Source organism: Sceloporus occidentalis, unplaced genomic scaffold (genome assembly GCF_023333645.1).
Source record: "Sceloporus occidentalis isolate IW3139 unplaced genomic scaffold, rSceOcc1.0.p SCAF_37, whole genome shotgun sequence".
Classification (NCBI taxonomy): domain Eukaryota; kingdom Metazoa; phylum Chordata; class Lepidosauria; order Squamata; family Phrynosomatidae; genus Sceloporus; species Sceloporus occidentalis.
Window position 1 is genome coordinate 6,787,792 of NW_028317017.1, and position 72,089 is coordinate 6,859,880.

The 72,089-nt window shown below is 38.1% G+C and overlaps 1 protein-coding gene across 1 annotated transcript; it reads right to left on the reverse strand.

Moving 5' to 3' along the window:
* Positions 1 to 19,924: 19,924 nt before the first annotated feature.
* LOC149297781 (cingulin-like protein 1) lies at positions 19,925 to 56,883 on the reverse strand. Its single transcript, XM_089488222.1, is given in 20 exon segments — positions 19,925 to 20,057; positions 20,527 to 20,690; positions 21,847 to 21,955; positions 22,933 to 23,057; positions 24,099 to 24,182; positions 30,177 to 30,266; positions 30,639 to 30,800; positions 31,176 to 31,346; positions 32,870 to 33,022; positions 33,218 to 33,322; positions 33,880 to 34,086; positions 42,330 to 42,542; positions 43,471 to 43,609; positions 45,014 to 45,162; positions 45,983 to 46,111; positions 47,404 to 47,497; positions 48,677 to 48,771; positions 52,841 to 54,433; positions 54,767 to 54,891; positions 56,805 to 56,883. Coding segments are annotated over 20 exon segments (4,119 nt in total).
* Between the last annotated feature and the right edge of the window lie 15,206 nt (positions 56,884 to 72,089).

A 72,089-nucleotide genomic window follows, 5' to 3' on the forward strand; every position in this document is an offset into this window, starting at 1 on the left:
AAATAAAGAGAGGACCCGAGGTAGAACTACGAAAGGGGCGAGACGCAAAAAGGTAAGCCTGAACACACTGAGCTACGCAAAGTCTAGGTCTATCAGGGAAATAAGGGTACGAAACAGAAACCGAATTGGACTTGGTCCTGTGCGAAATAGAGACGGAAACCCCGACCGGCGAAAAGGAGAAAGAATCGACATCAAACGCACGAACGTCCGAAACCCGACGAAAAGAAACCAGACATAACATCAGAGAGGTCTTAGCCGAAAGCTGACGAAAAGACAGGCGGATATTATCCGGCCATGCCTCAAGGAAGTCCAGTACCCGCGAGACATCCCAAAAAGCGGAATAACTCGCAGAAGGAGGACGGGAAATTCGGATCCCCCGGAGAAGGCGACACACCGAAGGATCCTTATTGACGCCTAGACCGGCAACGGGAACGTGGGCGGCAGAGATAGCCGATCGAAACAAATTAATAGACCGGTAAGACTTGCCCTGGGAATAAAGGTGCGCAAAAAAGTTAAGCACAGCCACTACAGGAGCCGTAACGGGATCGAAATCGTGTTCCAAACACCAGCGACACCACACACCCCAGGCCTGAAGATAGGACTTCCGCGTTCCAGGGGCCCAGGAGCCCCAAAGCAACTCCCTAGCCGCTGCCGATAGGCCCGGCACATTCCAGGATCCCCTGAAACCAGCCAAGCCACTAGCGCCAGGTGGTCCTGAAAAATCAGGGGATGAGGGTTCCCCTCCGGGTCTAGTAGTAGGTCCGGAGAGGAGGGAAAGAGAAGTGGGTCCTCGCAGGACAACTCCAGCAGCAACGGGAACCACGGTCCTCCAAAGCGGAGTGACCACGAGAACCGTAACCCCCTGCTTGGAGAGATAGTGGAGCGTGCGCAGAATTATGGAGAATGGAGAGAAGGCATAGGCGCCCTGAGGGGGCCAGGTCTGGAGGAAGGCATCCACCGCCAGGGAGAGAGGGTCCGGAAGCCAGCTGAAGAAGGCTTCCGTCTGTCGGTTCATCCGGGAGGCAAAGAGGTCCAGGTGAAAAGGACCCCGGAGGTGATCCAGAGACAGAAACACCCCACGAAGAAGACGCCAGTCGCTGGCATCCCTCCAGTGGCGAGAAAACCAATCCGCCACTAAATTGTCTTTGCCGGGCAGGTACTCCGCCCGAATTGACAGGTGATTGTCCAGACAATACTGGTAGAGGTCTTTGGTGAGCTCCGTCAGGAGTCGCGACCTCGTGCCTCCAAGCCGGTTGATGTACCGAACCGCGGACACATTGTCCATACGGAGAACAAGGGAACAATGAGTGACGGCCTTGGTAAAGCTGCGGATGGCAAAGGAACCCGCTATGAGTTCTAAACAATTTATGTGGAGACCGCGTTCGTCGTCTGACCAAAGACCCCCCGTCGCCGTGTCGCTGCACGCCGCACCCCAGCCAAGTAGGCTGGCGTCTGATTCTAGGACGATATCCGGAGCTCGGCCATTCCAGGCGTCCATGTGGGAGAGCCACCAACGAAGCTCCAGCCGCGCCTCGTCGGAGAGGGGGACGACGAGGTCGTAGGAACCCGAAGCCCGAAGATGCCGAGTCTTCAACCTCTGAAGAGCCCAGTAGTGCAAGGGACTGGGAAATATGGCCTGGATGGAGGCCGATAAAAAACCTATGATGCGTGCCAGCGACCTGAGGCAAGCGGAGCATAGCCGCAACCGAGTCCACAGTGAATCCAAGGAACTGGATCGACTGCGTAGGGACGAGGACCGACTTCGTCTCGTTGATTATAAAACCGAGGTCCTGGAATAATCGGACTGCCAAGGCCGTGTCTCGAATAAGGGATTCCCTGTCTGAAGCCATGAGGAGCACATCGTCCAGATAGACGATGCACCGAACGCCGCGAGCGCAAAGGAATTCCATGACCGGCTTCAGAAGCTTCGTGAAGCACCACGGGGCTGAGCTGAGGCCGAACGGGAGGCAGGTGAACTGCCATAGAAGACCCTTCCAACGAAACTGGAGATACCTCCTGTGTTCCGAGTGGACCGGAATCGTCAAATAAGCGTCTTTTAAATCCAGCCGCATGAACCAATCGTTCTCGCGGAGGACATCCCGCAAAAGATGGATACCCTCCATCTTGAAGTGACGGTAGGCAACCAGGGAGTTCAGGGAACAAAGATTGATAACGGGGCGGAAGTCCCCGGACTTCTTTGTCACCAGAAAGATATTGCTGATGAAACAAGGAGGGCCGAGGGCCCGCTCTATTGCTCCCTTCACGCGCAGGGAGGCCATCTCCGCATAGATAAGGTCTCTGGAGCTGCACGGCTCAAGCAGCAAAGAAAGAGGAGGAGTTGCTGGATGTTGGGACTGATATAGGGTGCTGTCTGTGTTGATTGGTTCTTTTTATGATGGTTGTTAACTCCTTTGCTGCTGGGGGTTATTCAGTAAAGGATAATATATAGGCAAAATATGAAGCCTCCTGTCTTGCTGTAAAATTACCTATAAGCCATACGTTGAGGGTTTGCTGATGACATCTTGAATATTTAATAAAATATTTTTCATGTAGGTAAGAGGTGACTGACGGGACAAAGCAGCACCCAGTATCTACTTGATCACTGCCCTCTTTTATTATGGATCATAGAGCAAAGTTCAGTGGTTCTCTCCGGAGCCACCTACTGTTGATGATTCAGAGATGAAGAATGATGCTTGTCATCACGTCACAATGCTTCTGTGCACGACTGACTAATACAAAGCATTTTGTAAGGATGTTATATGCCTATGATTTATGTCAAATGTTCACAAGAGCAGTGGTACAGGTAGGCATTCAGGACAAAGGCTCAAGAAATTAACATACAAACAAAACCCATAAAAGTCAGACACGTTTAGATTCCTGGCTTACTGCTAGAATAATAATGACAAATAAATACATAAAACATAGCAAGAATTAAGCACATAGCCAGCGAATACCATTCAAAAAGCTATCTAACTATCTAAGGCATAAATATTGGGGATTAGATGGTATTCGCTGGGTATGCGCTGAGTTCTTGCTTTGTTTTGTGTACTTATTGGTCATTTTAATTCTACCAGCTACCTGGGAATCTACTTTTTCAACTTGTGCGCTCCCCTATTATGTGCTGTGCATATTTTAAATTCTATGGTTTTACAGATCAGGGCATAATAACAGTCATCTATTCCTTAGCAGATCTAAAAATTAGATAAATACAATGAATACAAAATTAGACAAAACAATACATTTCACTGTCTCATAATTTAGTCAACAAAAATAAAGGCACAATGGAGAAGCCATGTGTGGAAAACTAAGTACACCCTTACTGCTTCCATAGGAATTACGATGCTAAGTAGCATTCAAATGCCTTTGATTAATTGATCATCAGCAAGTGTGACAAACCTCTATAAAAGTCAATGTTTTAGAAGTTTGCTGGTCTGGAGCATTCATGTGTGTGTTATCACAATGCAGACATCAGCAATGATCTGCCCTGCAGTATGGAGAATGTATAACTAATTGGTTCCCTTCCATGAGTCTATACATCCCACATACTGCAGGGCAGCATTTTATCTAGGCTGAAAAACTTTATAGGTGTCTTCGGAAAGATGGCCGATGTGGTTGCCCTTATTAGAGCTCATGGCTCTTTGTGTGAGTACTTGCTGGGAGCGATCTCAGCAGCTGCCGGTAATATCTGGTTGGTTAAAATGGTTAAATAAGGCTGTGGCCAACTCCCTTACCTACAATTTGTGGTTCTACAGTTCTTGGGTGTCCGTGTGTTTATTAAGCTATAGGCCTAAGCAGTCAAGGCATCCCAGGAACCGTGGTTGGGGGGAGATGCATAGCTGTTGGGCCAGTCAATGCAAAGAGAAGCTATTGGCTTTTGGGCGCAACATGGTTGAGGCCTATATATTTCCTACTCCCCTGCCAGCTCAAAGTTCAGTATTTTGTCCTGCCCTCACCCCCCCCCCCTCTGTTCACAGCAGGATGTGCCCTAGCCCCCACTCCTAGGCAGTGAGAACAGGGAGAGTTTTGTCAAGACGATTGGAGGAGCTATGTCCTTAGGGGGAGCTGACTGCATCTTAGGACAACACCTCCCTGCAAAGGCCTGCTCTCAGCAGCTGCCAGTAATATGACTGGTTGGTTAAAATGGTTAAATAAAGCTGTGACCAACTCCCTTACCCATAATTTGTTGTTGTGTTGTTCTTGTATATTTGGGTTGGGTATTGTGTTTTTTAACCCCTTCGCGACCTTTGCCGGTTCAGGACCGTCATAACAAGAAGGTCACTAAATGACCTTTGACGGTCCTGAACCGTCAAAAAATTAAATAAGCTTAGAAAGTGATCAAGGATCACTTTCTTCGCTTAAACGGCCTTGCTGCAATGCCTCGATGTCGAGGCATTCAGCAAGGCCGAGATCGGCATCGGGGGCCATGTCTGGCCCCTCCCCGGGGCGTCAACAGCCGCCATACATTGTATGGCGGCGGACGCCAGTTTTAAAAGCGTTTAGGAGGCGATCAACGATCGCCTCCTAAACTTAAATGGTGTCGCTGGAATGCCTCGATCAGGAGGCATCCAGCGACACCAAACACTTACCTCTGGGTGGGCTGTGACCGCTCCGGAGAGCGGTCACAGCCGCCGCTGCCGGTGATCTTCGCCATCAAGCAAGATGGCGGCGGCCCGGGAAATAAAACAATAAAGACGAAAAAGTTCGCTAGAGGGTCTCCAGACCCTCTAGAGAACTGGCTCCACTTGCTGGTTGAATACAGGTACTGCATTCAACCATGCAAGTCAATGGAGCCCAGCTTTCTAATCACTATGTGATTAGTAAAATATTAAAAAAAAATAAAAATAAATAAAAAATGGAAAAAAAAAAAAAAAAAATGTGCTAACATTTAAAAATAATTATGCAGTGATGTCACTAGATGAACCATCCAGTACCAGCAAAATGTGTAAAAAAAAATATAAAAAAAGTATTAAAAAAATAAAATAAAATTAAAAAATAAAGTTTATTATTTTGAGCAAGTGCTAAAAATTCTCAAAAATCTCAACAAAGAGTTAAAATAAAAGCACTTCAAATACCCAAGGGGTGTCTAATATATAAAAAAAATGGCTGATGGGGTAAATTGGAGTGGCCTAGCTCAAATATAGGGCATAGGTACAGACTGACCAAAATGGAGAAAATAAGCGCACTTCCCAAATGTGGCATTTTAAATCTGAAACAACCCGACAAACCCATGCATGTCGGGTATCACTGCACTCAGGAGATGTTCCTGAACACACATTGGCGTGTTGTTTGACAGTGGCATATACCAGGACCTGTATATCTATAACTAAAGTACAATTTGTGTGAAAAAAAAAAAAAAAATTACTATTACAAAGTTTGACAAAGTGTAGTTCTATAATTGGTGCATGGAAAGGGTTAAAATAACAGCATTTGGAATACCCTGGGGTGTCTAGTTTTCAAAAATATATGGTTTGAATGGGTTAAATTGAGTTAACCGGCTTCAAAGATGTTCCAAAGAGGAGATGGAGGCAGACTGACCAGATTTGTTAAAAAAGATTTGGAAATCATAAAACGCTGCTTGTACTTATTGCCCTATAACTTACAAAAAACAGCAAAAAAACATAAAAACATTGGGTATTTCTAAACTCAGGACAAGTAGTAGAATCTATTTAGCTAGTTTTTTTACTTGCTTTTTTAGGTGAGTAAAAGATTTTTCAAATAAAAGTCATAAAATGTGTTTTTTTTTCAATTTTTCACCATGTTTTTTTTATTTTTTTTATAGTAAATAAGATGATACGATCAAAATAATGGTATCTGAAGAAAACCCATCTTGTCCTGAAAAAAACAATATATAACTTATGTGGGTACACTAAATGGGTGAGGAGAAAATTACAGCTGAACACAAGCACCACAAAAGTGTCAAAACAGCCTCGGTCCCACAGGGTACAAAACGAAAAATGAGCCCGGTCCTTAAGGGGTTAAGTCATAGGTCTAAACAGTCAAGGAGTGATGAAATAAGTTCACTAACAGTGCACACAGCTGCTTATGTCTACTTCTGATTGTTTAATCAAATGGTGTTGATCTAATCAGAGGGACCTAGAAATTCTTAAGAAAAAGAATATTTGGGAAAAACATTCTAGATAATGGAAACTCTGCAAGGAGTCCATCTTTAAACATTTTATTGGACTGCACAACTTAGTCTGAACAGTGCAGAGAGGTATCTTAGTTTATAGTCATTAAATCATATATGTTGCTGTTTCTAACTGACTAGGCTGGTTACTACAACACCTGTTTTTGAAACATGAATATCCATTCTAAAACTATTTTGTACTTGTACTTAAAACACAGTTTGAAAAGTCTGAATTGGAAAATGCCTCATTAAAAAGAGCAGCTGAAAACCATACCTGATATTTTAAAGTGCACTAATTATATATTATGACATTCTAGGATTCTGGTTACCTTGATGTGGCTTGGCATACCTTTCATATTTTGCGATTGTAAGACCTCAAGGTGATCGAAAAAAACACAAACAAGCCGTGTGGAAGGGTGTCACGTTGTTTGAGATATTTTAATTGGCAGCATTTATTTTTCCTGACTGATTAGTTGATAAGTACCTTACTAAGCAGTATAGATAAAAATACTTATTGCAGAATCATGACTTTATTAGTGTATGCTGTTACATCATTTATAGTTCCAACGTATTGCACATAAGTCTAACAGATTCTTGTATAATCAGATATGTCTACCACAAATTTATTACACAGCTCATCCCTCTATAAAATAAAGCAATTAAGAACTTAATGTATAATGATGACAAATATATTTAGAACATACACTTAAAACGTGTAAATAACCTAGGCAGCAATATCTCAATAAGGCTGTGATTTTATGATCTCTGACTTATCCTAGGCAAACCAGTGACACTATACTAAGCAACAGTTCAATTCATAACTGTTTATATCTACATTTTCCAATAAAATAAATTGCTCATGTTTAGCTGACATCTTTAAAAACTATTCCTACAAAGCAAAGCGTTGCATGTTTAATGGGGAACTCACCCCATTTTTGTATTACTAGTATTGCATTAAAGGTAAGTTTTTAAACTTGTTCTAGTTTACACTTTATATATAATGCTTTCAGGCAGTTGGATATTACCCATTTGCATGTGTTCTAGCTCTATTATCTTAACCCAGGCTACTACACCTGCCTGTGGTAGAAAATGTAATGGCTCAGCCTTGATAATTGAAATTTGGCCAGCACTTCACAATAGTTTATCAAATAATGTAACCCAGAACCTGTCACTTCAAAAATGAACACATTTTTGTCATATTAAGTGAAAAAAAAAAAACAAACAAAGCACTTTAGTTGAAAAGGGCCAGCCCCAGTGTTGGATGGGACCTGGCCCAAAGTAGGTAGGAAGGGAGTTGTAGCGATCCACCCGCATTACCCAAACGGCTGCTTCGCGAAGCTAACATAATGAGGAGGCAAAGTATGGGCTTTTTCTCCATAGGTTGCTCAGGGGAGATCAAAGGATCTCCACAATTGGTCCGTGCTCCCCATTGCCTACAAAAGCAGGAGAGCAGGACAGTGTCTGAAAACCTGTACTGCATCATCCCTCCCAACTGTCTCGCTTTACACGGGACAGCCACAATGTTTCTCCTCTATCCCACTATCTTGCCAAAAGCATGGCGAAATAGCAGGATTCAAGACTGCAATCCCTCAGTCCTGACACCAGAGAATGCATATTGCGCATAAGGGACAAAGCTTTAGAAGTAAGCGCTACTGCGCATGCTAACCATTGACTTCATACCAATAAAAGTGCCAATTTTAGAGCGTGATTATAAATTACTAAACAATTGCTTGTTTTACTATCAGTGAGGATAGAGAGGGCATTTTTAAAATATGTTTTGTCTTCTTTAGGTCTGGAAACATCTGCAAGCTGATCACCAGCAGATGAAAGGATGCGTATGTTTATATACTCATTTATTACTCAGTTTTACTATTAACCCCTTTGCGACCTTTGCCGGTTCAGGACCGTCATAACAAGAAGGTCACTAAATGACCTTTGACGGTCCTGAACCGTCTAAAAATTAAATAAGCTTAGAAAGTGATCAAGGATCACTTTCTTCGCTTAAACGGCCTTGCTGCAATGCCTCGATGTCGAGGCATTCAGCAAGGCCGAGATCGGCATCGGGGGCCATGTCTGGCCCCTCCCCGGGGCGTCAGTTTTAAAAGCGTTTAGGAGGCGATCAACGATCGCCTCCTAAACTTAAATGGTGTCGCTGGAATGCCTCGATCAGGAGGCATCCAGCGACACCAAACACTTACCTCTGGGTGGGCTGTGGCCGGGAAATAAAACAATAAAGACGAAAAAGTTCGCTAGAGGGTCTCCAGACCCTCTAGAGAACTGGCTCCACTTGCTGGTTGAATACAGGTACTGCATTCAACCATGCAAGTCAATGGAGCCCAGCTTTCTAATCACTATGTGATTAGTAAAATATTAAAAAAAAATAAAAATAAATAAAAAATGGAAAAAAAATTAAAAAAAAATGTGCTAACATTTAAAAATAATTATGCAGTGATGTCACTAGATGAACCATCCAGTACCAGCAAAATGTGTAAAAAAATATATTAAAAAAGTATTAAAAAAATAAAATAAAATTAAAAAATAAAGTTTATTATTTTGAGCAAGTGCTAAAATTTCTCAAAAATCTCAACAAAGAGTTAAAATAAAAGCACTTCAAATACCCAAGGGGTGTCTAATATATAAAAAATGGCTGATGGGGTAAATTGGAGTGGCCTAGCTCAAAGATAGGGCATAGGTACAGACTGACCAAAATGGAGAAAAAAAGCGCACTTCCCAAATGTGGCATTTTAAATCTGAAACAACCCGACAAACCCATGCATGTCGGGTATCACTGCACTCAGGAGATGTTCCTGAACACACATTGGGGTGTTGTTTGACAGTGGCATATACCAGGACCTGTATATCTATAACTAAAGTACAATTTGTGTGAAAAAAAAAAAAAATTACTATTACAAAGTTTGACAAAGTGTAGTTCTATAATTGGTGCATGGAAAGGGTTAAAATAACAGCATTTGGAATACCCTGGGGTGTCTAGTTTTCAAAAATATATGGTTTGAATGGGTTAAATTGAGTTAACCGGCTTCAAAGATGTTCCAAAGAGGAGATGGAGGCAGACTGACCAGATTTGTTAAAAAAGATTTGGAAATCATAAAACGCTGCTTGTACTTATTGCCCTATAACTTACAAAAAACAGCAAAAAAACATAAAAACATTGGGTATTTCTAAACTCAGAACAAGTAGTAGAATCTATTTAGCTAGTTTTTTTACTTGCTTTTTTAGGTGAGTAAAAGATTTTTCAAATAAAAGTCATAAAATGTGTTTTTTTTTCAATTTTTCACCATGTTTTTTTAATTTTTTTTATAGTAAATAAGATGATACGATCAAAATAATGGTATCTGAAGAAAACCCATCTTGTCCTGAAAAAAACAATATATAACTTATGTGGGTACACTAAATGGGTGAGGAGAAAATTACAGCTGAACACAAGCACCACAAAAGTGTCAAAACAGCCTCGGTCCCACAGGGTACAAAACGAAAAATGAGCCCGGTCCTTAAGGGGTTAAACTAGGCATGTTTATTGACATTTCATAATGGTTTTCAGTGTGGCTTACATTCAGTTAGGATAATTAACTATTATATATCACAAGGATCATAACCACAAACTTATTGTTGATCTTTTTACCTATTAAATACAGAAAATATTTTTATTGAAATGGTTTGTTGACTGTGGTAAACATTCACACGATATGCATCACAACATGAGTTCTGATTAATTTAAAGAATGTTATTGTCTGTTGTTTATCTAAAATATATTAGTGTGACCACATTCACAAGACTGTACCTTCATCTTAGAGTACCTAGTAACTGACTATTTATTAGGTGTTGTACGTACATGCCTAGGGACCCCTCGCTCTGGTGCCCAGTGCTATATTGGAAAACCTGGCTAATCAGGGGTCAAGGCTTCTAGGAGGCAGGAGGTCAACTGTGTAGCGAGCAATGGCAGCAGGGACCCCCATCGGTCCAGTATCCAAGACGCTCACCTAGATCATCTATATAGCAGGGTCAGCTTTTCATAAGACTTTAAGACATCTTACTATTAAGTAACCAGTCATTTCCATTTACCTTTTCCCTAGTGCCCTCTTTTCCTTTATCCTGTATCCCAAATTCTGCTTGTTTGCTCTGGGATGGGAAGAGAAGCAGGGCCCATCCCAGGAACCAGAGACAGGGGATTGAGGTGGATGCGAAGCATGGTTAGGGATGGACAGATATATAATACTCTAAAATGTGGCCCACATCTTGGCCAAAGAACAGATCCTTTCCCTTTGGAATGTATCTGTAGAAGTCAATCATAGGGGCTTGAGCCACACAATAAAGATCCAAGCACAAAGGAAACAAAATCAACGTATGGCCTGGGGCTAGTGACAGACCCAACAGTTATTTAAAACAAAATAATAATACAAACCAATTAACAAGTAACGAGTAAATTATTCTAAGAGTATTTAAAGAGACTATCAAAGACATTTAATAAAACTTAAATAAAACGAAAGGGTTAGTGGCAAAACATGTCACGTGCTGTCGAATGACCATGAGATCGCTGGCTCATACTGTTGACAATAAAGCAGAAGATACAACCCCTGGGAATCACAATCTATTTATCTTCTCAAATTGTATAATCTACTGTCCCTGTCTCCTACCAATTAATCTGCATTTTTATTATTTAAAGTAATGTTTTATGCAGTTTTTATACCGCATGAACATGTCACTAAAATATTAGATTTTGTATGGAGTCCTCTATTGTGTAACATAAGAACCGGAGAGATCTCATTTATGTCACACATTAGTTCAACAACTGTAAAGAATACATACTTTTGTAGAGTTGGATTGAAAATGTCAAAGCCATACCTGGACATGCTATAACTAATATGATATATATATTATACTATTATTATTATTTTTTATTTATATAGCGCCAACAATTTACGCAGTTCTTCTCACAATACCGATATTCAAGGCATATGACAAGACTAGAAGTGACAGACTAAGCCAAACCGATATATTAATATATATCCTAAAAACTATTTCTCCGTGTATTTTTAATAAACTCTCGCTGGTGAATGGTGAATTTATGGTTTGTTTTCCAGAGGCTGTGGCAGTTTCAGCGATTAGTTACTTTGATAGAAATGATAGCATGGGTGTGTATTCTGGCTTATCACACGGTTGTGCTGTGTTTGGTGTGACTCATTGACATTTATAGTCTGTCCTGTATATGAAACATGAAAACAGGCAGTAAAGAAATCTATACTGAGATGATACTAAACACAAGTCTCAGGAAGAACAGATCATGCATGATGTAGCCAGGAAGGAAGGCTAATATGCTCTGGGAATAGACAGGATAGAGGAATTATTACAGACTAAGTCAGTGTGATATGCGACATATACTGTATGCTGAGTATTGTGATTGTATATGTTTTCTATGAAAAAGTTGTGCAACAATGTTGTGTAACAATGCATTAAACACAAGATTAGTAGTAACTGAAGGCACTTAGAGGTGTCAATTAAATGGTCTAGTTTGTCTTTAGAAATATACAATTGACAGTGATATTCACATCTTTCTACCCAACATTGACATCATATACTACGTAACTTTTTATTTGTTTAATAAAAACTAATGACCAAAAAAAGAAATGTCCTTTACCTTTAGGTATAGGCAGGGTTGAGGGGACTATTCCAGGGCCAAATGCAGGGGTCTCAGGGGTCTGTCTGATTATGAGGTCATCAAGCAATGTAGATTATATGTGTGCATATGCACGTCTTTCTACCCAAAGGCCAGTCTGTGCCCGATCAGAGCAATCAAAAATTAAACCAACAGCAAATATGATTTCTTGATGCCTGTATCAAATTCAGTTGTTCTGTACTGCCATCTTGTGTCTTGTGCATAAACCTCTCCATTGCTAGGCCTCCCTTTTTTTTTGTATTTGTTAATATAATATTGTTTTATTTTGTAATGCTTAAAACTTAAAAGGTGCCCAATTAATTTCTGTAAGGACTATGAATTTAATGTCTTTTTAGGCAACACAAGACAATTGTCAATGTTAGTTATAAAATTGTTCATAATGATTTTACCATTATGTCAGTGGTTAAGGCTATATATATCTTTGTTAGAAATAATCAGAATGGATTATTGTCAGATTATTGGAGAATTATGGTGCCTGGCTGCACAGTATGCCTGCAGTGCTACCTGCTTGGAATGAAAATTACTTACCGGTATTTGCTTCTGTAATGCCTTCATCTATCATCTACGTTGGTTCAGTAGGACACAGTGTTTACTGAAGCTTTTCAAGTGCAAAGCAGAAAATAATCTTTTTTATGAGCGAAAACATCATTTATATATAAAAAATATTTCCCAGATGTATTGGCCACAAAACTACCTCTCCCAGCATTTGAAATTTGCAATTGGAAATGTATAGTTCATAGCGGTTTGTGTTTAGGCCAGTTAAGTATAGATGTTTCATTTGGTGCCTATTTATGCAGAAAAAAAGCAGCTTTAATAAATCATTCCAGTAAGACACAACTGGAACTGGAGACTGTCAAAACCTTTTTTTTATTATACTCCTTTTACATTTACTTTTGGCAAAGTGCCGCCCCTTCTGAAGTGCCGCCTGGGGCAATTGCCCCAGTCGGCTCCATTGTAGGGCCAGCCCTGAATAGCACTGACACTCTAGCAAGGGGCATTGCTACGTTCCAAAAAGATTGTTGGCTAAAAAGCAATAGTAACTGTGAGAGGTGTTGCTCTTTCCGCAGTGTGCCAACATTTCTACCTACCTTTTCTATATACCTTTACCCAGCTGCTTACTTTTGCGCTTGTGCCCCCCCTCCTTGTACCAAAGCAGTCTCACTAGTATCATGGGCAGTCTGCAGGAGTACCTACAGCAGGTATCCTTGTCTCTGCAGTGTCCTGCAAAATATGGCCACTCTACATAGTGATGTCCTTACTTCCCCTATATGGTAGAGTAATACCTAACCTCACATCCACCCTCTCTCTCTTGCCCAATCCCTGGCAGCACTAACCCCAGACTCACCCCTGACACTCTTAACACCAACACTCATGCTAACACACTATAATAACATACATACACTCTAACACCATATGTGCTGACACATGAATTCATACAAACACCATACACTAACACACACTCAGTCTCACAAGTTACCATACCTTTTGCTTTGCATGGAGCCCTGTATTCAGTGCAGCTTGCACAGAGCTACTACTGCAAAGTTACGTAGCATGTGTAATGGGACCTCAGTTGGTCTCAGAAAAAGCTTGTTAATAAAGATTCAAAATATAGCAAAGATAAGCCTAGATTTTGAAAATGTAAATGTAAGTACAATTCAGTACTATGCATTGTAATATAGTATTATATGCGATACCACTACTACTGTGATATTACCCTAGCATCCTTACCTGGACTGGCCATAGAACAATTTCCTTTTGGGTATCTGGAGGACTAATCTACTTTTTACACAAACATACAAAACCCCATCTCTGTTAATTATTTTTAACTATTAAATCTAAATATATAGTGAAATACGTATATGAAAGTCTTAGCATTGCATCAATTAAAGAGAATCGATAATTCAACTATGAATTTGTATATGGTGCAGGGTTTAGGAACAATTATTAAAAAAAGTTAACTAATATAACGCTATCTAGAATAAAGGAAAACATAAAAGTTGGGATCTTGTGGGCGGTCATAAGGGTATACAGAGGACACCGGACCAATTAACTCTGGTTAATAACTGTAATATCTGCAAAAAAGGTTTTCTATGGAGCAATGGCGTATGTCACAGTTGACCTCATCATCTAGTTTAGAGAAAAGGAGGCAGATTCAGGGCAGGTGGTATTCCCCGAGTCACTTTACTAGGACCTCTCTAGTGCTGCATAGCTCTCAGACCCATTTATACAGCGGATGTTTGTGTGTGCAGTAACCTTTCCATGCTACCTTATGACATACCTAGGTGCTATGAATGAAGGACCCCCTCAGCAAAACAGGAAAGGAGGTTCTAACTTGGACGTTGACCCAAAAATATATCACCAGCCAACATTTTATGTTTAGCTTAGCAGTAAGATACATACACAAGCATATTTTTAGGAAAAGATCAGAGCCATTCATTAGAAATAAAAACAGAGAGCTAACACAAATTAGATGAAAATTCAAAGAGTAGAAGCATAAGAGAAAATATAGATTAGGTGAAAGAATGAACAGAGATATATATATGTATATTCTAAACTAGTTGATAAGCCCATCATGGTATACACATAACGGAAAATTCTAAAGTACATAGCCACTCTGATGGGAGTGTTCATCTGGCATAAATATCATAATATTAATCTGTCTTTTTGGACAAAACTGTGTTTTCATGATGGATAGAGAGATAGAGAGATACCCCTCGTCTTATAATCGGGGTCGTCTTATAATCAGACCTCAAAGTCTGACTATGAGATGACTAAGATCCAGATCCCCCGCAGCTGCAGGGGACCTGGATCCTCCTGTCTCAACCCCCCCCCCGCCCCACTTACCGGTACTTCAGAGTCCCCGGTGTGCAGCTGTCATGTAGCTGGGGCAGCGTGTAGACTCACGCTGCAGCCGGAAAGAGGCGTGGCTAGCAGCGGGGGTTGTCTGCGTGCATCGCGCAGACATTCCCCGGCTGTTAAAGATCTGAGTTCCCGGCGCCGGTAAGTGGGGCGGGGGGGGGGGTGTGTTATATGGGGGGCATAAGGTATTTCTGGAGGCAGAGTGCTCTGTGAAATGCCTTTTAACCACCTTAATGCCACTCTGCCTCCAGAAATGCCTTTTTAACCCTCTATACGCCACTCTGCTCTCCTGAAATGCCTTAAACCTCCCTATATGCCACTCTTCCCCATAATATGCCTTTTAACCCTCTAAGTGCCAGAGTGGCATATAGGGTTAAAAGGCATATCATGGGGCACAGTGGCATATAGGGTTAAAAGGCATATCATGGGGCACAGTGGCATATAGGGTTAGAGGGTTAAAAGGCATATCATGGGGCACAGTGGCATATAGGGGGTATAAGGCATTTCTGGGGCAGATGTGCATAACTGGGGGGCAGGTTGGAAAATAGAAGGAAATAAAACCAAAATATTTTTCTCAATCATAGCTTTTATTAAAAAAATAGTTTAGATGAATTAACATTTACTGGTAAAACTTTTTTCCTATAGGGTCGTCTTATATTCAGGCTTTTTCTTTTTTTCCTAAATTAATATTCAGATTTGGGGGGGTCGTCTTATAATCAGGGTCGTCTTATAATCGAGCAAACACGGTATTAAAAAAGCTCTGAAAAAATGAAGTGGAAGTTCTAACAAATAAAATGTAATTAATGATTATAGTCACCTCGAGATGTCTTGCCATATTTTAAGATAAGATATATGTATGTGCTGTGTTGCTATATTGAGTTTGCACTGGTTTGCAAAATAGAAGAGATACATTATAATTATAAATCATTTTGACTAGATCAATATTTTGTGGCATTGACCTTGCTTCTCCCTTGCATCTTTTTGTGCTGTTCTTGGAACTGTTCTGAACGTAAGGAAGGCAAGTGCTATACACAAAACAGAACTGGTGCAGTACTCAGAAGACATATGTATCAGATAAAATGTTTCATCAAATAAAGCCTTCACATACTTTTAAAATTGCTTATTAAAGGTGATGCACCACTTTTTAAAATGAAAATAAAGGTTATGCTAATTTTATAAGCAGTATAATTTAAGCTATTGTTTCTAACAGTGAATAACTACCAGACGTTAAACTAGGAAGAGGCAACACATTACTGCAAATATTGAACATTAGCTAACAAAGCAATTTCTTAAAGGTCAGCTGGGACCAGTCTCTTAATGACCTGGTGATCTAAAAATGTTTTTCACTGTACCTTGTTATAGTGTTCACTTATTCAGTAGTGATCTTGTGATGTTTTTTATTGTATTTTGCTCACCTGTGTGAAAAATGTTGGGACAGGAACATCAACAAGCTCTGGATGCTATTGTGACTTACCTGTTTGTTTTGTTTTTTTATATATTGCTTTTCGCTCTAAACAAGATATATAGAGAGTTATCTGAAGCCTAGTGAGAGCTGGTTCTGGATGATACATTGTTCGCAGAAGATTATGGGTCATGGAATCAATGGCACAAAATTATAGGCACAATATCAGTACAATTGGACTGACACATCTGATATTGTTGCTATACCCTGTCAATTACTTTTTCAGAAATTCAGGCAAGAACACACTTTTTTATTCGCCCAAAAGTTTCACTGAATTACTCAGCAGAACATATACTTTATATGAAAAGACAGGACTTTCTAACCAAAGTGGCTTATGGGCTTGTTGGTCACAAAGTAATAATGTCTGTTGTCACACAGCAGTTTTCAATCAAGGACTTATCTTCATCAGGCCTCAGTACCAGGCAATAAGCAATCATGTTTCTGTGGAACAAGTAAAATGGTTTGAAATGGCCACCCCCACATTCTACATGTGTCCCACAAAACAGCGAATTATAGGGACCAATCTTGTTTAAAAATTTGAAGAACTGGAAGAATTTAAACACCATCCAGATGACATCTGAATACTTGGATGGTTTATATATTGTTGCGAGGTCCCCCGGATGTCAATGTACAAAATTAAAATGTGGTCCTGTTTGTGTGAGAAGAGAAAAAAAACAGTTGAACAACTTGTATATAAGTGTACAGTGTTAGAGTGAGTTTGCATGTATGCGTGTTACAGTTATATAGGCTGAAAAAAGACATGCGTCCATCAAGTTCAGCCTTTCCCATATCTGTTAATTGTTGTTGATCCAAAAGAAGGCAAAAAACCCTGTTTCTGACCAATTTTGCAACAAACTAGGGGGGGGGGAATCCTTCTTGACCCCAGAATGGCAGTTAGATCTGTCCTTGGATCAAGAAGCCGTTTCCCCATAATTTAAAAGTGATATCCCTGAATATTATGCTTTTGCAAGTATCCATCCAGTTGCTGTTTAAATGTCTGTACTTCAACTACTGCAAACTACCTCTGCAGGCAGAGAATGCCACATCCTTATTGCCCTTAATGTAAAAAACCCTTTCCTTTGTGTTAGCTGTGCAGAGGAGGCACTAAAGAAATACTGCACACCCAGGTGCCACTAAACCAAGCTAGGGTTAATGGCACCTGGGTGCAGTATTTCTTAGACTCCCCCAAAGTTAACACACAATCTCACTCTAACTGCACACTTACATACACAGACACACCCTTACTCTAATAAGGTGTGCTGATGGGAGGATCATGATGTGTGGAACACAAGCTGAGCAATGGGCAGGACAATGTGATGGAAAATGGGGCAGGGTGATGGGAGGAGAGGACCAAATCTTCTGATGGCTGCTCCTGACAAGCATCTTAATATTACCTTAATATGTGTTAGTGCCGACCATAGAAATTGAACTGAGCAAAAGAAACAGCTGCAGGCAGTAAGCCTAAGGGATGCTCTAGGACTGGGGTCCTCAAACTACGGCCCGCCGGGTGTTTTTGCCTCAGGACATCCATGTGTTCCGAAAGATGCTTTCGGAACACAAGGATGCCTCTGTGAAGTCCCTGCGGCACGCGTTTACTTTAAAAACGCGGGGACCGCCGGGAGCAGGCGCACGCAGCGACGTCACTGACGTCCCATGCGTGCACCCATGGCAACCGAGCGCAGAGGAGCGGAGAAGAAGCGAAGAAGCAAGGACGCGCGCTAGAGGTAAGTGTTTACCAGCGGCGCGTCCCTTCGGTGTTCTGACTATGTTCTGCTATGGCCGGAGCGGTGGTCGGAACACTGAAATGGGGCAGTACACAGGCATACAGCTGTATGCCTGTGGGGGAACATACTGCCAGCCCCTATAGTCCGGCCCTCCAACGGTCTGAGGGACCGTGAACTGGCCCCCTGTTTAAAAAGTTTGAGGACCCCTGCTCTAGGAGATCAGCTTGTGGTGATGTAAGTCAGACTCCCCTTCTCACTGGTGAAGGTGCACAATAGCACTCTTTATTACAGCTATGAGATTGTAACACTGGTAATGATATAATGCCCCAACTTGAGCCTTTGGCCTGCATTTTTGTCCATGTAAGCAATCACCCAGATCTGTGCCATAAAATAATGTAGGGGATATGGGCAAAAGTTTTTCTACCTGTGTTAAACAAAGCAAGTTTTTAAGTTTCTCTCACTCAAACTGAACAAACCTTTACTTAGGTTGTGTCTGTGTGTAGCACAATTACAGCAACATGACTAGATGTAGTTAAGAAGAAGGCTAAGAATGTTGCTCAGACACACAAACGTTTAAAAGAAAAAAATCACAGTTCACTGTTCACCTTATTTGTTGTCATACCAGTGTGTCTTAATAGAACCTGGAGTTCAGTTTTGTCACGGTGGATCATTCTAGACATTTGATGGAAACATGGATCTGAGGTCAAATTTCCATTCAAGATGAGCCATACCATACACTCTAGAATACACTTGCCACAACATCATCTCCCTGAACTATTTAATATGAAGAAGGAATCCAGCTTTCCAAAAGACAGCCAAGATGAAACATTTCATCTTACCAACTTACCTATGCATTAGAAAGGACCAAACCTATTGGCTTTCCCCTTACAACTACTAAATTAATAAGAAAACATGTACAATGCTATAAAAAAAGAAGTATTTGCCCCTTCCTAATTTCTTGTATTTTGCATGTCACACTTAAATGTTTCAGATCAAAGTTTAATATTACACAAAGATAACCCAAGTAAACACAACATGCAGTTTTTAAAAATGATGATTTAATGTATAAAAAAAGAAAAAAAAAAAATCTATCCAACCCTTCTTGGCCCTATGTGAAAAAGTAATTGCCCTCTTAGTTAATAAATCCACCAATTAGCCAAATGTATTTGATAATTGGGTTCAATTTCACTAGACACACACAGGCATGTAGTTGGTAATATAGGTTTTGATTAACTCTTTATCTTCAAAAAATAAGTTGGATTATCTGAAACATTTAAAACATTGAAATATAAGCAAAAATAGAAGAAATCAGGAAGGGACAAATATATTTTCCTTTCAAAAAGTACATTTAATAAATTTACTCAAAAAAGGGAATACGTGCTAGACATTAAGGTAGTAATTGGGAAATAAAGGCAAGTGACAAATTTAAAAATGTTATAATACAGTTAAAAGTTATTGTAATTGAGGTAATAGAAAAACAAATCATTTAATAATGATAACAGCAAGTCATGATAATGATATGAGAATATATATATACACGCATGCATTACAGTATTACTTCAGCTGCTCTCAACCCAGCACTAAAGGACCAGCAGCGGGCATGGTTTTATTGGAAAACTGGGCATATGTCCAGGGCCACTATTTGTTTGTAAGGACTGGGTTGAGAATTACTGATCTATTACATTATTCAATAACAGTTGATTGCTTAGAATAAAGGTCTATTAACTTGCCAAGTCAAATTAACGAAATACAATTCCCATGACTGCAGTTGTAGTACATTAATGGCTGAAGAGACATGTTTCATCTGTTACAAAAATACTGCAAAATCTCTGTTTTGTAACCGCTATATCAAATAATTTGAAAAGCAAAATTTAATGTATATTGAAATTATACTATTTACAAACATTCTTAAAATCGCCATACTGCAGAAACTTTATTTCCTGTTATTTGCAGGGCAGTTTCCATATTGCTTGCACTTGTTGGCGTATAGCCATTTGGCTTTCAGCTCCATTAAAAGGTAAAATTTCCAAATTTTTCACTTTTTATACAAAAAAATGAGGTTAAGCGGTTAAGACATCATCTCTAGAAAATTTATATACAGAGGGGGCGTCGTAAAGGCTATCTCCATCAGTGCTAACATCGTCGTCATCATCGTCAAGGTCGTTCAACATTTTGCTTGGGGAGCTCTTGCGTCTGCTACAACATAAATGTTAAACATAACATTGTTAATACATAAACACACATTTTATATGCGGTGGTAACAGAGGAGATACATTTATCAAAAGATGCAACAAAAACACTGTTGGTGTAAAAAGACGTAAGAATCACTTTTGTTTTTGGTAGAATAATTACAAAAATATAGACAGGTGCTTTTGAAAGCCTTAAAATGTTTCTTCCAAATGAAACTAGAAAACTCATCAAAACACTAGTTAATTGGCCGGGAACAGCGCAATTGTTTCCATTATTCCAAGAACGTTTTCTCTTCTTGATTGCACAAAAAAAAAAAAGGTTTCCAATGAGTTTAATAACCAATTTACTCAGAAAGCCACCTGTTTGGCAGTATTTCCTAAAACAAAAAGTACAGTTCTCCGGTATTAAAAACATCCCTCCCAGTAGTATTGTGAAGCAGAAGGCAATGTTAGTCTGTTTTGAAAACATTTACCTCAGCTCCTTCCTTGCAGCATTCAATTGAGTTTGCAGTTGGTCATTAGTGTCAATTTGCTCTTCCAAATCTCGTTGAAGCTTCTTTTTGGAACTTTCCAATCTGTCTATTTCCTCTTCTGCTTCTTCAACTTGTCTCTTCATTGATTTCAAGCGCAGACTTAACTAGAGATTTAAAGGAGTGAACTGTATAAGTTACCAAGAACTTAAAACGTCATGTAAACCGATTAGGTTTATTCATTAGAGAGTGTGTTGGCAGGAGGTTCACAATTTTATCTTACTAACTTCAATGTACACTGAGAAGTTCCAATCCCAGTGAGCTTCTCTTACAAGAGTACTTTGATTGCTCTATATAAAGCATATGTAAGTCAACAAGTCACCACAGTAACTGAATTATGCATTATGCAGGGCAAGTTCGGCCCTTTATAGTTGACTCTCCCTACAGTTTCTTTAGTGAACTCCCATGCATTTATTATTCACTTTCTGATACTGCTGCATGGTATTCTTGGATGCTGTCAGCGGGGTCTCAGGCCGCAGTGTGATGAGGCCAGTTACCAAAATGATATAATAAGTAAGGAATTTTTATAAAGCGGGTATTTTTTCTTTTTTGAAAAGAGTCCTCAGGAATAGTATTTGACTGATTTGCTATAATAATTTATCAGAAACAGAATTATTATTATTTTTTTTTTTTAAAGTGCTCTGTAAACAAACCCAGTAAAAGCAGGTTTCTATAAATCCGTGGCTCTTAAATCCTACAGCACACAATTGAAATTATTAAATATAGGTGGCGCTATTACATAAGATGTAGTTGAGACACCAACACAAGGGTGACCGATTACAATGCTGCAATATATATATATTTTTTTTAAACGGGGAACACATTGGTATTAGTGAACTACATGGTTTTATATTAATTTCACTTTGTCCAAAATGTAAAATCAACCATAAAACAATCTTGAGGAATTTCATTAAGGACAAAATGAAATTTATATATTTATATATAAACAAAATAACCTCCATTACTTAACTCCAACATAATACCTTAAAAGTTAGGCTTTTACAAGATGCTTCTATTGATCTAGAGTTACTGTGACATTGGTAACAGTAATTGTTCATCTAGGGTAGAAAATTGACTGTAGCTGTTACTTACTGATTTATCTGATATTGCTCCAATGCATAGTTGGAGAATAATTTTTTTATATGTTGTGTGTCATTGAGCAACACTGTTTTGCAATCTACTGCTCACAAGTTCTCTAAAACGTTCACATTTATTAAGTTCCTATGTCCATTACAATTTCAAAAAATGTTACATATAGGTTACCTGATCTTTTTGATCTGTTAAAGTGAGATGTTCATCATCAACCTGCATCATTAACTCCTTCACTTTTCTCTCCAGCCTGCGGTTGCTGAGTTGGAGATTTGCCCGATCCCTGATAAAAAATGAAAAAGTACCTTGTCTGAGTATTGAGCAGGAACACTGCCAGGTCTTTTTCTGGGTTCTAAATGGATTGTACATTTGCTCAGAATACAGATCAAACACACAGTCTTACTAATGCTTTGAGGTTCTTTTTGTCTGTCAATATTTACTGTACAAAATCTGCACAGAAGGTGAATATACTATTTGATCTTTGAAATGGTACTGACTTTTTAAAAGCCCTAATCTGAGCTGAATTATAGTTATAACTACATTTCTTTGCTCACTCTGCTGAAACAACTGGTGGAAAGGGGGCATACAGTTCATAAATGGGGAAAAAAGGTAAAATATCCTATTTGTGTGTGTTTAAAAGGTAGAAGATGGTTGCCATCGATACATAGATTTGGGGTAACATATAAGGCTGCACCTTATAGGAGTGATTAAGTGACTTTACAGAAAATCCTATTTGATTTATCAGTAATGTTTTTTGGCATTACCACCATGTGTTACAAGTATTCTTTATGCTGGAAAATCTTCTGCTAGGTGTAGATCTGACATAGCTTTCAGACAGTTCCAGAGATGTTGGGATACAGCAACACATGATGTTAAGCTAACTAAAGAGTTTAGAAGGATAAAAAGCAGCAGGATATCCATGGTGCAAGTGACCCAGTAGATGCCTACATCTGCTATGCTATCAAGTATGCACTTCATTCTTGTGGCTAGTAAGCTATGGAATCAGGTAGTTATAAAGCTGCTTTATAAATACACCCTATTCTTTTCACAACAGTGTCTCAAGACTCATCCTGCACGGCTAACTAGAACAGTGTGTTCTGTATTAATTCAAATCATGGGTTAATTAAGAGAAAAAATATCCTTTCATTATCCAACTGGCTTGGTTATTTGAAGTTACCCCACTCCTCAGGCTGACATGAGGTACACTGCTGCTTGCAGGGGAGCACTCTATGCCCCCTACCCTCATTTAAATCCCTGTACCTTTCTTCATTTTCCAGGCGTTCTTCCAACTCTGCTATTCTTGCTTCCATCTGAGAGACAAGCCCTTCTTTATTTGATCTATGTGAATTTTCAAGATGAGCTATTCTGCTCTTCAGATCTTTGTTCTACAAAAAGGGCAATTGATTTAAAACAATAACCAAATTTATACAAAATATAAAAGGCATATGCAATAATAAAACAAAAGGTAAATATTTAAACAGAAACTTTATTTGCACAATGGCTTTCTGATGTTTTACATTTTCTACAAATATATTCTTTGGACTTAATAGTAATTTCCGATTTAATCTTTAGAGTGAAAAGATTTGTTGCAGGACTTCATTCCAATTACATTTTGCACAAACATTCACCACGCAAACATTTTCCATCCACCCTATATACCATTTCAGGCAGGGCCGGCCCGACAATGGAGCCGAGTGGGGCAACCGCTCCAGGCGGCACTTTTGAAGGGGCGGCACTTTGCCGCCCCAAGCCCTTTTTTTTTTTTAAAGAGAAAGCGAGAGAAAGGGGCGCCGAGTGGTTTTCACTTACCAAGCTGTCAGTACCCGCTCGGCGCCCCTCTCTCTCTCCTCTGCGGGGAGTCTTCCTGTTCGGAAGATTTCCGGCGCTCAGCATTACAAGCCGGCACCGAGACCGAACAGGGAGACTCGCCGTAGGACTGCTGAAAGGTAAGTACAAGGGAGGAGGGGGGGGGCGGCAGGGACGGAGGGAGAGGAAGGGTAGATAAGGCGGGGGGGCGGCAGGGACAGAGGTAGAGGAAGGGTAGAAAAGGGGGGGCGGCATTTTAAAATTCGCCCCAGGCGGCATTTTGCCTTGGGCCGGCCCTGATTTCAGGGTCCGGAGCAAGGGTCCCAACCCATGGCCTTAACCCATGTTTTGGGTTAATCAATGCAATCATGCCTGCATAACACTGTTAGTCGGATCTGCATGAATTCTGTAGCATGGTACACTAGGATATTCTGCTGTGGGACTATGAATTCAATGTTATTTTATATTCTCATGTTTTTGAGAAACTTAGTTGAAAAAGTGACCGTCTGTGTCATTCTTTGTTCCCTAAATTGCAGAGAATATGTCCACTATCTATATCCACTCCTTAGCTCACATGCCCACTCTCTCTTTATTAGTGTGTATAGAAAAGATGTTATTACCTGTCTTTCCAACGACATTTTATCACACTCCAGGTCTTGCTTTGCGCCTCTTTCTTGAAGTAATTCTCCTCTCATTTGCTCAATCTAAAATGTAAAAGTACTTTTACAATTAATTTTATATAATGCTGTTCTCTTTGGGGTAAATTTATGACATCAACCTTTAAAATATGAGCGGTTTTCATACAGACAATATTATTTATGAATCATCTCATACATACATACATATATATATATACACATATTATCTCAACCTTTACCACTTCCATAAATGTTGAATGTTTTTATTTGGTCATCATTACATACTATTTAACATATTTTACTTATATAATGCATAGAGACCATACAAGCAAAAACAACGTTATATATATACAATCTTGACAGAAATATACAAGTTGTAAGACAGCTACAGGATTCTATCTAATGAGCATTAGCCTGTCATGGAAAATGTAAAGTTTTAATATGCGGTGGCCCAACAAAACCACCAGGAAATACTAGGAATTGAAAAAGAAAAAAATCAGGGAGATGAGCATAGAAAAATAGAACAGATCTCCAAATCACAAGTGGAATAATGGTATCCAAGGTTTACAAAGTATCCCTATATCAGTATGAGGCCTATATGAAAAGCTGGGACGGAAGAACCTATAGTAGGTTTTTGGTCCACCCAATACAATTTTGTCAGGTGTAGCCATTACATATAGCCCAATACCAATGTATGAAACATGAAGTCATTAATGCCAACCAAGATCAATTTTTCACATAAACAAAAACAAAAGTCACCACTCTACCGTGTTAAACTATGCAACATCATTCTACCGATACTGCTGCGTGTTTACCTAATCAATTGACTATACTGATAAGAGCCTCAAAACACTTAGCATGAAAGGAGCTGGCCCTTTTCAGGTATTTAATGAATGTGTATAAATGTCAACTAGGCTTTAAATTTGTCTAGTAATAAAGTGAAAACTGTTCTTCAAGGTGAGTGAATAGATGGGGATCCCTTTCAGCTGCGTCCGAATAGATGTCGATTGATGGATTATGCCACAGAAATTTGACACTACACTATAAAAGACACAGAAATTTGATACTACACTATATGGTCCCTTAATAAAAATGGACTAACCAGTAATCCTTTGGTCTTTATAGACATTAAGTGAAAGTTTAGAAGAAATCCCTTCTAATTTTATGTATAGATGTTTTTTCGGAATTTTTTTGTACTACTATTTTTTTCCCCATCTAGAATTTGCAGTTCTATTACATAAGCAATTTCCACAATGCACCAAATAATCTTATTAGAGGGGAGTTGTATTTTTTCTTTATGGTTTCACCAGCAATTAAGTCATTTTAACCTTAAACAATGAAAATGTGCTTAAGCTAAATTTTAGAGTTCATCTAGAAATTCTTTATAGTTAATGGATACAAATTGCCTTACTAATGCATTCTGGATCACGTATGTTGCCAGTCTCTTTAGTCTGACATTGTAGAGCATTGAGGTCATGTTAATCACTTTGTACCGTGAACACACACTTTGGTGCATTTTGCACAATGTTTAGGGCTAATCATATAATTTTAACTGTACTGTAGAAAATCACCCTTGGGTGCAATAAATATATTTTGCTGCTGTTGATATGATTTTTGTAGTGATAAAAGTAGTGTGAGAATATCACCTGAGAGCTACTCAGTATGTAGACATATGCATGCAAGGCCAGTAATGGAACGAAGCTTCTCACTTTGTTTGAGAGCGCAAGTGATGTTGAGGTAGCAGAACCAACAGCCTATGGGTCCTGCCATGCACATTTACAATATATTGGTTCTTTCATAGGGGAAATCTTGTAAAACAGTTTTAAAAAGATATTGATAATGTTAAATCTTTGTTTCTACATCATTATATACATATGTGTGTGTAATCAGCATTGATGTATGATAAAATGTATTTCAGGAAAAAACAAACATTTCCAGAAAAAAAAAAAATACATTGTTTAGAATATTCTCTATAGAACTACTCTTTCGTCTGCTTAAACAATCATGTTTCGGCAAAGACATGATCGCTGGCACTAATGGGACGATCTGTGTACAACGTCTCTCTGGTCTCTCTTTGACAGTCAAGGTTTATTTTTATTTTTTTATTTTTTTTTTAATTCCTTATTTCCAGAGATGAAGCCCAAACACGGCAGCCTTCAGCCGGAGTCATCACAGCTGGGTTTTGGTGAATACTGAAAACAAACTGTAGTAAATGAGCCACAATATCCCTCTGAGAACATACACGGATTTAATAAAGAGAACTTGTGTTTATACCATGCCATATTAGAAACAGCTGGTTATCGCCCCCTTGTTAATGGGAACACTTTAATTTCTTCTTAATTATTAATATCCCAAAGCTTGGACCCGTCAATTCGCTGCATTTGTTTTAAACCATTTAAATAATCTCACAGTCTCCATAAATACTGTTTTATTATAAGCAGCTAGAACATAGGAAATCTGTTTCATATCCAACTTCTTCAGACATCTGAATCCAAATAACGCCGGGAGTCTTGATTTAGGAAATAAGTCTCAACTCAACTTTTCATTAAGGGGGTATTACTTTTACTTTTTGATTTAGTTCGCCGGGTGCACAGAGGAACAGGTGTTGAGAAAATTCTACTGGGAATTTTGTGTAGGAAAAAAAAAAAAAAAAGGCATGAAAGCCAAAGTAACGCTATACACCGATATTTGCACGGTAACTATAGAAACGGTCTTTCTCCCACGGTTTCTGGTAAGAAATCCACAGCCAGGAGGTTCTCGTTTCTACCTTACCTCACCACTTTGAAGGCTTTACCTTTAGTTTAGTTCTGGACAGTCCCTGAAGCGCTGCATTGCGGCGTCATAACACCCATAGGACACATCATAGTTCACATCTACATAAGGGAATTAAACGTGTGTTTTCAGGAACGGTCCTCCCACCCCCGGTGAAACACAGGCTCTTTTATACTCCACAACACTACTATACATTCCATCAATAGGGCTAGCCTATGCGAAAACATACAAGGAGAGGCTTTAAATGTCCCTGACAGTAGTAGTTTGTGATCACTGCCAATTGTAGGATTCATCCCCATACATGTATATTACTCTCCTATGGTTGTAAGGAATACATGTAATATTTGTTAGAAATAAATCCGGCCTTTTTTGTGTGTTTCATGTAAACACCCACAATCACAATAACATACCGACTCTTTATTTGCCGTAATACTCTGGATTAATATATAAGGCATAACATAATCACTTAGTGTCCCGAGTGCAAAACAATGGATTTACAACAGGATCTGAGGAACACCCATGCAAAGTTTATTTTTCATACTCTTTCATTCCCTGACAATATAAATGTGCCATATGCAGGAATCCCCCTTTAATATATTTAACAGCAGCTGAATACATCTGCTAAGAACGCAGTGACCTATGTTAGAAATCCAAAAGGTTTAATGCTTCTAAAATAAATTCGCTAAGTGCCACAATAGCATTTCAAGTGGTCACCATCTGTATTCATATGAAAACCTTTTCCACTGAAACCAGCATAGACTGGCAAAATTAGCAGAATACTGAGGGGAAAGAAAAAAAACATTACTTTCTTTTCCCCCCCAGGTCTCTGTAAATTATAACTAATAGGTAATTGTGCTGAGAAGGGCCAATTCACAAGAAGCTCATCATGTATATTGAAGATGGGGATATTTACCAAAAGAAAGAGACAGAAAGGGAGGGGGAAGTTTAAGATCACAATATAAGTGAACCTAGTGCTGAACATTTTTTGTATTCTTTTATATTTAATCAACTACATAGTTGATCACATGAACGATTAAGTATACGTGACAGATCCAGAAATTGTGCAGCAGATATCTTTATTCAGTCTAGTCAACTAGGTGACAGCTCATCAAATATTTCACAAAATTAAACACATTACAATAAGGTAGACTAATTACATTATCTATTTGCATTATTGCCCTTGGGTACCACAAAATCTGTATTATAGTTTTTTTCCAGCTACTTGAGAGAATTAAATATTTTCCATTCAGATTCAGGAAATATATTCACCTATGACTTTATTATCCAATCATATGTCTATAAAACTGTATATTTTATATGCATACCTATTACTAATGGCCTACCTGTTAAATGCCTACAGACCAGACAGTCTGGTCCATATACATATATATAGTTCCATATACATAGTGCCATATACATAGTTCCATAGTTCCAAATACATGTTGCATAGTCCCAATAGAAGGTCATAACGCTTAGAGCACTCACAGGATAACTAGCTTTGTAATTCAAGCATGAAATTGAACAGTTTGGATGCAAGTAAAATATTTTTTCCGACATCTATGGTATCTACACCAGCTGTGTTGTGTTTTCATCAAGACACTAAATTAGTTCTAATTTAGTTATGCACACTGTAATTTAATGTAGATAATTAGTAAAATGATATCAAGATATCCCTATGTGTAAAGGTCTTGGGTAGAGTGTGTCACCTTCACTAATGACTCCTACATCATACTATTTGTCAAATGCTAATAGATCAAGGAGGTTTGTGTATAAATTCATTATGGTGAAAATGAGATGGAACAGAGTTTAATTATAACAAACACCACAAGGTGTTTAAAGTTGTTATGCTGAAATAAAAAATATAGGGGACAAAAATACACATTGTACAAGCCACACACACAATTACAAACTATATATATGTGTATGCATGTCCTGTGATTGCAAACTAGCGCTAATTTAGCAAATGTATCTATTGTATGACCTCAAGCCTTCATACCTAAAGCAGACCTGGGTTATTCACATATTTGTCGATGTCAAATTTACAAAGACTGTAAATGGCTTAAGGCAGCAGCATGTGACCTGAAGGTTACAGAGGAAACTTAACGTGCCGGCCACTAGCCGCTCTCAGAAAATTCCTAGCGTGTAATAAAACTCAGAAGAAACTCACGAGGTTCACCTGCAACCACATTACTGAGGAATAGGCCTTAAGGAGAAGGGGTATTATACACAATGCAGATAGGTGATGATACTTCTTGTCTTCATAGAGTTTGTACATGTTTTGGTTTGTAGATTGCATTGTCATTTTTAGAGTTTCATAGCGTTACTGCGCAGGCTTACTTTACTTGAGGCACCAATGTTGCCCATTTAAGTGACTCTCCATGTAATCAGTAAGACATGTCAGTGCTGTTCTTATTACATGGTGAAAAAACGCTGCTAACAACCTCTGTGAAATTTGCTGACGAACTCTGACATACAGGTGTAATAATACCTTAAACTAATGCTCTGGATTCATCACTTCTCATTGTCCACAGGTTACTTACTGGAGATACAAGACCTGAGCACCAGCAGATGCTTAAACTCAAAGCCACATTGTTCCCTGCCAATCTGGTCATTCTATATATAAACTAAAGGAAATATTTAACAGTGGCACTTCACCAGGGAATAAAGGAAAAAGCCATACATACAGATAACATCTTGAAAACAGATTTTGGAGGAAAGATCCAGCTAATTATTAACCATTTTCATATATGATATGCCAAAAAAGAATAAACACGTCCATGCTTCATCAATGAAGCATGAGTATGATGATTAATATGTCAGACTTATATTTGCCTTTTTCTAAAGCACTTACACACACAATGAGCAATCAGCTGATGTCTGCACCAATTGGTGGCTACTTTAACTTTATATCCCATACTTTGGAAAGACTGCTATCAACATCATCTGTATGATTGGAATTGGACAACTCTGATGCTGAGAAACTGATGTATAGGATGTCAGCTGAGTAAGTTGCATATCTAATATATATATCACCAATCAATGTTAAGGTACTTCTAGGATAGTTGAGGGTATTACAGCAAAGTGATGTACACATGTATGGGATAGGTACACGACTGTCCTGTAAGTAAGGCTTGAGGTCATACAATAGAATGGCCCCATCTTACATCAAATGTCACATGTCCGTGTTCTGTGTGGTTAAGCCCCTTTAATATTATTAATATTGAAAAAATATTTACTTGTTCATTGATTTTATCAAAAGTCCATTGTGTGCTTGTAAGGAGATCATACCTGCTCTCTGCACCTGGTTATCCTCTCTAGCAGTAGGTCTGAATTATTCTTTTCTTCATCAAGCTCCATTTCTAACTGTGACATCTTGTCCTGGAAAAAAACAAAGTGGGTTTGTATGTTGAACTCAACCAAACAGATGCAAAGATGAATACGACCCTCACTACTAGAAAGTGTTGATACAATGATGACTAGCGAAAGGTCACATTTGTCATTCAGCACATTAATCTGAACAGAGTGAGTGGTTTAAATCTTGAAAACTTCAATATGAAATGGGGCACATTTATGTTGCATGGTATTATATAGGAAATACAAAGACTTGACCGATTTAAACTACCCGTGTAAAACATTGTTGTAAGGTTTTTACATTGGAGATCCACATTAGTAACCTTTTCTGAGAAAAGCATATGCGTACATAAATGTTATACATAAATAAAGAAGTTTAACCATAGAATAAAATAATACCTCCATCGTTTTAATCTGCCTTATGCGATCATCTTTAATGTGTGTTTTGGCATCCAACTCATATTGAAGATCTTTAATTGTCTGTTGGAGAAGATGGTTCTTGGTCAACGCCTCATCGTGGGCTCTTTGGTGGTCTTGCAAATTTTCTTCCAAATGTCGATTCTAAGAAAAGAAAAGGTTTAGGGAGACTTCAAAACTCTTTTGTTAAAATGTATGTAACAAAATGGCATGTCAGTTTGTGCTATTGTACCATATAATAAATTAGACTTTCAAGTGATTATCCAAGAGGCAATCACATACGACTGAGATCATAGGGGGAAAAAAGCAAAACTGACCCATTAAAGAGTATTAAAAAACCACATTTACTACAGAAAAAAGGAAAATAATTTCTAACAGCAGTATGTAAGGGTTATGTTTTTACCAAATTTCCAACAGCTGTGTTGGTGCATGAAACATAACGTTATTTTTTTTTAAATAGTATGCGAATTTACTTTTGGAACACCAATGTATTTTTTCAATCTTCTGAATGTAAGTTACCTCATTTTGTAGTTTTTTAACGATTTGAGAAGACTTTTCAACTTCAATAGTTTTGTCGTTTAACTGTCTTTGCATTTCAGATATTTCCCTACGATGCTTTTCTTTGTATTCATCAAATTGCTTCTGAAGATCCACTGTGGACATACGTGAAAACTCAACATGTTCTGAAATCTATTGAAAGAAAAGTAAGCTCGGTTTTTAGCCTCTCGTTTGTTATGCCACAGAAACCTATTGTCTTTTCCAAGCATCTGTTTTCTAGCAGCCAGAGGGTGGCACTATGTATAGTTTTATTTTATTATTTTTATAGTTTGACAGAATCCACTGTACTAATAGCAAATTACCCAAACCAAAATAAACAGATACCAAGATTTCAAATATTTTGTTTTTTTCCCATATCTATGTGTGTATGTATTTGTAGAGTTATACCCCCCCACAAAAAAAAAAACACTTGCAGAACATTTCCATGACAATCCAAATGGAACTATCCACTAACTCTGTACTTGCCAGCTTGAAAGATAGAAACATACAACGTAAAACAAACAGCATATAAGAACCATTTGGCTCATCTAGTCTGCCCAGTTTTTCCGATGTTAGGGCTCAGTCCATGGTCTTGTCTTTTATAACAGAACACCTTAACGAGGCTTAATGAATTAAATCCGTAACGGCCTTGAAAAATTCTTTGGAATCTCTAAACAGTTCTGTGGTTCTAATAGCTTTCAACATTGCTAATGGCTAACGGGTAAATGTCAAAGTGAAGCTGCCTTGCACCACACTGAACTTCAAAATAATGATTAACAACCTTAACTTTGTTTTATGTGAAACACTGCTAAGCACATTCCAAAACAGTCCAAAAAGTCCCGTGCTCTTACAGCAAAGGGTTTGTTCAGGTGGTGTGGATAGCAGGTGGACATAAAATGGGAGAAAAATCTGTAAAGAGTAAAAGTGGTCATTAATAGACAGTCCCCACTAATAATGAATGTATGCCCCAAATTGCTCAAATAGATTAGAATGCATTATTTGTAAAATGTTAAACCTTATTGGGAACTCCCACTATTCATTCTACTTCTAGTATCACATTAAAAAGTTTTTTGTTTAATAAAAATAATTGTATCACTTTGCATTTTTCAAAAATTCTAGTTTTCACATAATGAATATAAAGCCGTCTAAAAGCATTATGTGTGTGTTGTAGCTGTGTTATCTCAGCCCAATCTCCTAGACAAACACCCTGACTCCTTATCATATTGGCTTGTACAAAATAGAATGGATGAGTCTTAATCACCACACAGGACTCTCTGACTAATACAAGTCTGTGGAGCAAAGGACATGAGATACAGGATTTCTGTAACATTACCATAAAGAATCAGCTAACTGTAGTATTTCAACAGGGAAGGTCACTCAAAATATCACCATGATTGCTTAAAATGGTGACCTACAGGTTTGAAAAGGAAGATTTTTTCCTTGATAAAGTGCATTGCATAGAATACTGTATTTAATACTTATTTTTTTTCTATACGCTGTTCAATAGAACTGTATACAATGACAGCTCAAATTAAGTATTATTAAACTTAAGCAGACACAACATTGTAATTCCTGAACTATCCAACTGCATAGCACTGGAAAATGTTGCTGTTGTAGAAACACATGATGGTATGAAGAAGAATCCTTATGTTTGCCTTACATCGCCTCAAACGTACCTCCTTTTGTAGTTTTTCAATGGTCTTGTCCAGCTGCCATCGTTCATTTTCCATTTCATTCTTCAAATTTCTTAATTGCTCCTTCTGGCTTGACTCATCTTTTAATCTTTCAGTTAACTGGTGATGTTCATGAGTGACCCTATTGAGGTTTCTCTGTAACATATAGACATATTGTTAACTCACATAATGGTATTAAGGTCTATGATTAAAAAGAATACTAAATATTCTGTTTTAGAGAGAAACTGAAACCCTGCTTAGAGGCACCAAGTCAGGTGTAATATTGCGATGGAGACACATAGGTAACTTACAAACGTTAAAATTCACTGCTACAATAGCACCAATGCTTACCTTCATATCTTCAAGTTGATTTTCTAGTTTTCTGGAAACCTGTAATGTCTCCTTCACCCGTTCATTGGCTTTTTCTAGGGCTTCTGCCAAATGCTGCTTTTCTCTCTAAAAATAATCATTGATAATATAACTTAGCAAAATGAAACACCGTTTTTAAAATACTTTATTTGAGCTACACTGTCTGGTTCTCTAATCCCTCTCCGTTTATTAAACGTCAACATCGGCAATTGAAATGTGGCCTAATGTGATTAGTATTATATCATATGCTCCGCTGGACATTGGGACCAGGCTCTATCCAGTAGAAAAAGTAAACAAGCAGTAGGAGTGTCCATAATTTCTTCTGCCCAAGACCATCAGCCTAAGTTCCAAATGTCTAAAACTTAATTATGATTTTTTTTATTTTAGTAAAAACAGGTTATGTCCTTCTGAAAGCCTTACTCCAACACACTCTCCCTCTCTTTATGACTCATCATATATAGGGGTGGAGGGGGTAACTGTACCCTCCCCCCATCTAGTCCAAATTCTTTAAAGAAGGCCATTCTAAATTGGATGGCCTGCTTGCAAGGGCAGGAGATCAGTGGGAATCACATAAAGCAACGCTGAGTGCATTTGAGAATGTGTATTATTTACACAAGTAGAGCGCCTAGAAAAAAACAGTTTACCTCTGCTTTCTTAATCTTCTCTTTAAATTTGTCACCCTCTTCACTTAAGTCATTAATTTCCTGATGAAGCTCTGATATCTTGGCCTCAAGCTGATGTATTTTCCTTCTCAGCTCTTCATTCTCCTGAAACAATCCCTTCACTTGGTTTTCACATGCGGTTTTCAGTTGATTAGCTTCATTGTTCTGAATAGTTAAATCATTTGTATTCTGTAGGAACAATACAGATTATAATGTATAAGAGAAGACAACTGAAAGTTTGTATTAGAAAAATCATTGCCTATTCTTGTTCTGAGGGTCTGCAACAGTGCGTGGCATGATAGATGCCACAACACTGTCTAAAGTAATTTATGTACGCTGAAGTTGGTTTTTTTTAATTGTGTTCGTGATATAATTAGATACTAAAAATCAAGAACATGCTACCAATACGATTATAACTATTTTACTGGTAAAACTGGTTGCACTATTTACGAACATAATGAAAATAAATGCCAATTTTCTATGACCTGACCTGTAGGTGTCCCTATACAATTTGTCTCAACAGAAGGCTTTAAACCAGTCATGAGCGTCTAGCCTGTTATTACTACTGTGTTATCTCTTTAAATTATGTTAGGAAGTATGTTAGTAACATCTTGGTCTGTTTTGTATTACAGATATCTCGCAACATTTTCCCCTACAATAAAAAGGTGAGAAGTATGTAAACAGCACCAGTAGGAGCAGAAAAGAAATTACCTTGGCAAGATCAATGTATAGATTGATTTGGAAAATTACGGATACGATATACGCACTGATCCGTTTGGAAGTTTGTGCACACGTAGAAATTGATTAGCAAGTCATTCAGATGGGGTATTTTTAACACGATATGGAAAATAGCTTAGCACAAATGCAATTGTAAATATTTAAAAAAACATGTTAAAAAACAAAATGATCCTTGCACCATGAGTAAGTTAGCTAAACAACAGGTTGAAATAAACAAACAGTGAGCGCTGATGCCTTGATGATTGACCTGTTCCAAAAGTGTGCATGTCAGGTATCAGAGAAAAGTAGAGGAGGCGGCCAATCCAAGGTTATCATGGAAGCAAATCATGTTTAATGAGCTTTTGAGTGCGAGCAGTATATATTGGCATACATCTCTTAAACGCACTGGTGTTCACCTTCCCTAGCATTTAACAATTAAACCACCAATATTTTGACTTCAGGATTAACAACTGTGCATTACAAAGTAATGCAGCAATAAATACTACTATATAACTTAAATTTCTGACATTGCATTTACCTAGCATATGTAAAGCCAACAGAGTGGAGAATGGATGAAATACATGATCTCAGTGCAGATCTTTCAGGAATTCTAGATATAGTTAACCTCATTTGTTAGCTATCAAAAGACAGGGCCAAATTTCCCTTTGGGCATAAATGAATCACAGATTGGATCCTAAAGGGTTAGGCGACAGTCCACCAAGATGATGAACATCTATTAAGTTTGGAATGCATGGAAAAAAGAGGAGAGTCATCAATTGCTATAATAATAATCTTGATGCCATATTAGAAAAGTGGTCTAAATATTAACTACTAAATGATAACAAAATTCCGTACATATTAACCAATGGAATATTCCTCCTGACTGCACCATTCCAATGGTGATAAGACTACTTCTAAAACAAATCAATGAACTCAATCCTATGGTTCCAATATCACTTAAACCTTTGCATCAGAATAACTTTTTTTGTTGTTTAAATTTAACACATTTTACTAGAAACACTGCACAAATCAAGCGAAGGAGGGGAAGGGGAACAAGTTGCCTTATTTTTCAAGAACAAGTTGACATTTGGATCCTAAGTAGAATGTTGTAGGATAACTATCGGCGTTAAATATGGTTCTGCGTTTTAGAACAAAGGAATTTACCAAAGAGTTTTGTTAGAAGAGAACAAATATTTAGTCATACATGCCTAACGCAGTTGTAAGTATGCAAACAATGTAAACCTGTGGCGCCAATAAACTAGTCTATTAGTTGAGTACTATTGTCCAATCTCCTGTTACATAGAAGAAAGGCACTTTCCTCCCACATTTGACAAAAGGCATTTTGACAACCAATTTACAGTCAGCACAACTATCCCACAAAATTTTTAACTGTCAAGTAATCAAGCTTTGTTGAGTTGGCTCCCAGAAATAGTCCTTTGACAAAATATATGGTACCTAGTGAATGAATGTGGTGGGTGAGAATCTAAAGTCTCCATTACCGAAACAACTGGCAGATGGGCCCACAAACTGAAAGAACTTAATCAAATAAGGATTTCCCCCTATTTATGTTTATGGTATTGAAAACTAAAATATAAAAAATTAAGATATGCTAGATTTTAAAACTATACGTACATTGAAATACCAGTAATCTAAAGATTGAATTGCTTGCATAAGACATACAATGTATGTCTGAGAAAAAAAAAATCAAAAAGAACTTACTCTTCTTCCGAAAAAGATGTTCTATGTGAATATGCCTCACACATAATTGCAGAGGTCAAGTTAAATATAAATATTTACATATTTTAAAATATTTGCAATGACCCTAATAAAATACTAATATTGTTCCTTTCTGGTGTAAAAATGTGAACATACATATAATACTACTACAAAATGTTCATTTGTGTAGAAGAAACAAGAATTTTATTTATAGCTTCAATTTTATCAATGTTTGTTGAAAATGTGTTGTCAGCCAAGTTTTGTTTTTATAGAATGCAAAAACATTAATCAGAGGTCATTGGTCAAATCACAGAATGAACTGAATCATTGTCATTCTTCAGAAAGCAGAAAGACGAACTTATGTGAAAAACATTATTGAATCTGACAAAACCATTGTTCAGCAAATTCCATCACTAGTCCCTAACTCAATGGAACTTCAAATGCACATACATGGCCACTAACAAGGCCTTTGTAAGGGATGCCATACTGGCCATTTTTTTTTTTTTTTTTTGGAGAACACATGTATTTTTTTTTTTTTACATGTTGATGACCACCACCTTGTGTTTGCTTGTATTACAGAAGATGTATAAGCTTTATTAAATAATTTCCTTTAAAGAGTTTATACATCTTACATACCTCAGAGTAACACTATAGTTAATGGTCACCATCATGCAAAACTGAGGCGTGTACTGGAAAAAATAGCAAATAGCTTTGTAATTACAACACACGTAATCCTTAATATCTTTCCGGTTGGAAAGGAAGGAAATAGTCTCATAGTAGAAGTGACTCTCATGTAAAGAACTTAGCTGGAGGTGTACTTGTGTCATTTTTAGTTTTCAGTCATAATTGGTTGAGGATAATGGTAAGCGATTCTTCATTGCGTCTAGCTCAACCTTTCTTGCAGGAGAAACATTAAAAGGATACCCCTTAATATGCAGGCAAAGCATGCAAAAAAAACCGTTCCCTCTCTTTTAATAATCTGAAAGCTAATTCTACTGAAGAAAAGAAATAGTACAAGGACATGGGTGAAATGTTAAACCAAAAAGTAGGACTCACTCCTCTAATCCACAAAATGCAATCAGCACCAGATCATACAAGTGGTTCTCTTTCTTAGAAATAAGAGCACATTCTTTTTCTTGGTAATTAGGAAGGTCAACACTTCAAAACCTTGAGTGACCAATTTAAAGGATTAAACTGTTAAGCCTTCAATTGAATAAAACATTCTATATACTGCCATGCCCACTAGATAGAACTAACTAAATATAACTGAACGTGTCAAAAACATCTGGCAAGAACGAGACTTCTCCTGACACGCAATTTTGGTTTTCAATAAACTATTAGACTTTTTTCATAAAATTGGATCACTTTTCCCAAACCTTTTATTTTTCCGTTCAGCTCACTAGATAAGGATATTAATAGTGTTTATGCGTTAAGATAGCCAATATGTGCATTTCAAACTCATTTTACGGGTATAGCACATGGAAAGGCTTCTCAGCCTACATTCCCAGGATCTGCATGATTATTAATCCACATTAATCTTAAACCCTATTAAATTTCTGATTGATTGCTTCAGACAGGCTTTGTAAGTATGAAGCAAGGATTAATTATTCAGGGAATAACTAGATAGTGCTGCCATATTACATCACAACTTTAAATTCAATATCTCCAAAACATGGCACTGAGTGAAAAACTAAAATGCCAGCTCAGGCCTAAACTACTAAAAAGAAAAACAAAAACCAGTTAGGGCTGTATTACTACAAAGAATGCCACATGAGGGCAGTATATAACTCAATATCTTTTTACTGGTAGCGAAGGTGGTTTTATTTAACATTTCTACAGGGAAGAGTACACATTTTCAGGGACTTTTTACATAAAAAAAAAAATAAAAAAAAAATAAGTAGTGTATTGCATAACAAATCAGACTTGCACAAACAACTGATTTTTTTTCCGGTGCAGGGGTGCTGTTACACTGCTACACGTACATGTTAGCTCTTATGACAGTAGAGAGAACTGTCGCCCAAACTGCATTTGTGAGCACTTCTATTAGCTTTGCTCGCAACATCCATTCTAGTTCATCCCAAAAGTGCTGGTTGGGTTTGAGGTCAGGGCTCTGTGCGGACCAGCCAAGTTCTTTCCCACCAAGTCTTTCTGGTACTTGCTTTATGCCATTGGGGCACAGTCATGCGGGGACAGAAAAGGTCCTTCCCCAAACAGTTCCCATAAAGTTGGAAGTGGAGCATTGTTTACAATGACTTGGTATGTTAAGATCTCCCTTCCCTTGAAGTAAGGGGCCCAACCCCTGAAAAACAGCCCCATATCATCATCCCTACTCCACCAAACTTTACAGCTGGCTCAATGCAGTCAGACAGGTAACGTTCTCCTGTCATCCGCCAACCCCAGAGCACAGTTTTTGTGAGGATATTAATGCCAGTGGACGTTTAGAACCCTTCAACTATGGAATCAGCAGATCGTTGGCCACCTTTATGCACCATGCGCCTCAGCACTCGTTGATCCTGCTCTGAAACTTTAAGTGGTCTTCTGCTTTGTGGCTAAACACTTTCTCTTTCCAATAATACCATTTACAGTTGTATGTGGAATATCTAGCAGCGATGAAATTTTTACAGAACGACCCATTTTTTTCACAAATGTTTGTAAATGCAGACTGTATGGCTAGGTTCTTGTTTGTATACACCTGTGGCAATTGATCTGATTGAGGCACCCGAATTCAATAATTAAGAGGTGTGTCCCAATAGTTTTGTCCATGTAGTATATATAAATATATTACACACATACACGTGTGTAAAATTGTCTCTTCAAAATGTTTTTAAGTAAAAGCGGAGTTGGTTTTGGCCTGTCCCTATTTTAAATGTGTACATGTAGAATTGTGTCAATGCAGTACTCCACTCCACCTTTAGTGATAGCATTAGAACATTAACTGGTGTTTCTCATGACAAAAATATCCTCAAGGATTGTGGCAAAGCATTTTACAAATTATTCCGTCAGTCAATTAGAATACATGTGCATATTATGCTTTTATATGGTTACACTTTAATTCTATTTAAATATGTGTCTTCAGAGTAAAGGTTGCTGAAGCTCAATGCACGCAACCTTCCGTTTAATGACATTTTTTCAAGGGCACTGGTTAAATTTAACAAATGTTATATATAGATATAAAAAAACAAAGAATAAAAAAGGGGATGATCTGGCTTCCTAAAGTAATCATCACCTTATATAACATTACGGAAGTAAAATGTTTAGTCTGACAGGCATTCCTCTTCCTCTTTCTTTACAAGTAAAAGTCAATTAACATGATTATTATTATTCTTTATTTAGTAAGGGCCACTACTCTACAAATATGAAGAGGTTAAGAAATAAAACAACTATTAATTTACACATACAGATACGGCAAGAGTTCAGGACTTCCCACGTGAGCTTACTTTATGTACGCAAGAACTGATGGTCAAAACTACCTACAGCTACTATTTCAGATCCATATACTTCAGATCCGTAGGATAACGGTCAAATCTCTATGGGCCCAAAGATGATTGACATACCCCAAATCTCAGGCATCTTTACTTTAAATTCACAAAGCCGCTTATAAAATAGAGGGCAGATGCTTCACTGGCACCATCAAACCTTTTAAATATTAAGGATGGGATCTTAACTTTAGTACCTAGAATATATTGTGTGTTAAATGTAACAAAAAAATACAACATGCCTTTTAAAGGTTTGGTACAAAGGTTTGGGGGACAAATTTGGTCTGTTTGTGTGGAGGACTTCAGCTCTAAGCTGAGAATTTGTTTGAACTACTAGAACACACAAAGTGGGTAAATGATTAACCGCATGTAATAGGAACCCCCCCCCTACCAGATCTAATGCACTTTATGGGCCATATTTATAATACTAAATTATTATTCCACATGTGGTGTCAGAATAGACAGGTACATTGTGCTACCACGATGACTGTTCCACAATAATAACAAATATGACCCTTTTGTTCATAACGATGCACCTGCATTTATGTTATGCTGCCGCTTAGAGAAGGATAAATATTTCTAGTAATCACGGTGTTAATATTTAACCTTTCTGGGTGTTTACAGCTAACCCAATAAGGCAGGGACCAGCCGCTTGAGACTCGCATAGTTCTGGTCAGTGTTTTTGTAGAACCATCAGCCAGATATTTAGAATGTTTTAGGTACATAAGATAAGAGATAACCAATATATAAAGCCACACCCATGCAAATACCAGCAAAGACAGTTAAACCTGTATTAAAAAAAAGAAAAATTTAAAAAAGTAATATTTGGCTTGCATGTCCTAGAGGATACGGATGCCACACTTTGCAAAGGCAGTCAATACAATCCAATTTAAAGATGCAGAACTGTTATATTTGACCCCTCTACTGTCCTTTAACCCAGGATGAAACTACAGCAGCAGGGTCATCCTTCCATTTAGCTGACCTAGGCGTTTGCCTGGGTGCTTCTGCCAGGTTTTCTCCTACGTTGGTATATACGTACTTAATAACAGGAGTGGCATCTTGACACATAGTTTCTCTAAACACGGCTCATGAAAGAAGTGTCTGTGGCCTGATAACGCAACGATCTAGAACTTCCAGAAGTTGATCTGCTACTTGTGACTCTTCCCCTATATACCGTCAACATAGAGTTTCTCTATTTTGTACTCAACAGCAAAAGATCTCCCAAGAATGATCAGCAGCTGCGTAATTTTTGCTGCTTTACAGTATCAGGGCAACAGGCCCACCCTCCACAACCAAACCCCCCCCCCCCACCCAAGAGAACCCTGTAGCTATTCTACTAGCTAAATTCCTTTCAGTGCCATTTTTGGTATGTGCAAATACAAAAGGTACAATGCTTTACAAATGCCTTGGGCTGAGTTTTCCCTACAGATTTGTTTAGCTGTTGCCATAACGAACAAGCTAATGGGTGTAGATGAGGGGTAGCCAACATGATGCCTATAACATAACGGTTCCAAACCTACAGCTCATATTATTCCTTTTATAGTTCAACAATAGCCGAAGAGTTAATTGCCATGTGCATTTATCTGTGTGTGTGTATGTATATCTTATATACAACTTACAATTGAGTGAAAACTCAAAAATTTTATATACACGTTACATGTTATAATATCATCTAAGATATCATTTTGCATGCTTGGCAAACATGCCATTGTTTTAAAAAGTAAAATACCTATTGCATGCCAGTTTTCTGAATTCTTTCAATCACTTAGTACATTTCAAAATGACATTGACAATGACAGATTTTGTCCATTAAAAAATCACCACCAAATGGATCAGAAATACAGTGTAGACATTTAATGATATAAATGACTATAGTAGCAGGAAAGCTGATTTTTAATGGAATATATTCATAGCCCTACAGAGGTCCTTTATCAGCAACCATCACGCCTGTGTTCGCTTATCCAAGTTTAAAAGGCTAATTGATCATTAGAAAACCATTTTGCAATGATGTTACACAATTAGACATTTCCTTGTCTTCCAAGAAAACAGCTAAGTGACTCCAAACTTTTCAACGACAGTGTTGGCTAACGCATTTAACAAGAAAAATATAGTAATGTGTATTTTTGTTTTGTTAGGTACTTCAAAATATCCTTTATTAGCTGCACATAGCAATGTATACAAAATTAGACAATTTAAAATCTATCACTTATCCCAAATCCTAGATTTTACAAATAAAACATATGCGACGGTAAAATAGCAATACACAAGTATTAAAATCCAACCAAATGTAAAAATAGTTTACATATAAATACTAGAAACTCTCCTAATACGTACGCTATGGGGAAAGGCATCTTAACTGCCTGTTCTCAGAATCTGCGTGATTATTCTCAGTAAGGGCCCTAAGACTTTGATTGGAGACCAATTGTAAGTATGCACAACCAGTCATAGATACAATTAATTTAATAATTAATGTAATATACAGCATTCTAAGAACTATATATACATAAAGGAAATATTACTCACTTTAAGTGCATCTTCCAGACGGTACTGCACCTTCTTTAGGTCTTTATCATATTGCGCTTTGAGTCTATCAATTTCTTGGTCATGGGTGGACACCTCTTCTTTCAGTGCTCCCTTTAAAGCTGTAAGTTCGCGTTCTCGTTTTTTTAATAGGTCCTCTTGTTCTTCTTTTGCCATTAGTAGCTCTTGAACTCCTTGCTTTAACTGCATCAGCTCCTAAGCATTAGATTAAAATACACATACTAAGCACACATGCAATCACATGATAATTCACTCAATCTATTGACATGAGACTTCGGAGTCAAGGGGAATGTATCATTGCCATAGTGGAAATGCTTAAATCTAGGCTCCTCATTTCATCGTGTTCCTAATAGCTTCAGACATACCAGATAGATGATGCGTTGTATATATGGTTGTGGCTACATACAGCGTTCTAACTTTCATGAAACGTCATGCCAACATCCTTTTCTGGGCAGCATTTATTCCATACTTTTCCACCAGTGTTTTCAGGGTGGTTTTATAGCTTCTAAAGCTACAGGTAGGTGTTAAGGAAGCTATACTCCCTAGGCAAGTCAGACGTAGACTCAGCATTTGGGGAATCACTGAATCTACTGGCTCCTTATTAGAAGGCAGAAAGTAGATGAAATATGGTATACATGTTAAGTGATGTTTTGAATGCAGTCAGCGAGGGTTAAAATAACTAAACACGCTGAAGGAAAAACATGTTTTCCGTTTCATTTACTTCAAAACACTGACAAGTTGTTGAAGTACATAAAATAAAACTCAGGCAATTAAACCAGTACTGATGCAAAACACCATTTATACTGCCCAGATAAGTGATACAGAATGGCGAGAATAAAATGTGGCATAGTGGAACAGGGACTACTGGGTTTTCAGGCTGCCAAATTGAGATAACATGAGAGCCTTCAGCTAGACATCCGTATCTTAAAGGTTTCATTAACCAAAAATAATTGGCATGGAATTTTCTCCTATCACACACTGTATTTAAAACTATTTATAATAACACAAGCCGTCCAAGCGTTTCTCATCACTGGCTGGAGGAGGTATTTGCATTTTATTTTACCTCTATTAATGCTTCTCTTTCTCCATTTACCTCTATTAATGCTTCTCTTTCTCCATTTACCTCTATTAATGCTTCTCTTTCTCCATCAACCACACAGCTCTTAGCGTTATCCAATTCATCATGCATTTCAGACAGCTGTTCTTGCAGATCCCTTATCTCTGTCTGGTACTGTTCTTGTTCCATTTTCAGCTCAAACAATCTATCAGGATAAAAAAGGAACAGGCAAGAGGTAAATAAACATTGGGCTTTTGGTCTCTGACACAAGCAGGTACATATTGCATCAGCAGCAAAAACACAGGCTTATCACAAATTCCTTTGAAAATAAGGAACTAATGAAAAAAGTCTACTGTCGGGTTAGTGTTTATATCGGTCTCTTCTGCTCAGGCAGGCCTGTCAACACTTGCATTTTACAGATCAGTAATCTAAATAAATCAAGCTGCATTAATCCACCTTATTACTTTGCCAGTAAAAGCAAACTAGATGTTTGTATATGTCAATTTAAATTACCCCTTCTCTTTGGCGGGGGCTAATTGGTTCTAGCAGCCATTTGAGTCAAGAAAATGCAACAACATTTAGCTTTGGAAGCAACTAGCTAGATGAAGAATAAAAAGCAGCATAATATCAAAATATTTTAAGTGGCAGTAATGCCCAATTACGGTTTTCAACGTTAGTTTCGCCGATGCCTTTCATGTAGTTAACAAAAGAAATGCCAGTAGCACAGCCAGGTATACTGCACATGCACACTCTCCAATGCTTTCTTTCTCCCCTATAGATATTCTACATTAAAAGGACACTCCAGCCATTATATGCACCTTATTACACGCGATAGCCGAGAGGCCCTTTTACATTTTTGTGCCTTCACCCATTCCACTTAAATTTGATCAACAATAGTCTTGTTTTGAATACATATTTTCTTATGTTGGATGTATAAACACTTTCTTGGAATTTGCAGGATAACCTATTGCCAAGGTTAGTATATGCGCCAAGAATCTGTTTGGGCTGTCGGAGTGGTAAAGCTTGGAATTAACAGGCAAATTCTAGAAATTCTATACATTAGCATATATTGCCACAAAACAAAACTCCTCTTAGAAGCATCATAGTCAAGAGGTTTAGTTTACAAGCCACAGAACCTACATTGACTGCTGTCAAAAGCAAGTTACTTTGAATCTACAGAACAGGAGGGACAAAGGGGCAATTGTACATATAGTTTTTAATAGCCCTAGCAGCACTGTGAGCAATTGTATGTGAAATGCCTTCATATACCATTTGTTTCTAACACAGCATTTGCATTATTAGCTTATGAATCAAGTTTATGATGCTATTTTTCATTTGAAAATATAATTCACACACTGATATTTTGATAACCCTAGATACCCAATCCTTAATATAAAAAAGAGTGGCAATGTTAATTTTTGTAATTTATGCACAGGATGAACAAATGTTTTGGGGCTTCTATTGTGCAAAAGACTACCTGGGGGGGATTCAACCCTTTTACTTGAGCTCCTTTACCAATCATTTTATAGATAGCTCCTTTACCAATCATCAGGAATCCATTATGGCTGCAAAAATTTGACCGAAAGAATTTAAAAAAAAAAAAACTTACTCTTCAAGATGCTTTCTTAATTCTCTCTCACTCTCTCCCACTCTCCCTCTGAGAGCAAGATTTTCTTCCATGCTTTTTTCAAGTTGCTCTTGAATGTCTTGCATATTTGCTTTGGTTTTTGAACTTTCTTCTTTGTTGTTTACCTGTTTCTAAATGTATTGTAAACATATAGTTTGATTTTAGCAAAATATATAAACTTTCTATAAAAAAAAACCAAAAAAACCATATGGCGTACATTGTTGGCCAACATATCCACTCCAGAGAATGCAAGAGCAATAGTGTACCTATGTAGGATAAGCATATGCCTTATAGGAATCAGGATCAATACCAAAGTAGTTGCATCGATTTAAGATTCACAAAATCAGAAACCCAACATCAAACATTTGAAGAGATGTATATTTCAAAAAGATTACTCTAGATTTACAAATCGGCATATAAATGAATACAATGGCTGCCGTAATTAAAAGGCGTTTATGGTTTCATTTTTGTGAAAGGAGAAATAATGTGTTCAAATCCGTCCAGAATAGTGAACTAAATAGATGAATTATTTTTATTATTATTATCATTGCATAGGATGGGAGAACATGTTAAAAAAAGAAAAAGCAAGAAATTTTACTATATGAACCCATATGCCTACAATAGACGTAAAAGAAGCGGAAAAACAGCTAATTTTGTCCAAGTTGTTTAACTACCCATGGTATAGGGGTCAGAATCATACAAAAACAGGGACAAAGAAACAAGGTAGCTTTGTCAGCAGCTATGTAGAAGGGCTATTTGTTCTCCTAAACTCTTAAAGTATTAATTCTGCCAAATATTGTAAGAAAATAACTTTAAAGGTGAAAAAACAAATACATTGCTGGCCTGTTAAACAGTTGCCATAAAATGTCTCTCTTCCAGTCAACTTGCATAAAGTAACTTTTTTCAGGCTTCAACTATCGGAACATACATAATAAAAGCACAATGTAGTACCTTCATTTGCTCATCAAGTTGTTTCTGTAGAGCAGCAACCTTCTGTTCCAGTTCATTTTTTTGTTCAGATAATGTTTTAATTTCTGCTGCAGGATCAGAAGCCTACAAATTGATTACAAACTGGTTATTCTGACAGAGAGGCCATACATATCTTCAGATACAGATTATTCTGTATTGTCAGATATATGCAGATATCATCAAACCTGTATGGTTTTCCTTACCTTTTTATCTGCTCACAGCAATTGCCTCACATAAAGTGTCTGCAGTCTGCAAGACAATCCCACCTCTGGCTGGCTAAATGGGAGCGTCTATGTCCCCTTAGCATTCCCCATACCGCCACCATTATTTTGGTATGAGAGCGTGTAACCATTAAAGTTCTAAAAAGGTTACCCGTTTTGTGAATTCATCCCTGGACACCTGCGCACTTCATCAAACATCAGAAAAAACGGCCAATAATTCTTCCACTTTTGATTAATTGCCGGCAGTTATTAAAATAGCTGGAAGCTACTTATGGGAGAAGCCAAGGATCATGCATGTCTCTGCATTTTACTATTAATCTTTTCTAGCAGGCAGTCATGAGATTTGGATTATTTATGGAGTCAAATACTTGATTCACTTTAATATAATTCCATGCACAGTTGGTAACATTAGTGTACTTGTGCCAGAACACAATGTGCCTAACCTCCTGCCTTAAACTGACCTTTCCCAACATTCTTGAAGCAACATAGCTAGTCCTCTAGCATTCCATGTGATGTCACAACGTGATTAAGGAGACACGATCATCTAAATGGTATATATATATTTAAATATCCTCCCACCAGGTAGCATTTGTTAACATAGAGCACTAGCTGATTAGACAATTCCTTTGAAGTGACCACATTGCCATATTTTTTCTGGAAAGATACGCGATACATTGTTTTTCTAGATGTATGGAAACTCTGGTTCTGGTCTTTTTAGATAATCAGCATCACAATGAATCTAAATATTCCAGAATACCTGCAATTTGTGAAAGCAGTTTTCTCTCATTGGGATAAAAGTCCTTTGCTCAGTGATTAGAGTTTTCAATAGCCATAACTCATCACACTAACGCAAGTAAATAAATACACTGTAATGGGGTTTGGGGTGGGGTGGGGGTGTTAAATTGCCCATGAGGCCAGCCTAGATTTTTCCAGACAGGGCTAGTTCCGCTCAAAGTGTGCATGTTACTTATGGAGGGGCCCACTTGGTCTTACTCAGCCCTTGGGCAAGAAGGTGCAAGCAATCCCTTGGTTTGGGAGTATGCAATAAGTATTTCAATTAACAAGTAGTTTACCTTATACATTATAAAACATAAAAACACCATAAGAATCAAAACTGTAAGCAGTAAAAAGTTAAAGTTTTGGTTACATTGTAAGGCGACAATCTTATAGACCTGCAATTACCTGCACTGTGCTAGAGGCTCTTGATTTTAAGGTCTGTATTTTTTCAAAAACCAGATTGACTTTTCGTTTTGTTGCATCATCGTTATCAGGACTCCTAAAATAAGTAATCCAAAACGTTAAAATGTGAGGAATGAAAAATAGTTATGTTGTGAAACTATAAATACTACTACTACTACTACTACTGGAATACAGTATTATTTCTGACCTTTGAATTCACTAACCAGCTATAAGTTCAATCAAGACTTTATTTTTTTTAACCTCTTTGGTACAATATTACCTAAAAGTCCTATTTTTGTATTTATCAGAAGAGAAATGGGTACATGAAAGGGTGAATTTGATGGACTTTGATTTTTAACTTTAGTAGTTATGTAGCTATATAACTATATGTAAAGTGGAGAAGTACAAATTAGCATTTATGTAAAATGGATCTGACGCTTTACCAAATCCTACCTTTCAGTAGAATGTTAACTTTCAGATAAGCACTAAATATAATTTATTTATTTAAAAACCTTCTTTACATATATAGCATAGAAGCAGTCATGTAAACGCCCTATCCTCATCCTGAAGAAGATTATGATGTTGAATCTGTGACTTTCGTAAGGTTTTGGTTAGGGAAAGGGAGAAACTTAGACAGGAAATTGATTAGATTACGCTAGTCGTGCCACATGTAGATCCCATCGTCTACAAGGTGGAATTTTAAACTAGTAATAATACCGATTACACATCAAAAGGCAAAAGCTAGAAGTACATTTTAATAAGTAAATCTTGTCTGTGATTGTGGCAGTTCTCGTTTAAACCATGAGTATACATAAAAACATTTTTCACTGTAAATCCCTGGTGGATTATTTTCTTCAATTTTGTATTAACAGATTAAAAAGGGGGAAGACAAGTGTGACAAAAGCTTACATTTAATAAAGCAGACAGTTACATTATTTACAAGTAATGGCAACTAACGCTGATATCTTATTTTTGTTATTTTTTGGTTAAGGGGACACTCCTCTTCGCCATATGCATTTTAATGCAAATACATCTGGGATTCTGCAAAATCTCCCCATATGCATTTATCACCTCTTTCCCAGCTCCTAAACTTGTAGGAGATGTGTTTGGCCAAACAGTCTGCTAGAGAAGCAAGTTTCCTTCTCCAATCAACTTTTAATAATAATAATAATTAATTGTTTGCACGGCAATGTTTTAAAAGCATAACAAACCAGGACAAACCAGCCATTTTCATTTGTTTCTATTCAAACAAAAATAGAACTACTAAATTACTAACCCTTCTTTCAGGTAATTAAAAAGAATCTGTTTTGCCGTTTCCTCATTTGTTTGCTGAGCAAGTTGTCGTTGGCCTTTCAAGAGGTCTGGTGTTGCCTAAAAACACAAAAAAAGCATTTTAATGCACTGCAGAAAGAGAAACATGCAAATCTTGGTGCGTTGGTATGTCCCTTAAAGGGTTGTGCTCATGTCTATATAACTTACAGAAAAAGAATATCATAAAATGCACAACTCTCAAACAGTCAAAGTAAAATAACAGTAGAGAAGTAAATAGAATATTGTTTTGGTTTTAATAAAAGAGTAATAACACCTGTAATAAAAGTTCTTCATACAGCATTGGATTAGTTTCCATTAAAAAAAATAATCTATACATTGTTCCAGGAGAATCAAAGTGCTTTAATGTAATAAAGTTAAACACAATATTTTTCTCCTATGGGCTTTATGCATATCACTGTGCAGACGCAACCTTTAGAGACAATTCAGCCTAGAATGTGTAATATGCTACCAGAGGCGCCTCTGGCACTGCTCTAGGACCCGCCGTGGGCGCTGCTCTAGGACCCGCCGCAGCCATTGTCTGCACTGAGGAGCCCCGGTATATGAAGTCATATCCCAGTGCTCCATGTCTTAAAGGGCCACAGTGCCTTTTAATGCAATCTATGGAAGTCTTCCATAATGTAAATTGGTATTAATGTGGCATTTAGTTACAAATGTGTAACTCAGAGTAGATTTGGAGTCTTCGACCATGTGGCATGTACAAGTAAATGGCATTACCCAACAACGTTAACTTAAAGATATTAACACAGTGGACTGTGAGCAATTATTTTAGTTTTCGTAATCAGGATTCCCTTGACTTATACACTGCAACTGGGTCATCATTTCTGTTTTGTCTAGATTTGAAGACATACAATGGAAGCGTGAAACTGAGATATTCATGGAATTCATTAATCATGTAACTGGAACATCCAGTACTGCATGAAATCATTCAGAATGTGGTAAAGGAGGGGTCTCAGCTTCAGCTACAATCCAGGAACTGCATACATATTTCTTGCTTGACCTCCAGCTTTACATGTACAAATGTATTAAAGTGATCCAGAGGGCAGGGTGGTTATTACGAGTTGCCATCTGCACACAAGAGAGTCTATAAGGAGGCTATGGAAGAACCTTGTTGATTAAATTACTACAATATACAGGATCGACCAAGCTTATCCTGCAGAAGCAGTTCACGATACATTATAAAGGGCCAACCTCAGTGACGTTAAGGTGCTGAAACACAACTTTCCTGCAAACTCTCCCTTTATTGAATTAACCGCATACACATTTACCAGTAACCACAAAGCCTACTCATCCACTGCAGTCGGTTAGAAATTCCTATACCAAACTAAAAAAATGATGTCCACACAGCTGAAAGGTAAAGGCCATTTTCTACTGGAAGGCTCTATAAATGAAAGCTCTTTTCTTGTACTAGCTCCTCTCTGCTACCATTCTCAAATGGGTTACCTAAAGCTCCTTTCTTCCCCTATGCTGTTCCTATACTATAGAAATGCATGCATCATTAGACCAAACAGCTTTACATTTTTTTCTGAAAGCTAATCTGTTCTAAATAGCTTTCCCAATAAATTCCACAACATACATAATGGGAATAATATCATTGCTTTCATTTCTACTTCTCCAAGACATTTCTTTGAACCTTCACTTGCATTCAGGTCATCCCAGCCCTAGCAGCCTCCTCCCAGGAGTCTGTCTTCTCCCCATACCTCCTAGTTGATCCTAAGATCACACAAGATGGCTCCTGCAAACCATATACACACACATACATGTATACGTTCTATATAGTATCTGCATAACTGGAAACTTCCCAGGGTAGACAACGTGAAGCTCTCCCTCTTCTGGGGGAGTGGCTTTGGAGGGGGCAGGGCTAGCCATCTGAGGGGGCGGGCCTAGTTGTGTAAGGGCGGGGCTAGCTCCAGACAAATGGGGAAGTGACTCTGAAACCAGGCTAAGCAGCAATTCACCCAGAGACTCCAAGTCAAACCTGGAGAGCTCCCAGGTACAATCATATGTATACTGCCATCTTACCACCAGTGCTTTAGAATCTGCTAGCCCTTTTAAAAAAAAAATGTACAGTACTGCATTTTGGTGGCCTACATATACAATATCCAATTCAAGGCCTCTTATTTAAATGTAAAGCATGTAAAACATACCAACTGTCCCTCTTTGGGACCTAAATCCCTCTGTACCTCTTTTCTAGTAATGTTTGTTGGGTATCAGTAATCACAGTGTCCCAAACAGCAGATCATATATGACTGATGATAAAACTTAAGTTGCATAAATAATTCTTCAAAATATTCTATTTAAAAAAATAAAAATAAAACATAATAAGGAGTGGATATAATCTTGGATATTTGAGAGTATAAAAAGTTGTGTTATGCCTAAAAAGTAATAAATGTACAGAACAGAACATTCAATAAGGTTCACCATTTAGGCACAAATTCATGTTAGTTAATATGGATTTGGAATACATTCCAAAGACTTGCATCAAAGTAAATTAAATGCCAGTCCTTGTTATGCTTGTATTGACCTTGAATGTTATATTCATATCTATTTCCTCGTGATTCTTTGCCAAAGTAAGCAATATATTTTCTGGGCAATTCATTACACACATTTCTTTACCCATATACTGCACCAATTGTACAACAAGTTATGAAGATCCAAACGGAGCAACAAATTTGTTTTTTTTTAACCCCCACATTATATATCCCAATGGCTAAATAAAATTCCTAAGAAGCTTCGATATATACGTAAGGTGAATGATGATGACTTTGGGGGGAAAAAAAATTTTTTAATTATCAGATTGAATGAAAAATGTTTAGTCGGACATGCAGGTTTCGGTCTAGCTGGTTAAACGGATATATAAAATAACTGAGCAATATCCCTTAAGTTGTACGTCTGCATACCATCAGTATGCATCAGAACATGGGTAATAAATCCTGTTTTGATATGCTGCTTTTCTTAAACCTTCTGCAAACATTCCATAGTAAAAAGTAAGTCTTTTAAACTTCTGAACCTCACCTTGTTTGACAATGGATCTTTTGTAATAACTGGATAGAGGGAGACTCACAAATGCTGAACTGACCAGAGCTGTTCAATTGTAAACCATTGATTCAATACAATAATGAATAAAGAGACTGTGAGAAGAAAATTAGTGACATAACCAGAGTAAAATTATCCGCTAAAGGTAAGCCAATTTGCACATAATTACTACCGCGGCTAGCGTCTTTTCCCTGTACTTCAAGAGAGACCCTATGGTGTCATAGATAAAGTTACCATTTTCTTGTCACAAGGGCATACATAAACAATAAAAGACATTTTAAAAAGGGCTTCAGTATGCAAGGCTTGTCTGCCTGGCTAAATGCCCTGTAGCGGTCATATAGAGGGGATGCAACTCATGGATTAATGAGACTGACAAGACATTTATTAAAGTGATTGGGGTCACTGCAGCAAGGCTGGACCTCTACAACAGCCAAGTTTAACAATGCGGATTGTGAAAAGGGCACTGAAATAGTATGAGGTTATTGTCTGTACCATGGCCAAGCTGTAACTGTTGGAGAAAAGCCATCTTGTCTACTCTTTTCACGCTGTTCAAAAATCCAAGTTAAACGTGTCCCAGAAACTAGATGGGGCATACACAAGCAAAGCACATTTAATAGATAGTGTGAACACTTTGTTTGTTATAACAATTCTAACAGTATTACTTTATCATTCAAACTGAGTTTTCCATATATTCCTCAAAAACACTTACAAATCACTATTTAAAGCATCTACTTTTTGTTTTCCAGTGCAAGTACTTTTTAGATATTTAAAGGTTTATAATTCCTCCGAACGTAAAACCATTTACTGAAGGCGGCAAAAGTTGCATATCTAAACATTTTTTTCTGTCCTGAAGTTTTCCATCTTCACCTTACCCCATGCATACTGAGGCTGCTTAAATCCATCAACAAAACTTAAATATCCTAGATGGCTGAAGGAAATGCAAGATCTCATATTAAAGCTTGATAAATACCACCAAGTAATAAAAAATACACAAATGTTACTAAGTCGTGTGAGTCATTGTAAAATAGTGTAATCAAGATTCTATTAAAACAAATATATGCTTAACATAACTGACCTGTGCTCTTTGGGTTGAAGATTGCATCTTCAGGGAAACCTTCCTCGTTTCTCCTTCTGATTTGCAGTTTTGTAGCATCAGGGATGAGCTAGATGACTTAGTGTCAAGACTCCCTTTACTTCTGTTTGGCAATGTGGATAAAAGCACTAAACTATCCGTTTCATCCAGTGGAGAACTATTACTATTGTTTTTTTCTTTCTTATATTGTAAAGACCCATAGGTCTTCTTCTGGACACAGTCTGGTGGAGACTGCACAGTGCCAAGATTTCCTGTGGTATTCTGCCTCTTAAGGGGAAGTTTATAATTTTGTGTATGTGATTTCTGTAAGCAAATCTGAGATGGTCGCAATAAATGTTCATTCGATTTTCCTAAATTTCTACTAAACTCATCCAAGTAATCGGAATTCTCTTGCAGACCAAAAGGAAATGCACTATCAACACTTCTCGCTCTTTTACGATCTTCAGGATTTATTCTATTCCTTCTGGCAGATCGGCCTCTTCTTTGCGTGGGGACACTTGCATCAAATTTTTCTATCAGCTCATCCACTGCCGGAATGCAGCCAGTATCAATATCTCTACCTGTCCCAGGTACAAAAGGAATGTATCTTCTGTTTTCATGGCGGTTCACATTATCTGCATAGAGTGCATCCTCTTGCTCATCCAGGAAAAACTTTTGCAAAGACTGAGAAGAGGTTGCAGTTGTTGAGGAACAGGATGATCTACGTGATCGGAACCCCTCAGGTATGGGTCCTGCAGAATCTTGTCTTTTGAACTGAAGGACATCTGGTTTTGTCTTTCTAGGCTCAACAGGGGCAGCTGAACTGTTGCTGTACGGGGATCCACTACTGGATGAAAAAGACTCCGAGGTTATGTTTTCACTTGGACTGCTTATAATATTTGTATTGTCAGTTGGGCTCCTGTTTTGGTCTTCCTGCTTAGTCGAGGAGTTTAAAGATACCCCTTTGCTTGGAAGTTTTAGTGAATCTGCAGAGTTTATGCTAGAATTTTTAGTGGACTGCCATTTATAGAATGAAACTAAGTTACTTGGGTCTTTCTTAAGTCCTTCATCCATAGAGTGTATGCTTTGATTGATTGTAGATGACTGGCTGCTTTCTCCTGGGTTATATGGTTTCAAGAGTTCAGGGTGCCTTTGAAAATTCAACAAACTTGTTGTATTTGAGTTTTCTTCCTTGTATTCAGATTTACTGCTCACAGAGCCCAAATACTGCAATTTTTTTGTTGATTTAAATGAAGACTCATATGGGTTTTCGGGAAAAGATAACTCTTCATTAATGTTCCTTACAGACGTTTGGTGGTTGTTGGAAGTAAGTAATGATGATCTGTTTAGTGACTGGGAATCCAGGTCGGAACCAGAAACGTTGTGTGTTAAGTGTCCTTCTTTATTATTTAAAACAATATATGGATGTCCATCTATCCCTTGAACTCTGATGCTAACACCATAAGAACCTTCTTGAATATTCTGAGAATTTCTTAGCTTTCGTGTTCTGCCTTCACTGAGATGAAGATGACCATCACACTCTCGCTGAACATACCTTAGGCCATCAAGATGTGAATCCATTATGCTTATTTTCTGCTGTTAAAGAAAAACAGATTAATGTAATGAAAGATACATTTAAATAATCAGGGGAGAGAAGTTATATTAATAATTACGCATATCCTTTAACAATAACCTTCCCACATATTATATACTAGTGAGGTTGTCCTGTACCACACTGTTAAATTGGTGAAAACTCTCCCAACTAACCTATGCATTATTTAGGGTCAGTATATCACTTGCAAGGGAAAATAGCTGGGGGAGGGGGGCGCAAAGGGGCAGATGCATATGGGGGAGGATTGTGCTGAATCCACCCATGCATTTGCAAGAGTAACACCGCAAAGAGATCACAAAGCTTTCATATGCATTTACGCGCATATGATTGCTGGGTGTCCCTTTAACATGCATTCTTTTTAAGTGGATCTCAAAAAATATCACTGCTGCTTCAAATTCAATATTGAATTTTAGTTCATAACTTAAATGATCTCGCAATTCTGCTGCAGAAACACAAGGTGAAATCATAATGAAACATGTCCACTAGGGATCATCACCTAAAATTTGTATATATACACAGTATTATATTATGCAATATCAAGTAGTTTATGGTTTTAAACAGTTCCACTTCCTCACCTTAAGCCAGGCCTTTAATATTAAATTAAGCAAATGTCTCTCTCAACCAATATTAAAATCAGAAAGGAGGATGGCACCAAGGCAAGGAAGTAACACTGGCAAACATTCATTCTGGAGATTAAGACACCATAGAGCAGACCTGGGCAAAGCACGGCCCGCGGGCCACATCCGGCCCGCTGAATAGCTCGGACCGGCCCGCAAAGAGTGTCCTGGTGACTCACCAATGAGTCTGGTGTCCCCCCCACGCCCCGGTCACTTACCTTAAACTCCTGTGTTGGAAGCGTTTGTCTCGGGTGCCGGCGCTTTACGCTGGGCGCCGGCATATGACGTCAGACGCCGGCGATCAGCAGTGAAGCGCCGGCACCCAAGACAAACGCCTCACGCTTCCAACACAGGAGTTTAAGGTAAGTGACCGGGGTGGGGGGGGGAGATCCTGACAAGGGGGGGTTAGGGAGTTAGAGGGGAGATACTGAGAAGGGGGGTTAGGGAGGGAGGTCTTACTGTGTGTGTGTGTCTTACTGTGTTTGTGTGTGTCTTACTGTGTGTGTGTGTATCTTACTGTGTCTGTGTGTGTCTCACTGTGTCTGTGTGTGTCTCACTGTGTCTGTGTGTGTCTTACTGTGTCTGTGTGTGTCTCACTGTGTCTGTGTGTGTCTTACTGTGTCTGTGTGTGTCTCACTGTGTCTGTGTGTGTCTTACTGTGTCTGTGTGTGTCTTACTGTGTCTGTGTGTGTCTTACTGTGTCTGTGTGTGTCTTACTGTGTCTGTGTGTGTCTCACTGTGTCTGTGTGTGTCTCACTGTGTCTGTGTGTGTCTCACTGTGTCTGTGTGTGTCTCACTGTGTCTGTGTGTGTCTCACTGTGTCTGTGTGTGTCTCACTGTGTCTGTGTGTGTCTTACTGTGTCTGTGTGTGTCTCACTGTGTCTGTGTGTATCTTACTGTGTCTGTGTGTGTCTCAATGTGTCTGTGTGTGTCTTACTGTGTCTGTGTGTCTTACTGTGTCTGTGTGTGTCTCACTGTGTCTGTGTGTGTCTTACTGTGTCTGTGTGTGTCTTACTGTGTCTGTGTGTGTCTTACTGCGTGTGTCTTACTGTGTTCATAGCTTATTCAGTTATTGTAATAAATATTTTAGCCCATTTTTTAGCTCAAAATATTTTTTCCTTTTTTTTCTCCTCTAAAATCTAGGTGCGTCTTATCAGCAGGTGCGTCTTATAGAGCGAAAAATACGGTATGCACTCCGAAGCCTTGTTCATTTTGTTCACTTCTGTGCTGTGCTAATAGTTATTCAGGCCTTACTTATTCAAGCACCTCTACCAATGACGTAGGCTTGAATAACTTTATTAAACAGCACATAAGTTAACAAAATGGACAAGGCTTCGGAGTTTGTAGTTTGTAGAGGTCTGGCCCTCTAAAACCATTCCAATTTCTCATGTGGCCCCATGGGAAAATTAATTGCCCACCCCTGCCATAGAGTGTTCTTGATTCCATTCCTTACACAACAGGTTTTTTTCAGAGACATGTGATGACAGGAAGAAGCTATTCAGGAGCTGTTCACAACTGAAATAAGGTGAAGAAAACACAACAAAGTCTTATGTTATATCTAAGACATTATTCCCACTGACATTTCAGTCTCAACCAGTTGGTTAACAAGTCTAAAGTTGTTGCTTTCTTATAATGCTTGTAGACGCAGCTACAGAGAGAAGCCAAGTTCACCCAAGTTAATTTTCCATGCAGGAAATGTTCTTAGCCTAACATATCTCCATGCACATGCTATACTTACCACCAGTCAGCTCCAGTGCTGGCTTAGGGAAAGGAGGTCTGCTAAAACCCTTGTATTCATGCCCTGAAAACGTTCCCATTAATTACAGTAAAGAGCATGCATTATTTACTTGTTAGTTACCCAACTGTGCAAATAATACGACAGTTTATTGGGTCAACTGCATGAAGTCATACAGAAACATTAGAAAAAGGTTTTAAACACATACACGATACTTGGCAATGAAATCAATAAAATCAACTTCAAATATTTGCCTCCTCCTGAGTAGTGTTCAACTCGTGATTATATTTTCTGGAAGAGCCTTGCTAAGTGTTGACTTAACATGATCAGGTAGATTTTCATTTAATACGTATGTTTAATAAACAGAAAATTAACCCTGTGAGAGTACTTTATTGAAAATAGAATCTACCCCTGTGTGAAAACAATCTGGACAATCCTCAAGCCCTACATTTGTGATGGAATGCATGGGTGTGTCAGTACACTGGAATCTAGGAAGCGGATTATTATAGTTCTTAACAAAAATCATATACCAACCGGGGTGAGGATCTTAAACCGAAACCACTTACTGTGTCACCACACTTACATTACTGTTAATGTAAAATATAATGAAGATTATATAGAAGTGTTAAAGGCAAAACAAAACAATAAAACACACACACATACACACTAACCACAGCATCCCAAGTGGCAGCATGTGCAACATTGTATGTATAAAAGGCTGTTAACTCAATTTACATAACATTCTGCCACAACACTTATAAATAACCCCTAATAAATAATATGTATGTCTATCTGAATATGTAAACATACATACATACATTTATTTTATATCTAGACAGACTGAAGGTAGAAATCAACCATCTCCCATATACCTCGTATGTTTTGACACCCTATTCTCATTTGTAAAGACCTAACCATCTTGTCCTACATAGATAATTAAAACGTGTCCTATGTACAATTGGATCAAATGTCTTGTGAATACTTCAAAACAAAGAAACACTGCCTGGTGCAGCATGTTATTAGCATAAAATGTTTTTACATCAGCAAAATGTCAGCACTAACATATAGACAAGTAAGCATGTAGATGAAATTGAAATGTTTAACCCTTACAATGGAAAAAAACAATTTAAATGTTACCCATTTTCCATGAATAGTCAGCTAGCAATAGGGTATCCTTCAGATGGAGTACACATAATCATCTGGGTATTTGGAAAGGTAATCTGATATATTTTTTTTAATTTTAGATAGTATATGGTATGGAACAGATTATATCATGAATATTTGGTAGTGAAAATCAAATTTGGTATGAAAACCCAAGAAATATCAGTATAGTTCTGCAATTTCATTTACACAGCCATTCTTGTAACCCCTTGTCTCATAGAAATGTGGAGAAGAGCAAATGAGGGCTCTTAAAAAGAAATAAGATCAAACATTTGTTTGGCTTGTACAAATCCACACATTGTTTTACTTCAAAGGATTTAAATGGCTAGCAAGAACATAAATCTTGTAAATCAGGACACCATAGTTGCGGTATACATAATTGGTTTCTATTCTGTATAAATATTTGGCTCTAAAATAACCATGTTGCAGAAAAAAGTATGATTGTTGAAGTGATTAATTACATGTTATTACCCAGTTAGCCTTCATTTTATGCATCAGTCACTCTGTGCCAGACAAGCCTGCTGGACATTTCAAAGCTACTCTAGATTCCCAAGGGACTGAAAAGGTCCCCCTGTACTTTTTTGGCCATTGATCAAATTTTCAATTTTCTCGGACCATGTTGAAAGTTCCCCAAAATAGACTCTAAACATTAGTTTGGATGGATTAAAGCTCATCACAAACGAACTTACAGGAGTTTATTTTTTGAACACGAAACATTGTACAAAAAAACTGAGCCGTACCAACTAGCTCCTTAGTAGAATAACTGAAGTGTGATAAGCAAGAGAAATGGGTTTAAAAAATATGTCAAAATATGTTTCATCTCCTTCGTAGGACATTGTGTCACTAATTTGTATGCACACAAAATCAAACCCTAGAAGAAGCAGTCTGGGTCAGCAAGAAACCAAGGAGGTGGGAAAACAGGGAAGTGGACAGGACTATCTTGATATTGGCATGCAAGGCCACTGTTGGAGCAATTACTGAAAAACAATACAATACTGGGAATTTAATGAAAGGCAAAGACAGGCTTCTTGGATGCATTTTTGAGGTGAGAAAGATTACAAATGTGTTTAGTCTGGAAGCTTTTTTGGGATTTTATCAATGAGCCCTTAATATTAGCTACTGTGTATAAAGCTAAGAAGATAGGGCAGACATTGAATGCATTTCAGATGATTTAGCATTTTGTCTGGTGAGTAGATCTGACTTTTCTCCAAATCACCAAATCTTTTTCTCCATCTCTCTTGGCCTAGAAGCTCATCTTACATAGTAACATAGTAACATAGTTCATAAGGTTGAAAAAAGACCAAAGTCCATCAAGTTCAACCTATATACATATTGTGTCCCTACTGTGTTGATCCAGAGGAAGGCAAAAAACCCTTATGAAGCAGATGCCAATTGCCCCATACCAGGGGGAAAATTCCTTCCCGACTCCAAATATGGCAGAATAAATCCCTGGATCAACGTTCTGTCCCTATTAATCTAATATCCATAACTTGTAATATTATTGCTTTCAAGAAACACGTCCAGGCTCCTTTTGAACTCTTTTATTGAGTTTACCATTACCACTTCCTCTGGCAGAGAGTTCCATAATCTCACCGCTCTTACTGTAAAGAACCCCCGTCTGTGCTGGTGTAGAAACCTTCTTTCCTCCACCCGTAGAGGATGTCCCCTTGTTATAGATACAGTCCTGGGTATAAATAGGGAGTGATCTCTGTACTGCCCCCTTATATATTTATACATAGTTATTAAGTCCCCCCTAAGCCGTCTTTTTTCCAAACTAAATAAAGCTAATTCTGACAATCTTTCTGGGTACTGTAGTCCTCCCATTCCCCTTATTACTCTGGTTGCCCGTTTTTTAACCCTCTCCAGCTCCACTATATATTTCTTGTACACTGGTGCCCAGTACTGTACACAGTATTCCATGTGTGGTCTGACTAGTGACTTGTACAGTGGTAGAATTATTTCCTTGTCGTGGGCATCTATGCCGCTTTTGATGCACCCCATGATTTTATTTGCCTTAGCAGCAGCTGCCTGACACTGGTCGCTACAGGTAAATTTACTGTTAACTAAAACGCCTAAGTCCTTTTCCATGTCAGTCGTCCCCAGTGTTTTCCTATTTAATACATATTCCCATCCTGGATTTTTCTTCCCCATGTGCATAACCTTACATTTATCTGTGTTGAACCTCATCTGCCACATCCCAGCCCAAGCCTCCAACCTATGCAGATCCATTTGTAATCGTGCACTGTCCTCTATTGTGTTAACCACGTTACAGAGCTTAGTATCGTCTGCAAAGATTGATACTTTACTATACAATCCCTCTACAAGGTCATTAATAAATATATTAAAAAGAATAGGACCCAAAACTGACCCCTGTGGTACCCCACTAGCAACAGTCCCCCTCTCAGAGTATGTACCATTAATAACCACCCTCTGTTTCCTTTCACTGAGCCAGTTACTTACCCACATACACACATTCTCCCCCAGCCCAAGCATTCTCATTTTATGTACCAGCCTTTTATGTGGCACCGTATCAAATGCTTTGGAAAAATCAAGATATACGACATCCAGCGATTCACCCCGATCCAGTCTTGAGCTCACCTCCTCATAAAAGCTGATCAGGTTAGTTTGACAGGACCGATCCCTTGTAAACCCATGCTGATTTGGAGTCATACATTTATTTTCATTGAGATACTCCAAAATAGCATCTCTTAGGAAACCCTCAAACAGTTTACACACAACAGAAGTTAAACTAACAGGCCTATAATTCCCCGGGTCACTTTTTGTCCCCTTTTTGAATATTGGCACAACATTTGCTATGCGCCAGTCCTGGGGAACAGACCCTGTCACTATAGAGTCCTTGAATATTAGAAATAGGGGTCTGTCTATTACATTACTTAACTCCCTTAGAACACGGGGGTGAATGCCATCTGGACCTGGTGATTTGTCTATTTTGATTTTTTTTTAGGTGGCACTGCGCTTCTTCCTGGGTTAGACAGGCGACATGTACTGGGGCATTTATCTCATCCTTCTGTATATTACCTGGCATTTCATTTTCCTCTGTGAATACAGCAGAGAAGAATATATTTAATAGATTAGCTTTTTCCTGATCCCCGTCTATAACTTCTCCCTCATTACTTTAAGGGGCCAACGCTTTCATTTTTAACCTTTTTACTATTTATATAGTTAAAGAACATTTTGGGGTTTGTTTTACTCTCTTTGGCAATTAGTCTGTCTCCACTTTTGCTGCTTTTATCTGATTTTTACATATTTTATTTTTTTCCCCGATAGCTTTTTAGTGCTTCCTCACTGCCTTCCTGTTTTAGTAGCTTAACTGCCTTTTTTTGCCATTTATTGCCCCCTTTACATTTTTATTTATCCACATTGGTTTTCTCTTGTTCCTGACTCTTTTATTCCCATCTTGAAGAGTTCCTTTGCAATGTTCAGTCTAGAACACATTTGAACTTTAGGGCCCTGATCAGCTTATATAAAAACTTAGCACTCAAATTATCCTGAGGTTTTTAAAACAGAATCTTATATTTGGTCAAGTTGAGTTAACCCCAGAATATAGTATTACTGAATTAAAAGTGAACAAATAAAAACAAAGTTCAATAAACCTTGGGACCTCCTAAGCTCGATAAACGTTACTTTTTAACTGGTTTAATAAGAACATGAAATGTTATTCTAAATATAGAACGCTGTCCAATATTACTAGCGAATAAGCTGCACCTCTCAGTACAATGACTGGTTTCTTGCCAAACCATCTGCTATATCAACATCATGCACTTTCCTCTCATTGTGATTTAACATGTTTTGCATTCTATCCCAAAGGAAATGGCCCACACAACATCAAAATTATATCATCATGATAAGATAAAGACAAACGTCACTTTTTTTGGTGTGTTGCTACTAAAATTGCACATAAAACTATGCCACAGATAGCAGGGCATATTACGCCAGGGAAACCTTGGTTGGCTGCAGAACACAACATGTTAGAAGTTATTGAAATGGGAGATAAGCTAGGGTTAAGTATGGTCTGATGGGGTTCCTGAACTGTTGCACTTTCTTGAAACTATAGTCCTGAGTCTTGCATGGTTTCTACAGTTATGTTTTTTTCCAAATCAATTATTCTAGTACATCGGGAGTCATATCTTTCTACTACTCTGCTAAGAAAAGTCTAGCAAAAGTTGGACCCAAAAGCTCATGTTTCAGTGTTCTTGAGTAAGAGCTTTCGACTTCCAATTTTAATTAGCTCAGTTGTTCCATAAGAATATGTTGCCAAACACGGCTGGTCACACACCAGTGAAGCTAACTGCAGCTAAATTAAGCAAATCTTATGAAAATATGAATGCAAACGTTCTTAAATTCGTATTTGTTTACAGAATAGTTGAGACAAGTATTCCCTTAAAATAGATAAATATGCCCATATATATAACTTCCACCATTGGAGGGATGCTGCGGGCATTAGAAGCAAACATTCACACTCTCGCAATTCTTTCTAGTAGCAAGATCTGGACTGAACTCTGCTGCCGCTGGCATACTGGTCTGCTAGACAGCCTAAAATAAGAATACCTGCAGAGCGTTTTACATTGAAACACTCGAGAAGGCAGGGAAAGCTAGGAGACTACAATATTTAATTGTCGGTTATATTAAATGTTTCGACATGACTGTTCCTCTAAATCAGCGTAATCCATAACGATGCCCCGAGGATCTCGAACTGCTGGACAGGCCTGAGAATATGCAGCATGTTATGGGAATGCATGACCTTAAATGTCTCATTAATGCACCTTCAAGTACTTTTTTAAGCTGCTTCTTTATTAACTGGCATAGTTTTTCTCCTCTCTATCTCACCCATTAACTGCTTCATTATATACTTTTTTTTTTGTTCAGAAACGTGTTCGGATTTGTCCCTTGAATAACCACAAATTGATTAAACGTATCCTGTGGTTTGTTTGAGAACTGTTTACTGTGGTTTTAATGCTTATCCTGTACGTGGCCTCCGGCTACACAGCTACCAGTCTCAGGCGTTTGTGGCTCTTCAATGAGCTTTTAACACAAGGATATTGATAAAAGGGGTTTTTTTCTTCTTTTTTCATCCAGGAAAACACTAAAATCACTTGATCACTAAATATAATCAAGCTCCTACCCGCCATCAAGTATAAGCTCGCTTTTAGGCTTAGCATGAATTTGTAACGCAATGTTTAATAAATGCGAAAAGTACCAAAATCTGTGTGCAGAAAAGCATGTTTGTGTGTGTCTCTTTCTCTCTCTGATCATTTTAAAGTAAAAAAAAATACAAAAAAAACAAACAAACACTGATTCGCCATAATATTACTGTTAAATGCAACTCGTCAGCTCCTGGCAAGACTTGATCCCATTCTTAAATTAAAGCTGCATAGATATGATGTACAGGATACAGAAGGCAGGCAGGAACACTGGCAATCTGCTTCCTGTTTCTGTCTGGCAACACAAACAGGTCTTACTATTAATTCTGCGTACCAAAACCATAGTCGTCAGTTAACTATGTAAGTACCAGGAGGAAAATCAGCATAGGATGAAAGATAAAAAAAATAAAAAACACTATATATATATATATATATATATATATATATATATATATATATATATATATATATATATATATATATATATATATACATACACACACATTTTACAGGTTTCTGATAGAAAGTGGTGCATATTAATAAAAAAAATATGACTTAAGACATTATGTAGAAAACAATCTAACTAAATTAAATATACATCACAAAAAAAAGTTTAAGTCCAAGACTCAATACTGCTGACCTCCCACAATGTTAATTCATGGCATGTGAATAATGACACTGACTTTGACCTGGTGTTCCGTGGTTTTAGTTTGTTGACATTTTTCTGTGTGCATCAAAAGCAAACCCATATGCATAACCAAACAACGTGACATGCAACCATTCCCACCACAGTATGTTGCCTGTATGTACATATATTTGCATGTTACGGAGGACCAACCAATGGGTTGTCAACAAAAGGAATACATACAATGCTGGGACACCTTTGGATGACAACCACTACTATGGAGCTTATATTAAAGTTACTGCTGAAAACAAGTCCAGCCGGTTGGCCAAGGCCAGTTTGGCACCTAATGTAACACATGTTTACAGTGCTGGCAGTAACACATGGGAGCTTCCAAACACTATCTATTCAAAGCCATTGTTTTAGAACAATTAGTTCTTTTCCTTCTTAAAATAAGGGTTTGTATCTGGATTTTTGCAGCATGAAGTCAGTTCTACTGTGAAACAATTACATAAGCAGGGTAATCCTTCACCTCCATGTTATGTCACAAACAATAGAAATAACATATTTAGACAAAAGGATAAGAAAGCTCTACCTCTGTTTAGAACATTAAATAATTTAAAGGTATCTAGGCATAAGCCCATCTTCCTCAATAAAGCGCTCACATCTCTAGTGCTTAAAGGGTACGCTGTTATATGACATTTAAAAATCAACCTTGTATCTGGGACTTGGGGACATATTGTATGTTATCCTGTGGGCAAACTGCTTCCTATATTACACCCTTCCATCCACAACACCATATAATGTAGTTGTAAGCTGATTTATAACACAGTGACACTCTTAAGCTCTTCAATAAATCTACCTCCTGGGCATGAGTTATTGCATTCAATTGATCATTAGTACTACAGGGTTGAGAATGCATTCTCAGGTACAGTAATTGCATTTAATTACTGCAATACATTCTACATTATATTAGTATAATAAGTATCATATAAGTATCATATTTCAAGAGATCACAGCCTTCTTCCTCTTCATGACTTAGGAATCAACTGATTCATGAGTTGGGGGGGTGTTCAGGAGGTGCCCAAAGTTCAGGAATGCAAAGAATGTCACTGGGAAACCCTGTACCATCCCCACTTATGTAGAAATGGGTGTTGTCTGGAGATGCCCCTATTAACTATGATGCACAGAAGAGGCATTTGTGTTGCTAAATAAGCAGAAAATAGTGATTCATGCACTCCGTGAGTATCCCCAAAACACAAAAAAAAAATTAACCGTAAAAAAAATACATATACTGTATATGTATATATATCTAACTATACTTTTAAGGTTACTATATTTTTGTCTACTTTAGGGAATAGTGAACAAGCACATGAATCACTATTTTTTGGTTATTTCTATTTATTTATATGTTTGGTTATTTATTTATATGTAGACACAAAGATTCACAGTGCAGCTGGTAGAGGTTTAAGAGCTAAATGTTACCTAAAGTCACAATACAGCAGAATTTAATAATCAAGGTACATTGTAAGCCTAAGTGAATTTTTAAAGGTTCCACATTGACTTCCCATAATGAGAGTCCCCGGTGGACTACAGCCAACCTATAGTATGCTTCACCCATACTAAATATGATGGTGCCTTATAAATCAAATAATAATAAAGTATCTCTTACAAATGGTATATAAAGCAAGTATCACATCTGAAATTATTTCAAGGTAGAGCCCATACAATAGTACAACTCCTGCAATGGTTAGATTAAGGTCATTCCTCACCTGCCAGGTATGAAATCTACAGAGGCTGCAACTAGTTGCAAGTGAACGCTAGCATATGTTACAAAGAGATTTGACGAACCTGTTTGTCTTCTCATTCACAGGGCCTACAGTAGAAACCCGTCCTCCCCGCTAAAGAAACACAAGCATTCTATTCATTCTAATTGTTAGCATCAGACTTGAAAAACATTTTTGGAACACAGCTCCTGTTTGGGTCATTATAGCCTACATTTGTCAACGCAGAAGACTGTTCCAACTGTACTGCCTGCTATGTTTCTGGACTAATGTTTGTTTCCTTCTTAACAATATGATGATATAAAACTAATAGGCAAGGGAAGGAAGGCTGTGTAACAAGGCACAATCTGCCATGTGTTTCCTCTCTGGCAAAATAGGAAACATTTTTATTAGGTGTTGTGTTTAAAAAGACACAGAAAGGGGGTCTGCAGAAGCTTAAGCATTTTCATAAACTCCAGCAGCTATGGACTGCAATTTCTATCTCATTCAGCCAGACCAAACTTATAAACATGGTTGATCACTAGTATTTGAAAGCATATTACTATTTTAAAATTGGTTTAGTTGTAAATATTATCTGCATTGCTTATTATAATACTCAAACATGACTATTACTTACAAAAATAAGAGTTAAAATTCATGGCATTTTATTATACACTTGGACTAACCAAAAATGGTTAAAAGTCTGTTTAATAATATTCTATAGCATATACATCTCATCTATATTTCAAAATGTCAGTAATATCTATGTTCATATACTGAAAGGGTTATGGTAACCATATAGATTGCATAGAACTTGATGAATCTTCAACCTGACAAGACACCTGCTGTAATACTAATTTGCAGACTTAAGAATGATCCCCACTGCATCATAGAACAATTTGCTTTCTTCAACCTACCATTAGCAGTAAGTGGATCCTTTAAAGAGGAACTTTGTCAATGAGTAAAGACTGATTAAGTTAAAACAGGCTATTGACCCTTATCATTCCACCCAGAAAGTCAATAGGGGAAAACTGAGCCAAGGTCATTGAAAACTTCAAATCAGCCGCCCGAGAACATTTGAGATATGAGGACTATGCATCTGTATTGAAAATATCCAGTGGCTAATTACAAGGAAGTCAACAGTCTAATAGTTTTACCTTTCAGTTGAAGCTCAATCTCTAAGTGCAACAAGTTTAAAAGCCAAGAAAATACTAAAAACGTTCCTATGGAATATCAGAGATCAAACAGCAGGTTACCTACAATGACAACTGCATTGTGATAAAGCGATTTAAGAACGCAATTACCAGAACCAGAGTCCAGAGGAGTAATCGCCAACAGCTAAAAGCACACAGGTGCCTGCATTTTTAAGTTTGAGCCATGTCTTACCTTTTACCGTGTCTCCCCTTCGCTGCTAGGATTATTGCCATCCCATCCCAAACAGTGCTCTGCTTTCTTTCCCACCCCTTGGACTGTAACCAGCCCCTTCCTTCTTTTGTTTAATGAAATCTGAAATCTGGACTAGGTTTTCTACTGCCATCTAGTGGCCATTGTGTGTATAGCCGGACTAAGAAGCGCTGGCTGTAGCTGGGTTAGAGGGTTTTATTGTGTGTTAATGTTTTTTTTTTTAACCATAGCTATGCAGTGCCTTGGAATTTGTAAGGACAGCACTGGTCTCATAGCAGCAGACATATCATAGCCATTTAGTAGACAAACGAAAATATGCAGGTAAAAAGAGCTGACACTTTAGAATACTACACTGCAGTTAAACACCAATGCATGCAGTACTGAATTAAAAACAGGTAGTTTTTTTTTGTATTTTGTAGGTTAAGAATAGTAGCCCAAAATGTAATTTTAGGTTAGTTTACAATCTGAGACACAATCAGAGTTATTTGTAGGAATAAACTTTATAAGTAACAATTGTTAAAGGGACAGCCCAGTCATGTGTACTTCAATGCATATGATAGCAGAATGGGCCCTTTAAATTTCTTTAAATTATTGTATAATTCTCCTTATGTGTTGCCACTTTCCCCACCAATCATTCAGCTTTTTGGCTTGCAGGAAATGTGTTCACCCCCCTCTCCTGCTGCTTTCACCCACTTGATATATCACATCAGTTCTAGAGGGGACCCCATGAGAGATGCACAGAAAGCAATTGGAGCATCTTCCTGCCAGTGATTGGCTGCTTGAATCAGTATTATTATTATTATTTTTCATTTATATAGCGCCAACAATTTACGCAGCACGTAGTACCACTAAAACAGGAGGGCAGGGTGTTTGCGCTAAAACCCTGAAGCTGCAGTTTCTCCTAAAAGAAGATCACTTTACTCACAATGTACTTTAGTACACATTCTTTGTAGATGAGGCAGTATGGGACCCTTTAATATACAAATCAACTAAACACATTTATACAAGAGTGTGATTATTTACTAAACACAGAGTTACATCATAATGAAAAAGTTTCTGATATTAATTATACAGCATGAATGGCCAACATTGTACCTTTTGGACAATACATTTGCCCTGATCTCTCAAATTCCTAGCGTCACAGTGAGCTTCCAAGGGATGTATTGTAGTGTAGTGTAGTTGAACCTTCCAGCCCCTGCTATCACTTCTGGAGTGATATTTTGCATAAGGTTTTTCTTTTTAAAATGCATATTAAAGTACTCGTAAAGAACTTTTATATGCATTCTTTTTAGTGAGGCCATCATTAACATTATACTCTGCCTTTAAACACAATAATTCAAAGTCAGGCATGTGTGGCAGGCAGTGTATGGGTCAGGAGAAACAGACTGATAAGGTTCAGGTCACAGTAATCTAACGTAACCATAAAATCATTAGGTCAATGTGAGAAGAATGTGGGGGGTGCAGAGGCGTATCTACTGAAAATAGCGCCTATGGCAAGCACTGAAATTGCGCCCCTGTCCAAATATCTAAAACCCATTTACTAGCCCCTGCTGCCCATATATATATATATAAATATTAGTCCCTGCTGCCGATAGCAGGTATAGATCAACACACAAACCCAGATCAATTGAAATTCACTTGTGATCTCAGCACCGAAGGTATATATCAAATAAACAGAATCAGACATACAAATCCTGTATTTGCAGGTATACAATAATAATATATGAAACGTAGCATCGCAGGTATAGATCAACTGAATAAGACATATTAACCCTGTATTTGCAGGTACACATAAATAATGTATGGAAACATAGCATAGCAGATATGGATCTACAGAATAACACAAAAACCCAGCTTTGCAGGTACAGATCAATTGGAATTCACATAAAAACACGGCATTAAAGGTATATTTAAAACCCCCTAAATTACAGGCATAGATCACAGGTTGCACACCCCAAAGCCAGCCCTGGCGTCCACACTGTCCACATAGAACCTGGCCAGCACCCAGATTACACACATAAGATTTGCAATCTTTGTCCCCAAATAGCCCAGCACAAGTCAACTTTGTCCCCAAACAGTCCGGCCAGTGCCATTTTTGTCCCATATACACCCTGCCTGTGCCATCTTGGTCCCCAAGGCTCAAACCTCCTGCTAGTGCCATCTTTGCCCTTCCACAATTATACATCTATGATACACAAACACTTTTACAGTCACTCACTAATTCACACTTTAATTCAGACAACTCATCCACATATTAACTCATGCTCTCCCTCATTCAGACAATTCATCCACACATTAACTCATGCTCTCTCTCATTCACTCAATGCATCCACACATTAATGCACACTCTTTACTTATATCTACCCCCTCTCCCTCCCTCATCACTTTTTAACCCCCTCCCTCCCTCATCACTTTTTAACCCCCTCCCTCCCTCATCACTTTTTAACCCCCTCCCTCCCTCATCACTTTTTAACCCCCTCCCTCCCTCATCACTTTTTAACTCCCTCCCTCCCTCATCACTTTTTAACTCCCTCCCTCATCACTTTCTAACCCCCTCCCTCCCCACTATATATCCCCCCTCTCTCACCTTGAAGTCCAGCGACGGGAGCACGATGCTGCTGTCTTCCTGCACCGCTCGCTGGTGCCCGCTGCTTCACTGCTGAGCGCCGTAATATGACGTCATATTTCGGCGCCCACCAGTGAAGCAGCGGGCACCAGCGAGCGGCTTTTAAACGCTGTCTTCTTTTTTTTTTGATGCGGGGGAGAACGAGGGGCGCCGAGCGGTTGCTAGGCGCCCCTCTCTCTCCTCCGCATCAGTGTTTAAAAGCCGCTCGCTGGTGCCGGTATTTCATGAAGAGCGCCGCAATATGCCGGCATATTGCGGCGCTCTGCATGAAATGCCGGCACCGGGACGGAGGTAGAGGGCTCGTGGAGGAGAATGAGGGGCGCCGAGCGGTTGCTAGGCGCCCCTCTCTTCCGCATAAAAAAACCCCTATATACCCTATATACGCCTCTGGGGGGGTGTCAAAGAGAGGGTGAGAGATAAATGAAATAGTTAAAAAAAGAGAATTGGACACAAACATTGAGAATGTAAAAATGTGTCTAGTTAATCCAGTGGATTATAATTACATGTAGGACATTTTATGCAAGGTTTGAGTAATGTGACAAAAATCATATGTCTATATTTAGTCCAGATTCTTTGGTGTTGAAATTGTGTAATATGTATTCTTTGTTACCGGGCCATATTGGACACTAGACTGCCTCTGTAAGTGATGACTAAGAGTACGTTTGTTCCTTTCATTTGACAATTGAGTGTCTCTGTAAATAAAGCCATAGATTCCTGTGGATCTTCTACAGTACAAGAACTGTTAGAAATCTGCAGAAATCTACAATCAAAATATTCAGTATACTTAAACAAGAATTCAGTAAATAGGTGAGTATAGGTCAAGCACTTTAAAAATGTGATTACGTGCTGATAAGTCACTAGGGATAAACTCCACAGTTAAATAACAATAAATAATATGTGACAAAGCACAAAATAGTGTGAGGAAAAAAAAGTTTATATATACTTCCCCAACAACTCCCTTATAGATTGTACATGTTCCCGAGGATCCAGAATGCTCAAAAGACATAAAAATAACACAGAAAACCATATGGTGTAGTATATCACATTTTTACGCTTATATATGGTGAAAAGTAAAAGGAGAGACCTTTACAGTATATAGGACACTAGCAGGCCCTTTTTTATTCGCTTCTTCAAACTGCAACTTTCGGGTACCACCAAAAATGTAAAGCAGATTGGCTCTTCTCTGGAAATTCAAAGACAGAAAATAACTATATTTACTATAACCAGGATCTTGGGGCAAACCTGGTGAACTGCTGCACTAGTTAGGAAGCAGCCAGTATTTGTACCCTGAGAGCACTCGGAAGACAACCAGAACCTGAAGGCTGCGGTTTGAGGAAGCAAATAAAAAAGGACTAGCTAGTGCCCTACAGGGCCGGATTAAGAGCATCAGGATTTGATGAGGATTTTGACAGAATAGACAGAATCTTAACTCCTCTGCATCCATGCATACTGGAGAAAGATGACATCTGTGCTCGGCAGATAATATAGGATATAATTTTATGTGATGGGATTGGGAGTACATCAGTGCACTAAAAAAAAGTAATCATAAACGCTACACCTGAAGCAGCAATTCAGTGCCACTAATCCTTTTTAATAACATATGCAGATTGAAATAGAGTAAATAACACAAAACCTTTAGTTTTCCCCTCACTGATTTCTGGCCTAGAATGTTTTGTCCTCTGAAGTGACTACAAATACAGGAGGGCGTTTTATCTCTAGATAAGTAAAAATTAAATAGTTCAATTTATTCCTACAGTAAGTAAAGTGCCAGGAAACAGATGACCAGCTACACACACACCAGGACAGGCTCTGCCACACCGACACCCAAACAGACACAGAAACACACACCAGGACGGGCTCTGCCTCACGGACACCCAAATACACACACCAGGACAGGCTCTGCCACACTGCCACCAAGACACACACCAGGACAGGCTCTGCCACACCGACACCCAAACACACACATCAGGACAGGCTCTACCACACCGACACCCAAACATACACACTAGGACAGGCTCTGGTACACAGAAACCCAAAACACACACCAGGACAGGTGACAGAGCCTGGTCGCAAAAGGCCCTTCCTAAACTATTTTGAACTGGCACATCGAGACAGGAGCGTATCAGGGTCACGTGACATCATGGATGTGTAATTGTGTGAGAGCATTGATTTGTAATTGTGTGTGAGAGCATGGATGTGTAATTATGTGTATGAGAGCATGGATGTGTAATTATGTGTGTGAGCATGGATGTGTAATTATGTGTGTGAGCATGGATGTGTAATTGTGTATGTGTGTGAGCATGGATGTGTAACTTTGTGTGTGTGAGCATGGCTGTGTAATTCTGTGTGTGTGTGTGTGAGCATGGATGTGAATTTGTGTGAGTGAGCATGGATGTGTAATTATATGTGTGTCAACATAGATAAGTAGGTGTGTGTGTGAACATGTATATGTTACTGGGGTAAAATGGAGAATGAATGTGTATGTGTTGTGAGTATGAGTAAGTGTGTGTGAACTTTAGGGCCCCGGGGCAATTATTGCACCAGGGCCCT